The following is a 61,038-nucleotide window of genomic DNA, read 5'->3' as shown; positions in this document are numbered from 1 at the left end:
GAGTCCAGAGTATAAATATATATATATATATATATATATATATATATATACAGTACCAGTCAAATGTTTGGACACACCTACTCATTCCAGGGTTTTTCTTTATTTTTACTATTTTCTGCATTGTAGAATAATAGTGAAGACTTCAAAACTATGAAATAACACATATGGAATCATGTAGTAACCAAAAAAGTGATAAACAAATCAAAATATATTTTATAATTGAGATTCTTCAAATAGCCGCCCTTTGCTTTGATGACAGTTTTGCACAGTCTTGGCATTCTCTCAACCAGCTTCACCTGGAATGATTTTCCAACAGTCTTGAAGGAGTTCCCACATAAGCTGAGCACTGCTTTTATTTTACTCCGCGGTCCAACTCATCCCAAACCATCTCAATTTAGTTGTGGTCAGGTGATTGTGGAGGCCAGGTCATTCTGATTCAGCACTCCATCACTCTCCTTCTTGATCAAATAGCCCTTACACAGCCTGGAGGTGTGTTGGGTCATTGTTCTGTCGAAAAACAAATGATAGTCCCACTAAGCCCAACCCAGATGGGATGGAGTATCACTGCAGAATGCTGTGGTAGCCACGCTGGTTAAGTGTGCCTTGAATTCTAAATAAATCACAGACAGTATCACCAGCAAAGCACCACCACACCTCCTCCTCCATGCTTCACGGTGGGAACCACTAATGCGGTGATCATCCGTTCACATACTCTGCGTCTCACAAAGACACAGCGGTTGGAACCAAAAATGTAAAATTTGGACTCATCAGAACAAAGGACAGATTTCCACCGGTCTAATGTCCATTGGTCTAATATCCACTGGTCTAATGTCCATTGCTCGTGTTTCTTGGCCCAAGCAAGTCTTTTTTTCTTACTGGTGTCCTCTAGTAATGGTTTCTTTGCAGCAATTCGACCATGAAGGCCTGATACCCACAGTCTCCTCTGAACAGTTGATGTTGAGATGTGTCTGTTACTTTGTAAAACATTTATTTGGGATGCAATTTCTGAGGCTGGTAACTCTAATGAACTTGTCCTCTGGGTCTTCCTTTCCTGTGTTGGTCCTCATGAGAGCCAGTTTCATCATAGTGATTTATGGTTTTTGCGACTGCACTTAAAGAAACTTTCAAAGTTCTTGAAATAATCCTAATTGACTGACCTTCATGTCTTAAAGTAATGATGGACTGTCGTTTCTCTTTGCTTATTTGAGGGTTCTTGCCATAATATGGGCACAGCTGTTAATTGAAATGCATTCCAGGTGACTACCTCATGAAGCTGGTTGAGAGAATGCCAAGAATGTGCAAAGCTGTCATCAAGGCAAAGGGTGGCCACTTCACCTCATTTGCTCACATTGTATATAGACTTACTTTTCTACTGTATTATTGACTGTATGTTTGTTTTACTCCATGTGTAACTCTGTGTCGTTGTATGTGTCGAACTGCTTTGCTTTATCTTGGCCAGGTCGCAATTGTAAATGAGAACTTGTTCTCAACTTGCCTACCTGGTTAAATAAAGGTGTTCTCAACTAGCCTACCTGGTTAAATAAAGGTGTTCTCAACTAGCCTACCTGGTTAAATAAAGGTGAAATAAAATAAATTTAAAAAACTGAAGAATCTAAAATATTGTTTAACAATTTTTTATGGTTACTACATGATTCCATATGTGTTATTTCATAGTTTTGATGTCTTCACTATTATTCTATAATGTATAAATTAGTAAAAATAAAGAAGAACCCTTCTTGTATAGACATTAATGACAGTATGTGGATATAATATGTAGTATATCTGAAGAATCAATGAATATAGATCCATAGTGTTAGTGGTGTGAACTCTGCAGATGTATCTAGTTAAATCTCACTGTACACAGTAGCCATCTGCTGAGGCTTCAGAATGAACAGGATCCTGAATCTGAGGCGACTTATGGGGTTGCGACCCTATTCCCTTTATGGGGTACTTTTGACCAGGGCCCAAATGGCAAAAGAAATGCGTCTATTCCCGTTTATAGTGCCCTGGCCAACTAAAGCTATCGGCTCTCAGTACAATGACATTGTCTTCACAGTGAGCATAGTCTAGTACAAGCTGTTTGGTGTTCATCGTAGGACAAGACACTGAAGTCAAGCCAGCCCAGGTTCAACCGAGTGTGCCCCAAAATGCCACCCTATTCCCAAAATGGGCTCTGATTAAAAGTAGTGCACTACTTTTAGGGAATAGGGTGATATTTGGGAGGCACACTCATAGACATAGACAGTAGTAAATGTCTAGAAGGCACTTCCATCCTCCTCATAGAGCCACCGTTGGGAGGATATTTTCACAGAGTAAGCAGATAGAATCTTTTATAGCCAATTGGTAATGACACTGTCCTGTAAATCAACATCCAGAGATGAATTAGACTTTCTAACATACGGAGTGGAAGAGGTTGGGAGTATTAGTGACCCATGACAATCAGTACATACAAGCGTTAGATCCAAGCACTACTCCTTTTGTTGATACTTTAACAAATCAATATTTTAACACATAAAATATTATTAACCGCTGTTACTAATATCATCAATAATGTTTACAGTTTTAGAATTAGACACCAGTGCTTCTTCGACTTGCATAGATGAAAATACTTGGATAACAGAGCAGAGCTCCCTGGCCATGACAATAAGCTGAACAAGTAGAACAACGCCCTTGACAGTGCTCATACACTGGCAACACCCACCTGTCCCAATGGTGGATCATGTCACCTCCAAATTGGCAGAATTGCATCATTATATGGATCATCTCTTGGAAAGGTCATTGGCCAGTAGGAATTGGAACGGTCATTGGCCAGTAGAAATTGGAAAGGTTATTGGCCAGTAGGGATTGGAAAGGTCATTGGCCAGTAGGAATTGGAAAGGTTATTGGCCAGTAGGGATTGGAAAGGTCATTGGCCAGTAGGAATTGGAAAGGTTATTGGCTACAGATCAAAGGCAAGCCACAGTACTAGAATAAGTAGAACAAGCTTGCTCATTTTGAGTGCACCCATGACTTTACCAGTCAAATCGCCATGGTCAGAGGTTCCAGACCGTTCTATTCGTTCTACTTCTATAAGGCAAGGCCCTGCAGGACAAAATAAATAGACCCTCCATCTGGTTCTCTTCTGTCAGCAGCTCTATGTGCACATCATGAGACCACATCAACTTAACAATCAGTCATTATCATGTGTGAGGGACTATTGAACTGTTCTGACAGTCAGTAACTGTTACAGTGATGTTACAGTTTCCCAAACTCCACGCTCGGGACTCCAAGGGGTGCACGTTTTGGTTTTTGCCCAAACACTACAAAGCTTGATGATTAGTTGATTCTTTGAATAAGCGGTGTAGTGCCTAGGAAAGAAAGGAAACCCCGGGGTCCTGGGGACTGAGTTTGGGGAAACCCTGAGTTACAGTGGTAACAAGTTAAAATGGGGAGTCCAGGTCCTTCAGTTCCAACAGGTACTTGCTAAGTGCCTTCTCAGAGGCCCAGCACCCTACAGCCATGGAGCCCTTCAGGAGCCACTTAAGCAGTCCCACAGTGGCCCCTGGAGAGACAAGGGGAGCCAGAGTCTTGACCCCCACCCTGGGGGCCACCATTTGGGGCAGGCTGAGGGCCACACTGCCCAGGGCCCCGACAGCGTTTCCTGCAAACAGACACACAGTGAGCGAGCAGGAGACGGCAGAGAGCGCCAGACAGCGTGACATCAGCATCAACTCGTCCGCTGACAGCCAATCGCAGAGCACCGGGAGGAGAGCTGAGCCAATAAGGAGGATGTTGGCTGTGGTGCGGTCTTCGCTGAGCCACAGGAAGCCGAAGGAGACTAGCGGTGGAGCCAGGACCTCGCCGGCCCACTCCAGGTCCCCCTGTACAGAGGTCAGGTATGGGCTGAAGGAGAGAGGCAGGGTGCAGAGGCCTGAGGAGAGACCGAGCAGAAAGAAACCCACCGCTGGAGCTCTGTGGTCCTACGAGAGAAAGAGGGAGATGAGGGAACAGTCAGGGTGAGGAGAAAGAACGAGTCATGACAATAATCAGTGGCAAAGGGGTTGAGAATGGTTTAATGGTACACAAGAGTTACACTCAAGTGAACACCAATATATCCCCAAATTACCTTGAAGAGCTGATATGCTGTGTACAGGGCAGAGACGGACAGTGTGACATTGGAACATGCTGTGATCAACTCTGTCAGACAGCCTGCCATTGGTCTTGACTCAAATCCAAAGCTACAGTTGGAGGATCACTCTGTTCATTTGATATGAAGAGACTGAGTGGGATTTGTGAAAGAGAAGAAGTTTTCAGATATCTGCAAGTAAACTGTTGAATACCATACCAAAGTTGAGAAAACACTGTTGAAAGTAAGCTAGTAGTCTTGTCTTGCACCATAGCTATGTGTACAGTGTTAACATTCTAAACAGCTATGTTTCAGGTAAGTAGCCACGTTTAGAATGACCAAAGTCAAGACTGAAACTAATATGTGAGCTGAAAAATATCTGTTAACATTCAACCTTACCTGTCTCTGTTCCGCTTGTTTGAACACGTGAGACAAGCAGTACCAGGATGTAGGCGTTCCCAGACCGTAAACAACTGCGCATGCTCGGCTCGGCTTCCACCAAATTGGAAAAATATGGCGGCGCTGTTGACAACAGTAACAGAGCAGTGGATACGAGAGAAGCTACATCTAAATCACCATTGCCTTGGTAATATATTTGACACTTAAATTATAGCTTGTAAGTTGGTAGCCTAGATGTATGATTAGTTTGATTTAAAACCAGTTTTAAACTTCCATTACTAGCTAATTAACGCACAGAGACTTTGCTTAGTGCTAACGTTAGCTCGCCTGCTAGGCTAGCTGACAAAACAGTGCTTTGAATTTGTCTGGCCACAGGTAGCTATCTAGTGAAAGATGGACAACGTTACCATGGGTCTACAACTACCCAACTACTCTACTCTGATTGCTGGCTACTAACATTCATGACCACTTTACAGCAGATGTGAGATCACTGAGCATCCCAGGATCATACAAGGAGAAAATCAGACATCTGGGAATCTCACTAAAGAACTTTGTCCGTTTGAAAACCCTCAACCTCTCCTGTAATGCACTAATCTCTGTCGAGGTGAGATGTCTATCAACAGACAAATGTATATACAGTACATGGTGAAATGGTGACTGAAGTCTGAATGTGTAGATCTGAGTGCGTCCACAATGGTACGCTATTACATATTATTCCCTATATAGTGCACTACTTCTAACCAGGGTTCTGGGCAAAAGTAGTTCACTATGTAGGGAATAGGGCACAATTTGGGACATACACTGAATGTGTAAGTCACATATGTTTGAGTGGGTATAATTTGTGGAACGTTCCAACAGGAATCTGGTTTCCAACAAACAACGCATAGTAATACCAAGTAACATGATCAAGTCACCTAGCTAACTAGCTGCCGAATAGGCATCAACTCACCACGTAGCTTATTCTTAATGTTTGTCCATAGGCTACCAGAGTGAGGACAGACATTTTTCAGAATAAACGTGGTGAGTGAAAAACTTAATGAAATAGCCCATCCCTACCCGGTATCTTATTCTGCCTCTATACAACTTTGTATGTGTTGTTTGTTGGCAAACTTGTTATTTACTAAGTTCTTGGAACAGATTCATGTTGGAATGTTCCACAAATTATACCCCCCTTATTTGTTTCTTTCTATGTTTGTTCATCTATAGGGGGTCCAACACTTGAAGAGGCTGGAGAGGCTGAACTTGTACTACAACAGCATTCCCTCCCTTCAGGAGGTCAAAGTGCTCTGGCAGCTGACTGCTCTGAGAGAGCTGGACCTGAGGCTCAACCCTCTGGCTAAAACAGATCCACACTACCGCCTGTACTTTGTGCACGCACTGTCCAACCTTCGCAGACTTGGTACCTATAGCTACCATATTTTCATTGTGGGTCCGATTGACTGTCCAATGACTTTGCTGTTAGATAGTTCTTCTTACCAATCTGACATTTGATGTTTGTTTTATATTGTTTTTTTTCCTGTAGATGACTGTCCAGTCAGGGACAGTGAGAGAAGAGCTTCAATCATGCATTTCTCCTCAGACTATGTGCTCAGACCCCAACAGACGAGCTCCTCGGAGACAGACATCACTGACCAGAGGTACTGTACTCTACAGTATTAGACAGACATCACTGACCAGAGGTACTGTACTCTACAGTATTAGACATCACTGACCAGAGGTACTGTACTCTACAGTATTAGACATCACTGACCAGAGGTACTGTACTCTACAGTGTTAGACAGACATCACTGACCAGAGGTACTGTACTCTACAGTGTTAGACAGACATCACTGACCAGAGGTACTGTACTCTACAGTGTTAATACACCAGATTGCTAATGTCAGGAGGTCTTGTTTGCACACCCAGGTCTCTTGTCTGCATTAGATATTGATTTGTATTATTAGAAAACACCCGGAAAGACAAACTTCAGATTTCATTTTATTTAACTAGTAAGCTGTTCTTTATGTGGCATTGTTTCCAATAGTGTGTACAGTGACGTTACAGTGTTATAGATTGTATTATACAATATTCTTCTAGTAGTGCTATGTTATGACGTAATGCGTGTTTGATTGGTGTGTTCCAGGAGCAGTAAGCTGAGGATGGCCTCAGTAAATCGCCTGGCCAAGAAGCTCTCTGTCCTGGATGACAACGCTGACATAGTGTTGAACCTTGTCGCTAAGAGCAACTGGGACCAAAGTGAACCTCTGTTCCTGACTGGCTCTTCCCACAAGGAGCCAGAGTCCCAGCTCTATCATCAGATCAGAGAGGAGTGTGAGTTTATGTTGTTTATTCACAGAATAGTACATCATTTGTTTTACATTGACAAATGACAGTATGAAGTGGTGAGCGTGATGTACACCATGACTGTTAATGTGGGGACAGTCCACCAGGGGGAGACAAATGTTCTTATTTTTTCCCTAGGAACATGGGCGATTTTGCTCATTTATGGCAAGATTTCAGAGATTTACCCTTAATTGATTTCATTCAGTACTTGATGAACTGTATGTTTAACTAGTTACATTTACGGTCTACCTTTTTTCAAGTGAGCAAACAAGCCTTCAGTATAAAATGTGCATGTTTTGTTTTCATTATGATCAGCTTGTCATTCCCAGTCCAATGGTCAACGTTTAAGAGAAGGATCTCGAAGGAAAGGTTCTTCCTCCTCGTTGAAAACGTCAGAGGGGCCGAGGGTAACCTTTAACCCCCGCGTAGAGAAACACAGCGGGACTAGCTCTGGACGGGAGGAGCGAGAGAAACTCCCCAAACACCTGCGAGTCACAGCCAAGGGCCACTTCACCCCTCACCCTGGTGAGGTGACAATGAATATCCTCTCTGTCACCGCTGTCACACAAATCAGGTGGCATGAATGGCCTAATACAACATTCTGAGTGTTTTGCACTGGCTTCCTCTTCCTTTAGATAAAGTTGACCAGCAGAAGTCTTCCTTAGTGAAGATCCGCCCCCCCAGTCCAGGAAGTCCCTGTCCCAGTAGGTCTGATGCCACCAACCCCATCCTGCACCCTCCCAGACTGTCCTACCATAACACCCAGCAGACAGCAGGGGGCTCCACCTCACCACAGAAACATGCCAAGCAACAGAAGGTGAGACGTTTCAGAGAGAGAACCCACTTATCCCTACCGTACCATTCATCTACACTAGAGAAAACCCACCTATCCCTACCGTACCATTCATTAATCATAGAGAAAACCCACCTATCCCTACAGTACCATTCATTAATCATAGAGAAAACCCACCTATCCCTACCGTACCATTCATCTACACTAGAGAAAACCCACCTATCCCTACCGTACCATTCATCTACACTAGAGAAAACCCACCTATCCCTACAGTACCATTCATTAATCATAGAGAAAACCCACCTATCCCTACCGTACCATTCATTAATCGTAGAGAAAACTCACCTATCCCTACCGTACCATTCATCTACACTAGAGAAAACCCACCTATCCCTACCGTACCATTCATTAATCATAGAGAAAACCCACCTATCCCTACCGTACCATTCATCTACACTAGAGAAAACCCACCTATCCCTACCGTACCATTCATTAATCATAGAGAAAACCCACCTATCCCTACCGTACCATTCATTAATCATAGAGAAAACCCACCTATCCCTACCGTACCATTCATTAATCATAGAGAAAACTCACCTATCCCTACCATACCATTCATTAATCATAGAGAAAACCCACCTATCCCTACCGTACCATTCATCTACACTAGAGAAAACCCACCTATCCCTACCGTACCATTCATTAATCATAGAGAAAACCCACCTATCCCTACCGTACCATTCATTAATCGTAGAGAAAACTCACCTATCCCTACCATACCATTCATTAATCATAGAGAAAACCCACCTATCCCTACCGTACCATTCATCTACACTAGAGAAAACCCACCTATCCCTACCGTACCATTCATTAATCGTAGAGAAAACCCACCTATCCCTACAGTACCATTCATCTACACTAGAGAAAACCCACCTATCCCTACCGTACCATTCATTAATCATAGAGAAAACCCACCTATCCCTACAGTACCATTCATCAAACAAGCTAAGCGCCAGTACAGAGACAAAGTAGAATCTCAATTCAACGGCTCAGACACAAGAGGCATGTGGCAGGGTCTACAGTCAATCACGGACTACAGGAAGAAACCCAGCCCAGTCACGGACCAGGATGTCTTGCTCCCAGGCAGACTAAATAACTTTTTTGCCCGCTTTGAGGACAATACAGTGCCACTGACACGGCCTGCATCTACACTAGAAAACATGCCCTCTCTCCTTCACTGCAGCCGACCTAGTGAGTAAGACATTTAAACGAGAAAACCCTATCGCAAGGCTGCAGGCCCAGACGGCATCCCCAGCCGCGCCATTCATCTAGCATGCGAGAAAACCAGCTGGCCCTGTGTTTCATCGGACATATTCAATCAATCCCTATACCAGTCTGCTGTTCCCACATGCTTCAAGAGGGCCACCATTGTTCCTGTTCCCAAGAAAGCTAAGGTAACTGAGCTAAACGACTACCGCCCTACCGTAGCACTCACATCCGTCATCATGAAGTGCTTTGAGAGACTAGTCAAGGACCATATCACCTCCACCCTACCTGACACCCTTGACCCACTCCAATTTGCTTACCGCCCAAATAGGTCCACCACGATGCAATCTCAACCACACTGCACACTGCCCTAACCCATCTGGACAAGAGGAAACCCACCTATCCCTGAGAATGCTGTTCATCGACTACAGCTCGGCATTCAACACCATAGTACCCTCCAAGCTCGTCATCAAGCTCGAGACCCTGGGTCTCGACCCCGCCCACCTGTGCAACTGGGTACTGGACTTCCTGACGGGCCGCCCCCAGGTGGTGAGGGTAGGCAACAACATCTCCTCCCCGCTGATCCTCAACACTGGGGCCCCACAAGGGTGCGAGGTCAGTACAGGTGCATCAAAGCTGGGACCGAGAGACTGAAAAACAGCTTCTATCTCAAGGCCATCAGACTGTTAAACAGCCACCACTAACATTGAGTGGCTACTGCCAACACACTGTCAATGACACTGACTCTACTCCAGCCACTTTAATCATGGGAATTGATGGGAAATGATGTAAATATATCACTAGCCACTTTAAACAATGCTACCTTATATAATGTTACTTACCCTACATTATTCATCTCATATGCATACGTAGATACTGTACCCTATATCATCGACTGCATCCTTATGTAATACATGTATCACTAGCCACTTTAACTATGCCACTTGGTTTACATACTCATCTCATATGTATATACTGTATCCCTCGATATCATCTACTGTATCTTGCCTATGCTGCTCTGTACCATCACTCATTCATATATCCTTATGTACATATTCTTTATCCCCTTACACTGTGTATAAGACAGTAGTTTTTTGGGGGGAATTGTTAGTTAGATTACTTGTTCGTTATTACTGCATTGTCGGAACTAGAAGCACAAGCATTTCGCTACACTCGCATTAACATCTGCTAACCATGTGTATGTGACAAATAAAATTTGATTTGATTTGATCATAGAGAAAACCCACCTATCCCTACCGTACCATTCATCATAGAGAAAACCCACCTATCCCTACCGTACCATTCATTAATCGTAGAGAAAACCCACCTATCCCTACCGTACCATTCATTAATCGTAGAGAAAACCCACCTATCCCTACCGTACCATTCATTAATCGTAGAGAAAACCCACCTATCCCTACCGTACCATTCATCTACACTAGAGAAAACCCACCTATCCCTACCGTACCATTCATCATAGAGAAAACCCACCTGTCCCTACCGTACCATTCATCTACACTAGAGAAAACCCACCTATCCCTACCGTACCATTCATCATAGAGAAAACCCACCTATCCCTACCGTACCATTCATTAATCGTAGAGAAAACCCACCTATCCCTACCGTACCATTCATCTACACTCAGAGAAAACCCACCTATCCCTACAGTACCATTCATCATAGAGAAAACCCACCTATCCCTACCGTACCATTCATCTACACTAGAGAAAACCCACCTATCCCTACAGTACCATTCATCTACACTAGAGAAAACCCACCTATCCCTACCGTACCATTCATTAATCATAGAGAAAACCCACCTATCCCTACCGTACCATTCATCTACACTAGAGAAAACCCACCTATCCCTACCATACCATTCATTAATCATAGAGAAAACCCACCTATCCCTACAGTACCATTCATCTACACTAGAGAAAACCCACCTATCCCTACCGTACCATTCATCTACACTAGAGAAAACCCACCTATCCCTACCGTACCATTCATCATAGAGAAAACCCACCTATCCCTACCGTACCATTCATTAATCGTAGAGAAAACCCACCTATCCCTACCGTACCATTCATCTACACTAGAGAAAACCCACCTATCCCTACCGTACCATTCATCTACACTAGAGAAAACCCACCTATCCCTACCCTACAGTACCATTCATCATAGAGAAAACCCACCTATCCCTACCGTACCATTCATCTACACTAGAGAAAACCCACCTATCCCTACAGTACCATTCATCTACACTAGAGAAAACCCACCTATCCCTACCGTACCATTCATTAATCGTAGAGAAAACCCACCTATCCCTACCGTACCATTCATTAATCGTAGAGAAAACCCACCTATCCCTACCGTACCATTCATCTACACTAGAGAAAACCCACCTATCCCTACCATACCATTCATTAATCATAGAGAAAACCCACCTATCCCTACCGTACCATTCATCTACACTAGAGAAAACCCACCTATCCCTACCGTACCATTCATTCATCATAGATCTTACTGTTCATTATAACCAGTCTTTTTTTTAATTGTATCAAATCTGTCTCCTAGGGAAGCTATAGGAAACCAATGGAGATGCTGCTGAGCCTAGTGGACAAGCACTGGACAGGGGAGAGGCCTCTGCACCATGACAACAACTTCCTCTGTGAGTATGAAACCCCCATGTACTGTGCAGCTTACCTGCTTAATGGAGAATCTGTCCCTAATAGTATGTATCTGACCTGCCTCCAGCTCAGGCAGTCCAGATCCTGTCCATGATGGAACGAGACGTCTCCGGTGGAGAAGCCGAGGTCAGGACGTTGAGAGGGAACGTTGAAGAGCTGAAGGAGCAGGCAGAGATACGAGACCAAGACCACAGGACAGAGATACATAGACTAACTACACAGCTGGAGGAAGCACACATGTCTGTTGTAAGATTCAGACTGTTCAAAGCAGCATCTTCCATGATATTACCTCATGTTTGAAAAGGCATGAGACCCTGACTCCACAAAGAGTTCAGAATAAATGGATGGATGGAATTATCTTCGATGTCTGATTGATTGCAGGACAGTTTGAATGAGCAGCTGAGGATACTATTGGAGGATAACGTCTCTCTACAGAAGCAGATGATCAGATTAGAAAAACAATATCTCAACTCTATGATGAAAAGTTCACCCAACATTGAGATATGTGGTGAGTGAAAAAGCAGCAGCTTTTTGATATTCCTGGTCAGTGGTCACTATACTGGGCAGAATCTGACCGTGACGCAGAGCACGTGTAACCGTGACGCAGAGCACGTGTAACCGTGACGCAGAGCACGTGTAACCGTGACGCAGAGCACGTGTAACCGTGACGCAGAGCACGTGTAACCGTGACGCAGAGCACGTGTAACCGTGACGTAGAGCACGTGTTAGAGTAATGCAAGATGTTCCATAAATCTCTTAAGATTCGTACAAGTTAAACATGCATATCTCAAGGCGGTGTTCACCACGTGACGGATTGGATTTCAGTCTGTTGTTATATCCGTTGATGTTGCAAGTCAATGTGTATTTGTATTGCTGAAGCGTTAGCATCATGTGCTAACTGTGGTCCATGTGGATCTGTATTGCTGCTAGCATCATGTGCTAACTAACTGTGGTCCATGTGAATCTGTATTGCTGCTAGCATCATGTGCTAACTAACTGTGGTCCATGTGGATCTGTATTGCTGCTAGCATCATGTGCTAACTAACTGTGGTCCATGTGAATCTGTATTGCTGCTAGCATCATGTGCTAACTAACTGTGGTCCATGTGGATCTGTATTTCTGCTCGCATCATGTGCTAACTAACTGTGGTCCATGTGGATCTGTATTTCTGTTAGCTTCATGTGCTAACCGTGGCCCATGTGGATCTGTATTTCTGTTAGCTTCATGTGCTAACCGTGGCCCATGTGGATCTGTATTTCTGTTAGCTTCATGTGCTAACCGTGGCCCATGTGGATCTGTATTTCTGTTAGCTTCATGTGCTAACCGTGGCCCATGTGGATCTGTATTTCTGTTAGCTTCATGTGCTAACCGTGGCCCATGTGGATCTGTATTGCTGCTAGCTTCATGTGCTAACTAACTGTGGTCCATGTGTTCTTCTCTCCAGAGAAACAGGCAGAGGTGGATGAGCTGAGGAAGAAGGTATCAGAGCTGAGGGAGCAGGTTGAGGAGGGGGAGAGAGTCAAGGAGCTGGCAGGTATGCTGCAGGAGAACCATAGGTAAGCACACACTATACTACACTATGTCCAGTACCACCTGGTGCTAAGATACTACACTATGTCCAGTACCACCTGGTGCTAAGATAATACACTACACTATGTCCAGTACCACCTGGTGCTAAGATAATACACTACACTATGTCCAGTACCACCTGGTGCTAAGATAATACACTACACTATGTCCAGTACCACCTGGTGCTAAGATAATACACTACACTATGTCCAGTACCACCTGGTGCTAAGATAATACACTATGTCCAGTACCACCTGGTGCTAAGATAATACACTATGTCCAGTACCACCTGGTGCTAAGATACTACACTACACTATGTCCAGTACCACCTGGTGCTAAGATACTGCACTATGTCCAGCACCACCTGGTGCTAAGATACTACACCATGTCCAGCACCACCTAGTGCTAAGAATAACATTCAACCACTCTAGGGACAATAAAAGTCCTTGACTCTTGGGATAATACAAATCTTAACACGGTCTGACTAAAAGCAACCTAATGAGATATTCATTACAGGAGATGCCAGATTATTTGTTCTAATATAAAGATAAAAGACCAGACCCCAATGGGTGAAGAAAGTGCTTTTTAGTGTTTGTGACTAAATGGTGTTGTGTTTGTGCTTCAGGTCACTGGTTGCAACTAATGAGCATTTGCTGAGTGAATTGGAGGGGACTGGGAGACGGCTCTGAGTAGGAGAGGGAGGGGCAGCTACACGTCACAACTACAACAACTAGAGAGAACTGGAGGAGACTAGGAGACAGCTCTGAGGAGCTACACGTCACAACTACAACAACTAGAGAGAACTGGAGGAGACTAGGAGACGGCTCTGAGGAGCTACACGTCACAACTACAACAACTAGAGAGAACTGGAGGAGACTAGGAGACAGCTCTGAGGAGCTACACGTCAAAACTACAACAACTAGAGAGAACTGGAGGAGACTAGGAGACAGCTCTGAGGAGCTACACGTCAAAACTACAACAACTAGAGAGAACTGGAGGAGACTAGGAGACAGCTCTGAGGAGCTACACGTCACAACTACAACAACTAGAGAGAACTGGAGGAGACTAGGAGACAGCTCTGAGGAGCTACACGTCACAACTACAACAACTAGCAGGCCCACAACTACAACACCAGGGACACACTCCGTAGGTAAACGTTATGGAACATTGCAGATAGAAATGTCATGAATAGAGCCAATTCCTTACTCTACATGATGTCAGAGAGGAATGTTTGTTCTACATTTCTATCTGAACGTTCCAGAACGTTGTCCTGCTGAACGAGCACCAGCACCTTCTCTTATTTTAGCTCTATATACACTGCTGCCAACATTTACACTGTTCTTCTGATGCTCCGGGATTAATGTTGAGCATGTAAACTTGTCTCTAACTCTGATCTCATTTTTTACTTCTGTGTATCGTCATGGTTTTACTGTGTCCACTATCCACACCTTTACACTGTTCCTTACTGACTGTATCCACACCTTTACAATGTTCCTTACTGACTGTATCCACACCTTTACACTGTTCCTTACTGACTGTATCCACACCTTTACACTGTTCCTTACTGACTGTATCCACACCTTTGCGCTGTTCCTTACTGACTGTATCCACACCTTTGCGCTGTTCCTTACTGACTGTATCCACACCTTTACGCTGTTCCTTACTGACTGTATCCACACCTTTACACTGTTCCTTACTGACTGTATCCACACCTTTGCGCTGTTCCTTACTGACTGTATCCACACCTTTGCGCTGTTCCTTACTGACTGTATCCACACCTTTACGCTGTTCCTTACTGACTGTATCCACACCTTTACGCTGTTCCTTACTGACTGTATCCACACCTTTACACTGCACATTGAATCTTAATATTTATGACTCTAGACATATAAAGTATTTATTGTGTTCACGCTGTTTCTGCCTCTGTGTTTATGGAAACTGAAGTGGGGAAATGGCTTCTTCACTAAACACAATGCTGCTTGAGGTCAGTTCTAGCAAGTAAAGCCGGTCTTGGTAGAACATATTGTGGGGATAATATATTATTTTAACATATTAATGAGGAGAGAACAGGCATGGTGTTCATCACAAATGGCACCCTATTCCCTATAAAATTGTATGGAAGGATTCCGTCCAGACGGGATGTTATAACATACAAAAAGTATCTCAAAAAGTAATCAGATCAGTAGAGGAGACAACTGATCCTCTCAAAAAGTAATCAGATCAGTAGAGACAACTGATCCTCTCAATAAGAAATCAGGTCAGTAGAGGAGACAACTGATCCTCTCAATAAGTAATCAGATCAGATTACTGATCCTCTCAAAAAGTAATCAGATGAGTAGAGGAGACAACTGATCCTCTCAATAAGTAATCAGATCAGTAGAGGAGACAACTGATCCTCTCAGTAAGTAATCAGATCAGTAGAGAAGACAACTGACCCTCTCAATAAGTAATCAGATCAGTAGATGAGACAACTGATCCTCTCAATAAGTCATCAGATCAGTAGAGGAGACAACTGATCCTCTCTATAAATCATCAAATCAGTAGAGGAGACAACTGATCCTCTCAATAAGTCATCAGATCAGTAGAGGAGACAACTGATCCTCTCAATAAGTCATCAGATCAGTAGAGGAGACAACTGATCCTCTCAATAAGTAATCAGATCAGTAGAGGAGACAACTGATCCTCTCAATAAGTAATCAGATCAGTAGAGGAAACAACTGATCCTCTCAATAAATAATCAGATCAGTAGAGGAGACAACTGATCCTCTCAATAAGTAATCAGATCAGTAGATGAGACAACTGATCCTTTCAATAAGTCATCAGATAAGTAGAGGAGACAACTGATCCTCTCAATAAGTAATCAGATCAGTAGAGGAGACAACTGATCCTCTCAATAAGTAATCAGATCAGTAGAGGAAACAACTGATCCTCTCAATAAGTAATCAGATCAGTAGAGGAGACAACTGATCCTCTCAATAAGTAATCAGATTAGTAGGAGACAACTGATCCTTTCAATAAGTCATCAGATCAGTAGAGGAGACAACTGATCCTCTCAATAAGTAATCAGATCAGTAGAGGAGACAACTGATCCTCTCAATAAGTAATCAGATTAGTAGGAGACAACTGATCCTTTCAATAAGTCATCAGATCAGTAGAGGAGACAACTGATCCTCTCAATAAGTAATCAGATCAGTAGAGGAGACAACTGATCCTCTCATTAAGTAATCAGATTAGTAGGAGACAACTGAGCCTCTCAATAAGTAATCAGATCAGTAGAGGAGACAACTGATCCTCTCAATAAGTAATCAGATCAGTAGAGGAGACAACTGATCCTCTCAATAAGTAATCAGATTAGTAGGAGACAACTGATCCTCTCAATAAGTAATCAGATCAGTAGAGGAGACAACTGATCCTCTCAATAAGTAATCAGATCAGTAGAGGAGACAACTGATCCTCTCAATAAGTAATCAGATTAGTAGGAGACAACTGATCCTTTCAATAAGTCATCAGATCAGTAGAGGAGACAACTGATCCTCTCAATAAGTAATCAGATCAGTAGAGGAGACAACTGATCCTCTCAATAAGTAATCAGATCAGTAGAGGAGACAGCTGATCCTCTCAATAAGTAATCAGATTAGTAGGAGACAACTGATCCTCTCAATAAGTAATCAGATCAGTAGAGGAGACAACTGATCCTCTCAATAAGTAATCAGATCAGTAGAGGAGACAACTGATCCTCTCAATAAGTAATCAGATTAGTAGGAGACAACTGATCCTCTCAATAAGTAATCAGATCAGTAGAGGAGACAACTGATCCTCTCAATAAGTAATCAGATCAGTAGAGGAGACAACTGATCCTCTCAATAAGTCATCAGATCAGTAGAGGAGATTAGACACACACCATTGATTCTTCAGGATGGGGAGTTTTTATTTTCAACAATGCTACAAATCATGAACACACAGGTCTCGAGAACAAGAACCAAAACACAAAGCATGCACCAGGTCACAATAATTGTACATTAACAAGTTATTTTTTGAAAAAATAAGAAGGATTTGCTTCTCCACACGAAAAGGTGCACAGTATTTGGCATTAAGCACACAAGACAAATCGTACTAAAGTGATTACGATTCAACTAGTTAACAGGTGTTGATCTCAATCAACGCATGAGTCTTATTGGTCAGCAGAGGCTAAGGTAGGGTGGCCAGTATGAAAGCAACAGTATGTCATTATGCTGGAAAAATATATGTCCTACAAAAGTCTACTTCTTTGTTCATCCCCTTCACCTCATACAGTATGTCCATCAAATTTCACAGTACTATATTACCCTGCCTTTTGTATTCTGTTGAATGTGTGCCGTAGAAAGTGTCAGGATAACAGTGTTTACACTAAAAAGGTTTCTCTAAAACTTCTTCAAAGACAAGAGTTCAAGGGTCACAAACAATACGGATGAAGTCACTAGTCATTTGTACCTACCTGTAGTATCTATGGCATAGGAGTCTTTTTCATTTAGAATGTAAAACCTTCTAGTTTGATATGCATCCATTTCATACAATTCAAATGGCTGACATGTGATTTTGTAGCCTGGTGGAACCAGCCTGATTGCTGGTTCATCATTTCTCTTTCATGGTTCTATTTCATAGTGAACGCAGCGATCAGGCTGGTTCATCATTCTCTTTCATGGTTCTATTTCATAGTGAACGCAGCGATCAGGCTGGTTCATCATTTTCTTTCATGGTTCTATTTCATAGTGAACGCAATGATCAGGCTGGTTCATCATTCTATTTCATAGTGAACGCAGCGATCAGGCTGGTTCATCATTCTCTTTCATAGTGAACGCAGCGATCAGGCTGGTTCATCATTCTCTTTCATAGTGAACACAACGATCAGGCTGGTTCATCATTCTCTTTCATAGTGAACGCAGCGATCAGGCTGGTTCATCATTCTCTTTCATAGTGAACGTAACGATTAGGCTGGTTCATCATTCTCTTTCATAGTGAACGCAGCGATCAGGCTGGTTCATCATTCTCTTTCATAGTGAACGCAGCGATCAGGCTGGTTCCACCAAGCTATAGATTTTTTTCTGCATGTACGGTCAATGATATCACCTGATAATGTCACCCAACTCCTTGGCCACAAATGTCCCCTTTGATATTCTTAGTCTATATATAGTCATTTATAGGATCTCTATGGTCTCTGTACACTCACAATGTAACCACAACTTGGTCCTCCTGTCAAAGTGAAGATGTTTTAGTTTGAATTCCATTGGTCTGACTACTCTGCCAGAACGTAGGAGCAGAGCAAGTCACTATAACGAGTCACTAACACAGCAGTTGAAATGAGACCTCTGAAATATGTTGTCTGTTTCATATTGTTAATGGTAAAGTAGTAGCATTCCATTACTTCATGCATAAGATACAGCAAGACAAGAAAAACAAACGCAGGTCAGTGTCTTAAATGAAGCCATGCGGCCGCATGTTTAGAAATATACACACTCTTACCACCAATATATTACAACTATACAAATCTGACGGCAATATCATATCAGTTAAATATTGAAAAATACAAACCTGAACAACCCAGCTCACCTCTTAGTTTCAGAGGTCCAGATAAATACAACCGGACATAGTGTGGAACAAACTGTGGAGCCTTATCAAATTGGTGTGTGTCATTTAGATGAATGATTAGAGATAATCATTTCAGGGTCATTTACCTATTATCTTGTTTAATATGTTGGGTGTAAATAATTGATGAGGGTTTCAGAATGAACCAGACAAGACGTGGCCTTAGGATATGAAATAATTCTAGCAGTATTCTTCTCCTTGTGTTGTAAATACATAAGGTACAGTATCGATATAACTTCACAGAACGTTTATAAAAGCAAAAGATTCACAAGAAAGGGAAGTTACGACTCATAGATAACAAACTTGATATCTGACAGTAGAATGAACAAAAATAAAATGTTATCATTCATATGATATACGTAGCTAAAGACAGGAAGACACAGAACTTCTACATATCCTGTTTAAAAGGTTTAGTTGTTTTAAGAACAATTGAAGGCAAACGATGTTGTCGTCAATATGTGTAAACTATGATGAAGTATAAAGGAGATCAGACAGCCAGTAGATGAAGACTCATACAGCAGACTTCATCGACCAGAGGAAAGGCAGAAAGTTGATATTGAAGATGGTTTGATCAATATAACAACCTACCAGTATATCTACTTCACCAGTTTATGCCAATAGACATTCAACTAACTAAAAAGTATGAAATTAAGGATGTATTTCTTCAACTAAAAATGGGAAAAGAAGCTATGGCCCATCTAAAGCAAAGTGCAATCTTGTTCAATCATTTGTCGAACCCTTTTTTCCCCTCTTATTTGTTTTCTTGGTATGGTGGTATTCATAGTGCTTATAATACATATGTGAAGACGCCTATCATCATAAAGAGGTTTCAAAAAATGCAGAGTAAAACAGTTGTTTCCCTTGTTGGTTGGTGGCTTCATTTGAACATTTGGCAGTAACTTGCGATCTGTCAGGAATGTACCAGCTGTAAAAATGGATGTAAACAGTTTTCCAGTTCTCACACACAACAAACAAGAGAGGAACTCAAATCATCCCACTCGCGAAAAGAAAACAAGATGGGTGAGAAAATATGAAATCCTATCTTTTTGTTTTCATGGAGTTCTTTCTTTAGAAAAGTATTATCCTAGTAGTTGGTCTTATGTTTCTGTTTGTTTCTTTCTTTTCTACTTTCTTCACACTGGTTTGGCTCCAGGGGGCCCGGCTCTAGGGGGCCCGGCTCCAGGGGGCCCTCCTCCAGAGTGCCCGGCTCCAGGGGGCCCAGCTCCAGGGGGCCCGGTGGGCTTGGTGACTTTCTTCTCATATGACCCGAGGTGTTTGTATCCTGCGACGTACCCGGATGTGTCCACCATGTCCACACGACCTGCCTTCCCCTTCCCACGGCCACTCTCGTCAAATCGCTCCTTGTGTGACCCAGTGAACTTGGTCGTGTCCGTCAGACGAGACACGGTCGGAGAAGCCACCGCTCTCTGTGGACAGAAAGAAAGTTACATTAAAAAAGGACATGCATGATGACGATTTGAGTTTGTTCTGAGAATCCATCCCAAATAGCACCCTAAGGGCCCTGGTCAAAAGTAGTGCACTATAAAGGGATTAGGGTGCCATTTGGGATGCAAACCTGAGTCATACCCAGCAGTTGTTTCTATATACACATCATAGTGGTCACTAGCATCCTGTCCAAGGGGTGTACTGGTACATCAAGATGCCTCACGCTACAGGATCCCTATGGGCTGTTCTGGCTTGGACAAGGTTTACTTACATTGGTCTGTAGCATACAGTGCATTCGGAAAGTATTCAGACCCCATGACTTTTTCCACATTTTGTTACGTTACAGCCTTATTACAAAATGGATTAAATTGTTTCCCCCCCTCATCAACCTACACACAATACCCCATAATGACAAAGCAAAAACAGATTTTGGAAATATCACATTTACATAAGTGTTGAGACCCTTTACTCAGTACTTTGTTGAAGCACCTTTGGAAGCGATTACAGCTTCGAGTCTTCTTGGGTATGACGTTACAAGCTTGGCACACCTGTATTTGGGGAGTTTCTCTCATTGTTCTCTGCAGATCTTCTCAAGCTCTGTCAGGTTGGATAGGGAGCGTCGCTGCACAGCTATTTTCAGGTCTTTCCAGAAATGTTTGATCGGGTTCAAGTCCGGGCTCTGGCTGGGCCACTCAAGGCCATTCAGAGACCTGTCCTGAAGCCACTCCTGTGTTGTCTTGGCTGTGTGCTTAGGGTCGTTGTCCTGTTGGAAGATGAACATTTGCCCCAGTCTGAGGTCCTGAGCGCTCTGGAGCAGGTTTTCATCAAGGACTATTCTCCTGCTGAACAACATCCCCACAGCATGATGCTGCCACCACCATGCTTCACCGTAGAGATGGTGGCAGGTTTCCTCCTGATGCGACGCTTGGCATTCAGGCCAAAGAGTTCAATGTTGGTTTCATCAGACCAGAGAATCTTGTTTCTCATGGCCAGAGTCCTTTAGGTGCCTTTTGGCAAACTCCAAGCAGGATGTTGTGCCTTTTACTGAGGAGTGGCTTCTGTCTGGCCATTCTACCATAAAAGCCTGATTGGTAGAGTGCTGCAGAGATGGTTGTCCTTCTGGAAGGTTCTCCCATTCCCACAAAGGAACTCTGGAACTCTGTCAGAGTGACCATCTGGTTCTTGGTCACCTCCCTGACCAAGGCCCTTCTTCCCAGATGGCTCAGTTTGGCTGGGCGACCAGCTCTAGGAAGAGTCTCGATGGTTCTAAACTTCTTCCATTTCAGAATGATGGAGGTCACTGTGTTCTTGGGGACATTCAATGCTGCAGAATTTGTTTGGTACCCTTCTCCAGATCTATACACAATCCTGTCTCGGAGCTCTATTGACAATACCTTCGACCTCATGGCTTGAATTTTGCTCTGACATGTACTGTCAACTGTGGGACCTTATATAGACAGGTGTGTGCCTTTTCCAAATCATGTCCAAACAATTGAATTTACCACAGATGGACTCCAATCAAGTTGTAGAAACATCTCAAGGATCATCAATGGAAACAGGAAGCACTGGAGCTCAATTTTAAGTCTCATAGTAAATATATACACACACATTTGCAAACATTTCTAAAAACCTGTTTTTTGCTTTGTCATTATGGGGTATTGTGTGTAGATTGAGGATTTTATATTATTTTAATCCATGTTAGAATAAGTGTAAGGTAACGAAATGTGGAAAAAGTCCCGGGGTCTGAATACTTTCCGAATGCACTGTGTCTGTATACGTGTATTCATATCTGTTGTAGGTCAGTACTATTGGATGTCATTTCCTGCTGCTTTGGGACCTTACCGTGACTCCTTTAATGACCGGTTTCTTCCCCTCAATCATCCTGAAGACCTCCCCCTCCGCCTCCTCTCCCGTTTTCTCCTTGAATCTCTTGCTGGCCAGCTCTCCCACCGCTGCCTTGAACTCGTCAAACGTGATGGTGCGACAGGATTTCTTCCTGAAATGTAGAAACAACCAACCAGCCACTTAGAAATGTCAAAACTACCGATGTCAGAGAGTGAAGAGTCTGTGGAACTCAGTGAGAGAATTCTACTGCTGTTGACGTTGACCTCTGTCTCCATGTTACATCATAAACATGGGGATGCGTGTCCCAAATCACACCCTTTTTCCTATTGAGTACCCTGGTCAAAGGTAGTGCACTATAAAAAGGAATAGGGTGCCATTTGAGACATGATTTGGCTTGTCATTTTAATGCCCCTCATCACAGTTTGAGAGCATCAACATGTCAGCTATCTGATGGCCTGCTGTGTGATAACATCAACATGGAGAATCAACATGATCAGCATCTGTATACATCAACATGTCAGCTATCTGATGAGATAACATCAACATGTCAGCTATCTGATGGCCTGCTGTGTGATAGCATCAACATGATGCTGCTGTGTGATAACATCAACATGTCAGCTATCTGATGGCCTGCTGTGTGATAGCATCAACATGTCTGATGGCCTGCTGTGTGATAGCATCAACATGAGCTATCTGATGGCCTGCTGTGTGATAACATCAACATGTCAGCTATCTGATGGCCTGCTGTGTGATAACATCAACATGTCAGATATAACATCAACATGTCAGCTATCTGATGGCCTGCTGTGTGATAGCATCAACATGTCAGCTATCTGATGGCCTGCTGTGTGATAACATCAACATGTCAGCTATCTGATGGCCTGCTGTGTGATAACATCAACATAATCTGATGGCATCAACATGTCAGCTATCTGATGGCCTGCTGTGTGATAACATCAACATGCAGCTATCTGATGGCCTGCTGTGTGATAACATCAACATGTCAGCTATCTGATGGCCTGCTGTGTGATAACATCAACATGTCAGCTATCTGATGGCCTGCTGTGTGATAGCATCAACATGTCAGCTATCTGATGGCCTGCTGTGTGATAGCATCAACATGTCAGCTATCTGATGGCCTGCTGTGTGATAACATCAACATGTCAGCTATCTGATGGCCTGCTGTGTGATAACATCAACATGTCAGCTATCTGATGGCCCTGCTGTGTGATAGCATCAACATGTCAGCTATCTGATGGCCTGCTGTGTGATAGCATCAACATATCTGATGGCCCTATCTGATGGCCTGCTGTGTGATAGCATCAACATGTCAGCTATCTGATGGCCCTGCTGTGTGATAGCATCAACATGTCAGCTATCTGATGGCCTGCTGTGTGATAGCATCAACATGTCAGCTATCTGATGGCCCTGCTGTGTGATAGCATCAACATATCAGCTATCTGATGGCCCTGCTGTGTGATAGCATCAACATATCAGCTATCTGATGGCCCTGCTGCGTGCACAGCTGTGTGATGGTGTGCTCTACAGACAGACACAGGGAGAAGCATCTTAGGCACTGCCTGGACAGAGACAGACACAGGGAGAAGCATCTTAGGCACTGCCTGGACAGAGACAGACACAGGGAGAAGCATCTTAGGCACTGCCTGGACAGAGACAGACACAGGGAGAAGCATCTTAGGCACTGCCTGGACAGAGACAGACACAGGGAGAAGCATCTTAGGCACTGCCTGGACAGAGACAGACACAGGGAGAAGCATCTTAGGCACTGCCTGGACAGAGACAGACACAGGGAGAAGCATCTTAGGCACTGCCTGGACAGAGACAGACACAGGGAGAAGCATCTTAGGCACTGCCTGGACAGAGACAGACGATGTGTTTATGTGTGAAAGTGAACTTCTCGGCTACAGAGTTTTTAGATTTTCTGGTGTTCCGTGTTCTGCTTTCTACTAGGGCTGTGTCCCAAATGGCACCCTCAAATAGCGCCCTATTCCCTAAATGATGCATTACTTTCAACCAGGGTCCATTTGGTACGCAGCATAGTAGTCATCAACATGATGTCAGGTGTTATTATAGCTCAACCAATCACATCCACCCCTCCAAGGGGCCATGCGTACGGCTGTTTAAACTGACTATACACCATTCTGCTTCTCCGTTCAGACGTCGTCGTGCATGGTAACACAAATACAAACAACCATTGCTGTGGTGATAAATCCGCTAAACAAAAGGCTGTAAAGCCAAACAGTCTCCCCGGGTAACCTGTTGTCATAGCAGCAAGCTACAGTAAACAGGCTTGTTTGGGGTTTATTATTAAATTGACTCCTTCAGTGACTGATTTTGTTTGGGCGATCCGTCAGTGTTGAACAGTTGAGAGCTCCATTCCTCCGTGCCTGTTCCATGCTGTCTAATGTCAGATGGGACATAGGACTTCCAGCTGGCACGTTGTGTCTGAGGAGAGGAGGAGGAGGGCTCTGTGTCTTCTGGAAACCAATTCAAATGACCCTGTCAGGAGCTTGCTAAGGAATCAGACATATCAAACAGCATCTACAAAGCGTAGGAGTGCTGATTTAGGATCAGTTTAGCCTTTTAGATAACTTCCTTTTTGATTTATTTCACCTTTATTTAACCAGGTAGGTAGTTGAGAACAAGTTCCCATTTACAACTGCAAACTGGCCAAGATAAAGCAAAGCAGTACGACACAAACAACACAGAGTTACACATGGAATAAATAAACATACAGTCAATAACACAATAGAACACGTCTATATGCAGTGTGTGCAAATGAGGTAAGATAAGGGAGGTAAGGTAATAAATAGCCGAAGGTAGCAAAGTAATTACAATATAGCATTTAAATACTGGAGTGAAAGATGTGCAGAAGGTGAATGTGCAAGTAGAGATACTGGGGTGCAAAGGAGCACAAGAAATAAATCAATAAATAACAGTATGGGGATGAGGTAGTTGGATGGGCTATATACAAATGGGCTATGTACAGGAGCAGTGATCTGTGAGCTGCTCTGACAAATAAGGACAGGGGGGACCTGATCCTAGATCAGCACTCCTACACTGTGAAGCTTGACACACAGCTCTGGATCTGTGGTGGTGGCTGGTTGGGACAAATCATTCAATTGAGTGGCTAGCCGTTTGGTAAGCCTTTCGGTTCTAGACTGTGCGGATATAGTTTTTATACCGTGTTAAAGATGGGATGGGACTTAACTTTTTTACTTTCTTATGTTTTTACTGGAGAAAAAAACATCTATCCAGCTGCCTGGCTCACCACAGTAGGGTTGGGGTTGGGGTAGGCAGTAGACACCATAGTACTGAACTACAGCAGGTCCAGCCTGGTCTCATAGACTAGACGTAACATAGTAAAGGTAAATCAGTGACACTCAAATTAGTATGATATGTTGTTTGGTATGGTTACATAAGACAGATGATTACTTAAGGCCAAAATGAAAGTAGGGTGGTTTGGTCGGGATAGATGGGTGGGTGTATAACGCAAACATCTAGTAACCCAAAGGATGCGAGTTCGAATCTCATCACGAATAACTTTGGCATTTTAGCAACTTTTCAACTACTTACTACTTTTTTTGCCACTTTGCAACTACTTAGCATGTTAGCTAACCCTTCCCCTAACCTTAACCCTTTAACCTAACTTTAACCCTAATCCCTAGCCGAGCTAATGTTAGCCAGCTAGCTAAAGTTAGCCACCTATCTAGAATTCGTAGCACATCCTACATTTTGCAAATTCGATAACATATTGTACACTTTGCACGTTCGTAACATATAATACGAATTGTAATTCGTAACATACACTACATGGCCAAAGGTATGTGGACACCCCTTCAAATGAGTGGATTCGGATATTTCAGCCACACCCGTTGCAGACAAGTGTATAAAATCAAGCACACAGCCATGCAATCTCCATATACAAACATTGGCTGTAGAATAGCCCATACTGAAGAGCTCAGTGACATTCAACATGGCGCCGTCATAGGATGCCACCTTTCCAACAAATCAGTTCGTCAAATTTCTGCACTGCTAGAGCTTCAACGGTCAACTGTAAGTGCTGTTATTGTGAAGTGGAAACGTCTAGGAGCAGCAACGGCTCAGCTGCGAAGTGGTAGGCCACACAAGCTCGAAGAACGGGACCGCTGAAGTGCGTAGAGCGTAAAAATCATCGGTTAAGTAGAGTTGCAAAGAGTCAGAAACTTTTCGGAAATTTATCATGGGAAGTCAAGCCCAGGAATTTTGTTTAAATTCATCAAAAAAGTTAGCTTATAACAGTGAACCTTTTTTTGTGGGATACACATAAGGCAATTCTAGGTCTTGTGGCATATTTTGGTTCAACTATCCCCAATTCAATGGAATTGCAACCCTCTGCATGCACAGCGCATTCTGTACAGCTGATTCTCAAGATCTTGCACACTAATGAGATGCTAATGAGCTCACACTACTACACTGTCTAAGCCAAGGACTACATGCTTCCTGGTAAGTTTTGATTACAATACTGGGTGGGGTGAATATATTTTATATGACATACATGTTTTTTTTGTTAACTAATAAATAGTAACCTACAGCAAAGTGTGTTTAAATCATTTCTAACTTGTTAACAATTTCTGCTAGTTAGTTTTTGCTACCATGTGGGTTTTAGCTTGTTTGAGCCTGCTAACCGAGGAGTGTTAATTCACCTGTTTCCATAAACATTTATCTTACAAAGGAGTTGTTTAATATAACTGCTTAACTATTTATCTGTACATGGAATTGTATTTTTGTTTTCTTTTACAGGGAAATACCACATCTGATGTGTGGAGACATTTCACTGCAGCTAATGTAGAAGGAAAAGCTGTGTACATTTGCAAATGCTGTGCCAAATCATATGTAAAGAATGCAACAAAGATGCAGAATCATCTGACCAAGTGCATAAAGTTCCCTCAGCGCTCACAACAAGCAACATCTGACAAAAGTCCCTCTACTTCTTGAGCAGAAAATGATGAATCAGACACCTTATCGATAGCAACAGCTCATAGTCCTCCTGGAATTAGAAGTTTTGTTGAGTCAATGGAGGAATGTACTCAGAGAAATGCTGATGAATGTCTTGTTCGAGCTGTATGCAACTGGTTCACCTCTGATGCTCACAGGCAATGTGTATTGGAAGAGATTTCTGAATGTTCTTCGCCCAGCATACACCCCTCCAACCAGACATGCTTTATCTACTCATTTGCTGGATGCAGAGTTCAACAGAGTTCAATTGATGGTCATGCAAATCATAGAGAAAGCAGACTATTGCAATCATCTCTGATGGGTGGTTGAATGTTCATGGGCAAGGAATAATTAACTACATCATATCCACCCCTCAACCAGTATTCTACAAGAGCACAGACACAAGGGACGATAGACATACTGGTCTCTACATTTCAGATGTCATCAATGACCTTGGACCACAGAAGGTATCTGCACTGGTGACAGACAATACTGCGAAATATGAAGGCTGCTTGGTCTAAAGGGGAGGAGTCCTACCCTCCCATCACACCCATTGGCTGTGCTGCTCATGCATTGAATCTGCTCCTCAAGGACATCATGGCACTGAAAACAATGGATACACTCTACAAGAGAGCCAAGGAAATGGTTAGGTATGTGAAGGGTCATCAAGTTATAGCAGCAATCTACTTCACCAAGCAAAGTGAGAAGAATAAGAGCACCACATTGAAGCTGCCCAGCAACACCCGTTGGGGTGGTGTTGTCATCATGTTTGACAGTCAACCGGAGGGGAAGGAGTCTCTCCAAGAAATGGCCATATCACAGTCTGCCGCTAAGGACAGAACTCAAGAGGATCCTCCTGGATGGTGTATTTTAGGAGAGAGTGGTAAGCAGCCTGAAACTCCTGAAACCTGTAGCAGTAGCCATTGCACTGATTGAGGGAGACAATGCCATCCTGTCTGATGATTAGACTCTGCTTGTAGATGTAAGAGAAGAAATCCATACTGCCCTGCCCACTTCACTGTTGCTCCAAGCAGAGGAAACTGCAGTTCTGAAATACATCAAAAAGTGTGAAGACTTCTGCCTGAAGCCCATACACGCTGCAGTATTCATGTTGGACCCCAAGTCTGCTGGCAAGAGCATCCTGTCTGGTGCAGAGATCAACCAGGCCTATGGTGTCATCACTACCGTGTCTCACCACCTTGGCCTGGATGAGGGCAAGGTTCTTGGTAGTCTGGCGAAGTACACTTCCAAGCAAGGGCTTAGGGATGGAGATGCAATATGACAGTCGTGACAACATATCTCATCAGCCACCTGGTGGAAGGGACTTTGTGGATCTGAGGCTCTTCCCCCTGTTGCCTCCATCATCCTCCAAATCCCACCAACATCAGCCGCCTCAGAGCGCAATTTGTCCTTGTTTGGGAACATACACACCAAAGCACGCAACAGGCTGACCAATACAAGGGTTGAAAAATTGGTGGCCATCCGGGCAAATGTGAGGCTTTTTGAGCCTGACAACTAGCCATCCTCAACAAGGTTGGAAAGTGACAGTGGAGATGAGGCTGATGTTCAAGAGGTGCTTCCAACTTAGTGGCAACAGTTTGGGGAAGGGCCTTTCCTGTTTCAGCATGTTAATGCCACCTAGCACAAAGTGGTTTGTTGAGATGGTGTGAAAGAACTTGATTGGCCTACACAGAGCCCTGACCTCAACTCCATCCAACACCTTTGGGATGAATTGGAACGCTGACTACAGGCCAGGCCTAATCGCCCAACATCCGTGCCCGACCTCACTAATGCTTTTGTGGCTGAATGGATGCAAGTCCCTGCGGCAATATTCCAACATCTAGTGGAAAGCCTTCCCAGAAGAGTGGAGGCTGTTATTGCAGCAAAGGGGGAACCAACTCCATATTAATGCCCATGACTTTGGAATGAGATAATTTGACAAGCAGGTGTCAACATTATTTTGGTCATGTACTGTAGTGTATCATATGAAATGGGTGATGGACATCCACAAATAATAAATACCATACGAAATGAAACATCATATTAAATGGAGTGTCTCAGCTTTACGTACAGAATAATACAAAATGCTCTGAGTCCAGGTTGTCTAGTCAGTGAGAGGGAAGGATCATCACTGGCATGAAATGGCACGACAACAGAGACTCATTACATAGGCTATAGTATGGCAGAGAAACCCAGTGGTACAGTAGACAACTTCCCCCCTGAATAAATGTGGATTTAAAGAAGCCATATAGTCATCAGACAGTTTTTTTTTTTTTTCAGTTTTAAAGCTAATTTCCTGCAAATGTACACATTATGCCATGCAGCTGAGAGAAAATGTTGCCGTTTTAAAGTACATTCCAGCCATGGAGCTAGTTTCCTGCATTTTTATACATTTTGCAAATGGCTGCTAAATACTAAATTCATTGTTTTGTGAATTTTCAGTTGTCAGTGTGGTCGTGAATGAACTGCTCTCTCCCCTCGCTCCAGCTACAGTACTGGTCTGTTCTGACGCTGTCTAGCAGAATCATCTCTACTCTCAGGGCTCAGTCAGGATGAAACAAATCACTTCATTAAAGCTTCATACTTGAGCAAACAGCGCCCCCCCCGAAACAAATATGACTACATGTAAAACAGACTGCCCTGTCCTGTCATTTAGCTTCATGATTTGTAGATACACCTTCCTCACCTGCGTTTAGAGCACAATGATCATGATCAACATTACCGAGGGCAACAGCCCCCCACAACAACATGACTGTACCCGAGGGCAACAACCCCCCACAACATGACTGTTACCGAGGGCAACAACCCCCCACAACATGACTGTTACCAAGGGCAACAACATGACTGTTACCGAGGGCAACAACCCCCCCACAACATGACTGTTACTGAGGGCAACAACCCCACACAACATGACTGTTACTGAGGGCAACAACACCACACAACATGACTGTTACTGAGGGCTACAACCCCACACAACATGACTGTTACTGAGGGCAACAACCCCCACAACATGACTGTTACTGAGGGCAACAACCCCACACAACATGACTGTTACTGAGGGCAACAACACCACACAACATGACTGTTACTGAGGGCTACAACCCCACACAACATGACTGTTACTGAGGGCAACAACCCCCACAACATGACTGTTACTGAGGGCAACAACCCCCACAACATGACTGTTACTGAGGGCAACAACCCCACACAACATGACTGTTACTGAGGGCTACAACCCCACACAACATGACTGTTACTGAGGGCAACAACACCACACAACATGACTGTTACTGAGGGCTACAACCCCACACAACATGACTGTTACTGAGGGCTACAACCCCACACAACATGACTGTTACTGAGGGCAACAACCCCACACAACATGACTGTTACTGAGGGCTACAACCCCACACAACATGACTGTTACCGAGGGCAACAACCCCCACAACATGACTGTTACTGAGGGCTACAACCCCACACAACATGACTGTTACTGAGGGCTACAACCCCACACAACATGACTGTTACTGAGGGCAACAACACCACACAACATGACTGTTACTGAGGGCAACAACCCCCACAACATGACTGTTACTGAGGGCAACAACCCCACACAACATGACTGTTACTGAGGGCTACAAACCCACACAACATGACTGTTACTGAGGGCAACAACCCCACACAACATGACTGTTACTGAGGGCTACAACCCCACACAACATGACTGTTACTGAGGGCAACAACACCACACAACATGACTGTTACTGAGGGGTTTTCCTATTCAACTGTTGGGAGTCTATATCGAGTGAGACTCTCTTTCCTTTTATACAGTATATTCTTAGAAAACAGTATTTTATATAGTATTCCATGTCCCATGAATATAATATAGAAAGGTAACATAGAACCTACCTGTGAATGTCATATCTATATCTATTTCTGTCCCAATGCAGATAGTTTTATATCAATAGACATTGACATGCCATATTGTCAGGAAGCAGTAGTTAGTATGTGTAATTCAAATTCCAAGTCCATCGATCAGCAAATTGAGCTTGATCTAGATACTGGCACCCTTGTTCCCAGTCCCAGGTCAAACCATCCATCCTACTATCTCTCTGTATCTGTCTGCTTTACATAACTATTATATAACAGGAGGATCCTACTAATGGATCTCTACCAGTCATCCCTTTATACTGAGACAACAGTTGATTCAATGAAATGCATTTCACCATTACAATGAGGATGAAAGAAACAGAAAGGAAGATAACAACTCCTCCTCTCCTCTCCTCTCCTCTCCTCTCCTCTCCTCTCCCTCTCCTCTCCTCTCCTCTCCTCTCCTCTCCTCTCCTCTCCTCTCCTCTCCTCTCCCCTCTTCTCCCTCTTCTCATCTCCCCTCTTCTCATCTCCCCTCTCCCCATCTCCCCATCTCCCCTCTCCTCCCTACACTCTCCTCCCTACACTCTCCTCTCCTCTAATCCCTTCCCGTCAAAAGTAGTGCACTATTTAGGGAATGGGGTGCCATTTGCGCTGCAAGATTTCTACTACGCCATTTGGGACACAGCTTACTAGAAAAGATTTCCTTACTTGACTTTAGTGAAGACGATATCCACGTCCGTGAGGGTGACAGTTTTTCCGTCGATGACGCCGCAGTCCTTGCACAGCTTGGACCAGTTCTTGCCATGCATGTCCTTTCCTGTGGCACGTGTGTCGCCGTGGATGGCGAAGCGCCGAAACGACTCCTCCAGTGCGGTTATCTCCACGGGCGTCCGCGACCCTGCCCCACCCTCGCTGGTCCCGTTGGACTCGGAGGAAAGCCTTTTGGAGGCCCGGTCCTTGGACTGCTGTTCGCTGGGCGGCCGCAGGGGAGTGAAGGAGATTGGAGAGTTGGAGTGCTTGGCCGTCTGAACTGTAAAATCTGCCATGCTGTCTCTGAGGAAGAGGAAAGAGACCGACACTATTAGCTGAAGAGCCAGGATGTGTGGTTTTCCTGTTTATGTGAAACAGATTTACATACTGTACCTGAGTTAAGTATGTGGGACATAATACCAGCTCTGTGTCTCCTGTGTTAAACCACTGTGTTAGTACACTGTGTTAGTACAGGTGGACTGGGACATAATAAAAGCTATGTGTCTCCTGTGTTAAACCACTATGTTAGTACACTGTGTTAGTACACTGTGTTAGTACAGGTGGACTGGGACATAATACCAGCTCTGTCTCCTGTGTTAAACCACTGTGTTAGTATAGGTGTACTGGGACATAATACCAGCTCTGTCTCCTGTGTTAAACCACTGTGTTAGTACAGGTGGACTGGGACATAATACCAGCTCTGTCTCCTGTGTTAAACCACTGTGTTAGTACAGGTGGACTGGGACATAATACCAGCTCTGTCTCCTGTGTTAAACCACTGTGTTAGTACAGGTGGACTGGGACATAATACCAGCTCTGTCTCCTGTGTTAAACCACTGTGTTAGTACAGGTGGACTGGGACATAATACCAGCTCTGTCTCCTGTGTTAAACCACTGTGTTAGTACAGGTGGACTGGGACATAATACCAGCTCGGTGTCTCCTGTGTTAAACCACTGTGTTAGTACAGGTGGAATGGGACATAACAGGTCTGGAGCAGAAAAGGGGAATTCTCATCTCTACTGCATCATGCTGTGATCCTGACTGTAGGTCAAGGAGATGACTGTAGGTCAAGCAGATGACTGTAGGTCAAGGAGATGACTGTAGGCGAAGGAGATGACTGTAGGCGAAGGAGATGACTGTAGGCGAAGGAGATGACTGTAGGCGAAGGAGATGACTGTAGGTCAAGGAGATGACTGTAGGTCAAGGAGATGACTGTAGGCGAAGCAGATGACTGTAGGCGAAGCAGATGACTGTAGGCGAAGGAGATGACTGTAGGCGAAGGAGATGACTGTAGGCGAAGGAGATGACTGTAGGCGAAGGAGTTGACTGTAGGTCAAGGAGATGACTGTAGGTCAAGGAGATGACTGTAGGCGAAGGAGATGACTGTAGGCGAAGCAGATGACTGTAGGCGAAGCAGATGACTGTAGGCGAAGGAGATGACTGTAGGCGAAGGAGATGACTGTAGGTCAAGGAGATGACTGTAGGTGAAGGAGAAGACTGTAGGTGAAGGAGATGACTGTAGGTGAAGGAGATGACTGTAGGTGAAGGAGATGACTGTAGGTGAAGGAGATGACTGTAGGTGAAGGAGATGACTGTAGGTCAAGGGGACGACTGTAGGTCAAGGAGATGACTGTGGGTCAAGGAGATGACTGTGGGTCAAGGAGATGACAGTTGGTCAAGGAGATGACAATGGGAGAAGGAGATGACTGTAGGGTCAGATCTAATCTTGTTCATCAGACCCTACGGGTCATGAACTATGTAGAAAATAGGGTCCCATTTTGGACAAGGGCTTAGCCTGGGGACAATGTTAGGACAGCTGTACAGACAGTCGTAGGGGTTTGACTTGAGTCCTCTTGTTCCCCTGTGAAAACACACTGTCTCTAACACAAGGCTTGTTTCATTGGCTCTGGTTCTCTCTCACTCACTGCTAACTCAGTGTGCTAGCTGGAGGCTAGAGGCAGAGCTTTAGCTCAGCTAGTTGTCAGTGGTGTGAGCCCAGGCTGACTGTGAATGGGCAGATGTCGTAAGTGTTCTGGCATTGAGGTGATGATTATTAATAGATCTCTGGTATTCAAGAGCAGAGCCATGGTTGTGCCAGGAGAGCAGACGGACAGTCAGGCCGGCACGCACGCACGCACGCACGCACACACACACACACACAGCCAGTATTTCTACTGTTTCAAACCGCTGTGTTCCACTGTGATCGTGAGGTCATAGAACAGTTTAGAGAGAGGCAGAATGATTGAAGAAATGTTGGGCATTGATGTTGATACAACAGCATATTCAGAGACATTCGTTACTACTTACCTTAGTTCAGCCAGCTTTGGGTCAGCCAGCTTTATTGGGTCAGCCATGGCGCTGCAGTAGTTGGTTTCCCCCTCTACACTGCTTGGAGTAGGTGACTCTCTTAGTTTCTTTGTACTGTGAAAAAGATTCAATGAACATTGTAAGTGAGTGATGTTCACAGTCTTTCTCTCTCTGTGTGTGTGTGTGTGTGTGTGTGTGTGTGTGTGTGTGTGTGTGTGAACAAGAACGAAAGTGGACAAAGTGATAGCCCATTGTTCATCAAAGTCGGAAAACAAAGTGCAAAGTACGGGACTGTGAGTGCTCCTACTTTCACATTGTGAGGCCTTCAGACTCATTAATCACCCTTCTTCTACTGTCCACATATTTATGACCCATCCAGTGATAACAACCACGTCTCAAACAGCACCCTATTCCCTGTATAGGGTACTACTTACCCATAAGGCTCTGGTCAAAAGTAGTGCACTATTTAGGGAATAGGGTGCCATTTGGGATGAAGACATATTTCATTATGTACTTGGCACCAAATCCAAAGCACTAAACTAGTAATAGCATGTCAATACGAATAACACCTTATAGTATAACCTAAATACTTATAGTTTAGATTAAAAACAAATACATACCGTATTGTTCAGTATTATAGTTAAAACCCTAACAGACAACAAAGTCATGTCCTGCCACAGCTGTCTTACCTCCTGTTTCTCATTTCTTCAACCCAACTGATAAAACCTGACTGCCTTCCCTTTTAAAGGCTGGCTATAGCCGAGCCCCTCTCCTGTTAAGGGCCTGTTTTACAACAGTCTTTCTCTGGCTACGTCCCAAAAGTAATGCACTATATAGAACAGGGGCCCGTTTGGGACACAGCCTCCCTCTTCCAGATGCTTTCAGTCAGTCTGAGGAGCAGGAGCCCTCTTCAAACACATCATAGTCATCACCATTTGTGTCTACACACAGCAAGACAAGCAGCATTCAGATAAACAAGGCATAAAACAGTCCTGGATCACATCTACATTAATAAAGACACACACAGGTATTTTATGCCATGTTTACAAGTCTCATTTAAATACCTCGTGTAGATTTTAAAAGAGTAACCAATGACAGGTATCAGATGTGTTTTAGGAAGATACTGATGACTTACTGATAATGTTGTTCTACTGAAGTAAATAAGGACTGTGCTCACCAAGTCGTTCCCATGGTGAACTACAGTAACCACTCAGCAGCCTCGCAGAACCCGTGTTGCCATGGCAAAGTACACCACAGCAAAGAGCCCCCCCTCCCCTCCGACACACGCAGCTTGTCAGTTCTGACTGCTCCCAGAGAGCAGTTCTGTTATCTATCTAGAAGTCCGGAATACGGACAGACATCTTTTATATTCCAGAAGATTTCAAATCTTAAACTTCTTCTCCAACTGATTTCAACTGTCACTCTAATTTTCAAAAATATAGAGTGAAGACTGGATAGTTGCTGTCATTCAATGCACCCCCAGCCCCCTTCAGCACTACATGGGTGGTACGGCCCCGTGGGTGGCAGAACAGGGGTTTTGTTGACAAGACACAGCTACAAATCAACCACACAAATGAACTCTAAGTACAGAAAAGCCCAGATGGACCCTGAGTAAAGGCATTATGTTTCACAGGTCCATTCTTACAGGGAAAACAAGCCCTTATTAATGTCTATCAATCATGTCATTGAGAAGGAGGGACACTGGGGAGCCATTGTGACAGCACTGTGACAGCTCTGTCTGGTTCTGAGTCCCATGGCCATCTCTTCACACACACACACATGGTGGGTGACGTCGCTGGGTGCTACCGTTGGTGTTAGGGGGGTTGAGGTGGTGGCATGGGTCATCCAGGACTCTGGCCAATACAGTATCCCAAATTCCACCTTATTCCCTATATAGTGCATGACTTAGTGTTGACTAGGGCCAATACAGCTCTGGTCTAAAGTAGTGCACTATATAGGGCCCTGGTGAAAAGTAGTACACTATATATGGAATAGGGTGACTTTTGGGACTTGTTAAGTTAACTGTTATAGCTCTAACTTGGTAAGTATTTAAACAGTTGCCCTTGAAACCTAAACAGATCTAGTGACCGACCATTCAACTACTGAACTCCCAACTTCAGGAATAAACAAACAACTGTATGATAGAGAACACATAAAGAGTTCAACAGCTTCTCTCTTCCGCAAATGAATAAAAACAGTGATATGACCAAGCATTTTGCTACACCCGCAATAACATCTGCTAAATATGTGTATATGATCAATCAAATCTGATGTGATATCACAACATTCCAGCTACCAGTGGTACAGGACCTTGGATGATCTATGTGAAACTTTCACACAATCTTGTTTCAGCTTGCATCCTGCCAAACAAGACTTTCCCAGCAAATTCACTCCAATTTCTCTGGAACCATCTACATGTACTGACAGACTTGGCTTCCCTCTGAGCACATACTGGTGTTTGGGGAAGCCTTTAGGCTGTTTATTTACCGTGACACCCTCATCCCTACGATAGAGTGCTCTTAGACACCCTCATCCCTACGATAGAGTGCTCTGTGGCACCCTCATCCCTACGATAGAGTGCTCTGTAACACCCTCATCCCTACGATAGAGTGCTCTGTAACACCCTCATCCCTACGATAGAGTGCTCTGTAACACCCTCATCCCTACGATAGAGTGCTCTGTGACACCCTCATCCCTACGATAGAGTGTTCTGTGACACCCTCATCCCTATGATAGAGTGCTCTGTGACACCCTCATCCCTACGATAGAGTGCCCTGTGACACCATCATCTCTATGATAGAGCGCTCTGTGACACCCTCATCCCTATGATAGAGCGCTCTGTGACACCCTCATCCCTACGATAGAGTGCCCTGTGACACCCTCATCTCTATGATAGAGCGCTCTGTGACACCCTCATCCCTACGATAGAGCGCTCTGTGACACCCTCATCCCTACGATAGAGTGCTCTGTGACACCCTCATCCCTACGATAGAGTGCTCTGTAACACCCTCATCCCTACGATAGAGTGCTCTGTGACACCCTCATCCCTACGATAGAGTGCTCTGTGGCACCCTCATCCCTACGATAGAGTGCCCTGTAACACCCTCATCTCTATGATAGAGCGCTCTGTGACACCCTCATCCCTACGATAGAGCGCTCTGTGACACCCTCATCCCTACGATAGAGTGCTCTGTGACACCCTCATCCCTACGAGAGTGCTCTGTGACACCCTCATCCCTACGATAGAGCGCTCTGTGACACCCTCATCCCTACGATAGAGTGCTCTGTGACACCCTCATCCCTACGATAGAGTGCTCTGTGACACCCTCGTCCCTATGATAGAGCGCTCTGTGACACCCTCATCCCTACGATAGAGCGCTCTGTGACACCCTCGTCCCTATGATAGAGTGCTCTGTGACACCCTCATCCCTACGATAGAGTGCTCTGTGACACCCTCGTCCCTATGATAGAGTGCTCTGTGACACCCTCATCCCTACGATAGAGCGCTCTGTGACACCCTCATCCCTACGAGAGTGCTCTGTGACACCCTCATCCCTACGATAGAGCGCTCTGTGACACCCTCATCCCTACGATAGAGTGCTCTGTGACACCCTCATCCCTACGAGAGTGCTCTGTGACACCCTCATCCCTACGATAGAGCGCTCTGTGACACCCTCATCCCTACGATAGAGCGCTCTGTGACACCCTCATCCCTACGATAGAGTGCTCTGTGACACCCTCATCCCTACGAGAGTGCTCTGTGACACCCTCATCCCTACGATAGAGCGCTCTGTGACACCCTCATCCCTACGATAGAGTGCTCTGTGACACCCTCATCCCTACGATAGAGTGCTCTGTGACACCCTCGTCCCTATGATAGAGTGCTCTGTGACACCCTCATCCCTACGATAGTGTTCTGTGACACCCTCATCCCTACGATAGAGTGCTCTGTGACACCCTCATCCCTACGATAGAGTGCTCTGTGACACCCTCGTCCCTATGATAGAGTGTCTGTGACACCCTCATCCCTACGATAGAGTGCTCTGTGACACCCTCGTCCCTATGATAGAGCGCTCTGTGACACCCTCATCCCTATGATAGAGTGCTCTGTGACACCCTCATCCCTACGATAGAGTGCTCTGTGACACCCTCATCCCTACGATAGAGTGCTCTGTGACACCCTCGTCCCTATGATAGAGTGCTCTGTGACACCCTCATCCCTATGATAGAGTGCTCTGTGACACCCTCGTCCCTATGATAGAGTGCTCTGTGACACCCTCGTCCCTACGATAGAGTGCTCTGTGACACCCTCGTCCCTATGATAGAGTGCTCTGTGACACCCTCGTCCCTATGATAGAGTGCTCTGTGACACCCTCGTCCCTATGATAGAGTGCTCTGTGACACCCTCGTCCCTACGATAGAGTGCTCTGTGACACCCTCGTCCCTACGATAGAGTGCTCTGTGACACCCTCGTCCCTATGATAGAGTGCTCTGTGACACCCTCGTCCCTATGATAGAGTGCTCTGTGACACCCTCGTCCCTATGATAGAGTGCTCTGTGACACCCTCGTCCCTACGATAGAGTGCTCTGTGACACCCTCGTCCCTATGATAGAGTGCTCTGTGACACCCTCGTCCCTATGATAGAGTGCTCTGTGACACCCTCGTCCCTATGATAGAGTGCTCTGTGACACCCTCGTCCCTATGATAGAGTGCTCTGTGACACCCTCGTCCCTATGATAGAGTGCTCTGTGACACCCTCGTCCCTATGATAGAGTGCTCTGTGACACCCTCGTCCCTATGATAGAGTGCTCTGTGACACCCTCGTCCCTATGATAGAGTGCTCTGTGACACCCTCGTCCCTATGATAGAGTGCTCTGTGACACCCTCGTCCCTATGATAGAGTGCTCTGTGACACCCTCGTCCCTATGATAGAGTGCTCTGTGACACCCTCGTCCCTATGATAGAGTGCTCTGTGACACCCTCGTCCCTATGATAGAGTGCTCTGTGACACCCCGTGTGCCCTGATGACTACAGCAGAATCCATCTGGAACAAAGGAGTCTTTCACCCTCTAGTCTTATAGTCAGTGAAGTCTCAAGTGTTCAACTGCCAGTCTTCTATACAGCCAGACTCCTCAAAAACCCATCACGTTCAAGACTAAGGATAATAGAGAGGCTAGCGAGAGAGGATGCATCCCAACTGACGCCCTATATAGTGCACTACTTATTGGGTTCTGGTCTAAAGTAGTGCACTATGTAGGGAATAGTGTGCCACTAGGGAAACACCCCAAGAGTTCATTCAGTCTACAAAACCCTCATGTTAACAATTAAGCCTGGATGGTGTGGAAAATATAAGCAGAGAAAGTATTTTAGTACTTTTACATGGGTAGTTTTTCCAAGCATTGTGTCTATTGAAGGTGCAATATGCAGAAACCACTCTGCCATTTCCTGGTTGCTAAAATTCTAATAGCTCACCTAATTTCAGTTTAAGTGGCAAAACAAGCATGTGTAGAGAATCATTGTAACATCTAAACTGCTGTGAAATGTATTTTCAATAACCGAAAATATTGTATTTTCAGCTGTTTGAAACTAGTGTACAAAACCTAAAGTAAAAGACGCAAAAACTAGAAGTTAAGAAGGTGAAGCTCACATAGAACAAATCTACCGCGTATTAGACTTGCTGCTTACATATACTCTCCTTCTGGCCATGCATTGCTGCTTACATATACTCTCCTTCTGGCCATGCATTGCTGCTCACATATACTCTCCTTCTGGCCATGCATTGCTGATTACATATGCTCTCCTTCTGGCCATGCATTGCTGCTTACATATGCTCTCCTTCTGGCCATGCATTGCTGCTTACATATGCTCTCCTTCTGGCCATACATTGCTGCTTACATATACTCTCCTTCTGGCCATGCATTGCTGCTTACATATACTCTCCTTCTGGCCATGCATTGCTGCTTACATATACTCTCCTTCTGGCCATGCATTGCTGTTACATATACTCTCCTTCTGGCCATGCATTGCTATTTTACTACTCCTTCTGGCCATGCATTGCTGCTTACTTACCATGCATTGCTGCAGAAACCACTTCTGGCCATGCATTTGCTGCTTACATATACTCTCCTTCTGGCCATGCATTGCTGCTTACATCTACTTCTGGCTGCTTACTCTCCTTCTGGCCATGCATTGCTGTTTCTGGCCATGCATTGCTATTACATACTCTCCTTCTGGCCATGCATTGCTGCTTACATATACTCTCCTTCTGGCCATGTATTGCTGCTTACATATACTCTCCTTCTGGCCATGCATTGCTGCTTACATATACTCTCCTTCTGGCCATGCATTGCTGCTTACATATACTCTCCTTCTGGCCATGCATTGCTGCTTACATATACTCTCCTTCTGGCCATGCATTGCTGCTTACATATACTCTCCTTCTGGCCATGCATTGCTGCTTACATATACTCTCCTTCTGGCCATGCATTGCTGCTTACATATGCTCTCCTTCTGGCCATGCATTGCTGCTTACATATGCTCTCCTTCTGGCCATGCATTGCTGCTTACATATACTCTCCTTCTGGCCATGCATTGCTGCTTACATATACTCTCCTTCTGGCCATGCATTGCTGCTCACATATACTCTCCTTCTGGCCATGCATTGCTGCTTACAGATGACTGCTTTACTATAGAACTTGTCCCATTTTGAACTCTGGTATTTATAGCAACACAACACACCATGGTAAGAACATTCTATCTGTTCTTAAGAGAGGGGGAATAGTCAGCACAAGACAATAAGCAGACAGCCAACTGTAAAAATGATGAGAATACCACACACTTAACAACTTGAGGTGTGTGTGTGTGTGTGTGTGTGTGTGTGTGTGTGTGTGTGTGTGTGTGTGTGTGTGTGTGTGTGTGTGTGTGTGTGTCTGTGTGTCACACTGGGCATGCCGTGGTGAACCCATCTGCTCTCCATCTAGATCAGTCCCAGCCAGCCAACTGCTCTTCAATGTGGCCTTGTCAGCCAATCAGAACAGAATGTGTGGTACAATGCCACCATGACCCCTAGTCTACCCAGTCCTATACCACCATGACCCCTAGTCTACCCAGTTCTATACCACCATGACCCCTAGTCTACCCAGTCCTATACCACCATGACCCCTAAGTCTACCCAGTTCTATACCACCATGACCCCTAAGTCTACCCAGTTCTATACCACCATGACCCCTAGTCTACCCAGTTCTATACCACCATGACCCCTAGTCTACCCAGTTCTAGACCACCATGACCCCTAGTCTACCCAGTTCTATACCACCATGACCCCTAGTCTACCCAGTTCTAGACCACCATGACCCCTAGTCTACCCAGTTCTATACCACCATGAACCCTAGTCTACCCAGTTCTATACCACCATGACCCCTAGTCTACCCAGTTCTATACCACCATGACCCCTAGTCTACCCAGTTCTATACCACCATGACCCCTAGTCTACCCAGTTCTATACCACCATGACCCCTAGTCTACCCTGTTCTATATCACCATGACCCCTAGTCTACCCTGTTCTATACCACCATGACCCCTAGTCTACTCAGTTCTATACCACTATGACCCCTAGTCTACCCAGTTCTATACCACTATGACCCCTAGTCTACCCAGTTCTAAACCACCATGACCCCTAGTCTACCCTGTTCTATACCATCATGACCCCTAGTCTACCCAGTTCTAAACCACCATGACCCCTAGTCTACCCAGTTCTATACCACCATGACCCCTAGTCTACCCAGTTCTATACCACCATGACCCCTAGTCTACCCTGTTCTATATGGTTCCAGATCATTAGGTGGTATTCTGGTTCCGGATCATTATGTGCTAGCCTGGTCCCAGATCATTATGTGGCAGCCTGGTCCCAGATCATTATGTGCTAGCCTGGTCGCAGATCATTAGGTGGCAGCCTGGTCCCAGATCATTAGGTGGCAGCCTGGTCCCAGATCATTAGGTGGGAGCCTGGTCCCAGATCATTAGGTGGCAGCCTGGTCCCAGATCATTAGGTGGCAGCCTGGTCCCAGATCATTATGTGGTAACCTGGTCCCAGATCATTATGTGGTAGCCTGGTCCCAGATCATTAGGTGGCAGCCTGGTCCCAGATCATTATGTGGTAACCTGGTCCCAGATAATTATGTGGTAGCCTGGTCCCAGATCATTAGGTGGCAGCCTGGTCCCAGATCATTATGTGGTAGCCTGGTTCCAGATCATTATTGGTAGCCTGGTCCCAGATCATGATGTGGTAGCCTGGTCCCAGATCATTATGTGGTAGCCTGGTCCCAGATCATTATGTGGTAGCCTGGTCCCAGATCATTAGGTGGTAGCCTGGTCCCAGATCATTAGGTGGCAGCCTGGTCCCAGATCATTAGGTGGCAGCCTGGTCCCAGATCATTAGGTGGTAGCCTGGTCCCAGATCATTAGGTGGCAGCCTGGTCCCAGATCATTAGGTGGCAGCCTGGTCCCAGATCATTATGTGGTAACCTGGTCCCAGATCATTATGTGGTAACCTGGTCCCAGATCATTAGGTGGCAGCCTGGTCCCACATCATTATGTGGTAGCCTGGTTCCAGATCATTATGTGGTAGCCTGGTTCCAGATCATTATTGGTAGCCTGGTCCCAGATCATGATGTGGTAGCCTGGTCCCAGATCATTATGTGGTAGCCTGGTCCCAGATCATTATGTGGTAGCCTGGTCCCAGATCATTATGTGGTAGCCTGGTCCCAGATCATTATGTGGTAGCCTGGTCCCAGATCATTAGGTGGTAGCCTGGTCCCAGATCATTAGGTGGCAGCCTGGTCTCAGATCATTATGTGGTAGCCTGGTTCCAGATCATTATGTGGTAGCCTGGTTCCAGATCATTATTGGTAGCCTGGTCCCAGATCATTATGGGGTAGCCTGGTCCCAGATCATTATGGGGTAGCCTGGTCCCAGCTCATTATGGGGTAGCCTGGTCCCAGCTCTAACTAGCACTGCCAATCCCATACATAAAGCAATATAGATCTGGGCCCAGGCTACATTGACCGAAGGCTAAAAACACACTATCCTGAGTCGGTCAGTCTTCACTAGAGCACCAGCACTCAGAGTCCCAGGCCACCATTGTACCACTAACCACTAACCACTATAACTATCGATTTCTTCCCCCATCACTAGAGTTTGTGTGTCTCTGTAATGGATGTGTAACGGCTAGCTTAGTTAGCGGTGATGCGCGCTAAATAGCCTTTCAATCGGTGACGTCACTTGCTCTGAGACCTTGAAGTAGTAGTTCCCCCTTGCTCTGCAAGGGCCGCGGCTTTTGTGGAGCGCTGGGTAATGCTTCGTGGGTGACTGTTGTTGATGTGTGCAGAGGGTCCCTGGTTCGTGCCCGGGTATGGGTGAGGGGACGGTGTAAAGGTATACTGTTACATCTCCATCCCTCCCTCCGTCCCCCCTCTGGTGTCAGACACAATGTATTGTGCTTCAGAAACAATATGTTACACTATATGTCTGCTCAGTTCTTATTGTGGTCATAACAATCAGCCATATTAAGATACAAGGCAGAGTAATTAATGAAAGAGAGGATCCTTATTCAACCCCATTGGCTGAATGATCCCAATGAGAGCAGCAGTGGTCCTGTCTGTCACAGAGAGAGGCCTGGGCTGTGGCTCAAATGCTACCTTATTCCCTATGCAGTACACGACATGGGCTCTGGTCAAGAGTAGTGCACTATATAGGGAATAGGGTGCCATTTGGGATGTGCAGCCCTGTTCATCCGACAGCACTCAGTGGAAGGTGTTGAACTTCAACAGGAATGCAGAACAAAGTGGGTTCCCTTTGACATACTACTGTACACACCAGTCAATTGTGGAAACTGGAACCACATGTTTTCATTGATATCACTCAGCTGGGAGAGGAAAAGTTTAACATTCAAAAAATTAAAACATTTCAAAAGGTAGCGGGCTGATTAGAAACAGACAGCGCCCTCTAATTACTAATCATCAGTGACACCAACAATTACCTGAATGATTTAAGAGGACTACAAGAGCTGAATTTATCTGGCTTTTTAAAAACATTTTGTGGGGAAAAAGAGAGGGGAGTTTTTTTCACGTTGGATAGTGGTGAAAGGTAGGAGAGAACCGGCTTAAAGAGCAGTCGTCCGGATTCAAACCCATGTTGACAGTGGTACATCGTACATGTGCTCCTGAGGAGGCGGCTTAAAGCTCTGACTACTAGTCCACCTCTTTGGCTTTTTTCACTGACCATGCAGACAACACACTTTCATAAGGTGGCTTTTTACCAAAAACATAACACCACACTGTCCTGAATATGAACGAATGGAACAACAAAACAGACTCATTTACATCGTGAGGGTAATCGTTTATGACTGGACCCAGAGGCTCTCGGGACCAGAGTGCACTGCAACCTAGAGCCAAGAGAGAAATCTGGGGCATAGTCAGTGGATGACTGCATTCTCTCCTCGTGCGTACCTAATACAACATATGGCGATAAACAAGGCTAACGCACATGTAAATCAGAAGTCCTATGAACAAAATACTGGGCCATTTATTTGTAGAATCTGACCTACGTTTGCAATTAGGTCAACGTTTTAATTACAGTAGTGCTTTACTTATATAATGCTTGAGTCCGAAAAAAGCAAAGACTGATTGGCAAACGCTCTCATTTAACTCTCTTGACTGTGAAACACTAGATACTGTATGTAAGCCCAACGCGTGTAGTGCTGCCTGCCAAGCATCTGTCATTTCCATTAACATACATGACCATCAGCCACACTACCATTACCATCAGCCACACTACCATATCATCATCATGTTACAAGATATAGGTAGAATCTTTGACGCAATAAAATCGACGTACGCCTAAAGAGTACAGAAACAGAATTAGGAAGAGAACTGGGTAAATGGGCGTCATGCATCCTTACGGTAGTTTGTATGTATGAGAATATTATCATTCCAAAAAGGCTTCCATCAGCTATTACCCTTCTAGGCTGTCCAGGCGACATGATGTAATAATCATGCATTAGAAGGCAGCGCAGGGTACGATACAAACGATCTGTCCTACAGTTTCAAGAGGATCTCCTATGCCATCACGGACCTTGACCTCTTGATAGAGGACGTAGTAGGGAGAAGGTAACAACAACACATGTACAACGTCGGAAGAACAAACGACATAGACTATACTATGGTTTTGTTTAAGTTGACAGTACGGAAGTTGTGTAATGCAGTATGAGCGTGTTTCATGCGCGAGACTGGTTACATAAACTTGCAAATGTGCAGAGATTCACGCTCCAGTAGTGGTCTCTGGAATAGTCCACAGTGGCACGTGACCATTGTTATTGTGACCATGCACAGGCTGCAGTCGCCGCTCTTCTATTGCCACTTGCCAGTGCATAACGCAATACCTGGCAATACATTGAATATGCGTATACACCATTGACAGCGTCTACAATTCAGTAAACAATACACCATTGACAGCGTCTACAATTCAGTAAACAATACACCATTGACAGCGTCTACAATTCAGTAAACGATACACCATTATGCAAGGCATAATTCCAGAACCAAACGGCATAAAAGACCAGTGCTTTCAAATGAGGGAAAAACGAAAGCATATTTGACATTCAAGCGACTTCCTGCATATAATGCACAACATAATTTAGTGCAATGAAATATTGAAATACATTTACATTTGTAGCTATCAAGTTGCATATTTATAAAAAGGCATTGAACCCGACTGCGTCAGTGTCAAAATAAACGAACACCAAAACAAATAAACTGTCAACATCAATAGCTGTTCTTTTGCCAAAAATATTTGACCACATCTGTAAAATAACACATTTACCTGATATCTCAATCCTTCTCCAATCCACTGTTCTTTGTTGTCAATTCCACAAAATCATAACTGCATGTCGAGGAATGTCGGAGGTTGAAAGAGCGTTGCCAACACTATATTCTCCCGCTATATAGAATCTCAAATGCCTGTCTGCTGTTCGCCTCAGAAAGAAATGCGGGGAGAAATCCAGGCCACTGATTGGCTGCAGCACTCCTACCACTCGTGTAAACATCAATCTATTCTCATGAAGGTGATGCAGGACGTTGTTTTGTTTTATCCATAATAGGATAAGTGAATTCCTTCCGTTCTGTGGGAATCTCTGTTCTGTCGTGCTCTTTTGCAGTATGGCGTCTTCGGGGGGCTTCTAAACCATCTATCAAATGTTAGATCAGCCAGTGAAGTGATTGTACTTTCCCCTGTATTAGCTGCTGCTATTCAATCAATTGTTCTCCCATCCAATAATGTAATACTTCAGAATATACATTCTGAGTGAAATGTATTCCACCATAAAGAGACAGTACAGGCAGAGTGAGAAAGCAGTAGCACATCACTAAGGTCCAAGGTCAAAGGTCATGACATGTATATAAAAAGATGAGAAAATAAAAACAGATTTTCTCCAGGAAATACACCCTGGCTCTAGTCCGGGTACAGGATGTCTTGTGTGGGCTGGTCAACACATGGCCTGTGGGATTCTCTCTCTAGGGAAAGAAGATTTTCCTCAAAGATACAGTAGAGACAATTTGCATCCCAAATGGCACCCTATTCCTTTAGTGCACTTCTGTTAACCAGGGCTTATAGGGTGTCATTTGGGACGCATCCTCTCTCTAGGGAAATAAGATATTCCATAAAAGATAGCGATTAGGACAGAACCCTCAACTTCCTTCAACGTCAACAGTTCTAACCTCTGTGGGTCATTTGATTTCTAGGCATGGTTAATTCTCTGATCTTGTCCACTCACGGCACAGACCTCTTTAAAGGGTTATACAACTAGTGGTAATGATTTAACATGTAGAACTGGAGATGATATAACGCAGTGTCCACTGGGGCCAGGCAGGCTGGTGGTGAAACAGCACCAGAGGAGGCTGGTGAGAGGAGGACGCCTCATAATAAATGTCTGGAATGGAGTGAACGGAATGGTATCAAACAAAATACATTCATTCCGTTTCAGCCATTACTATGATCCGTGTCCTCCCCATTTAAAGTGCTACCAGCCACCACTGTACAGCACTCATGGATTATCCAAGACACTAATTTACAGCTCCAGGAAATGTTTCGTAGGAATGACAAATGCTCTGTCACTTCCTTGCCTGGATATACATAGGGTATAAATTAATGAGATTTATTGTAGTTCAAGGAGTCTCAGTAGCGCCACTGTGTGGTTAACTTGGGAATGGAACATTTCATTCAAGAGTTTGTACAGTATGTTTACACATTTTATTTTTAAATTCAGGCAAGAACATTATGATCTGATATGGCTAAATTAACAAATAAAACATAGGTAAAACAATTCTTTAAATCCCTAGATAAAATACATAAAATTGCTGCAAAATAAATGTCCTTCCTATCACTCAGTGTAAATATCCAGGGTAAATTATAAATGTCCATTTCCAGTTTCAAGTGGTGATCGTCATAGGCAACAGCAGCAGGTCCGTTGGACGCGTCACGGTGGCTTCAATCCAGCATGAACATTCTATTTGTTCCCCAGTGCTGTGCTGGGTCAATACTGCTGCCGGAGGACGATTCCATGGCTTCTGACCAGACAACATCAACAGTCATTTTTTGTTCATTTCCCAAAGATTTGACATGTTGTATCGACCACAGTTAGTCAACATCCAGTAGGTGATCTACTGTACTGCACACGGCCGACGTTCACTATGGCGTGTCAATGCCTTTAGTTCCTCAGGTACTGTGTGTGGCCACCTGTAGAGCATCAGAGACCAGCTACTGATGAGCTCTGTCAGTGCAGGGGACCCCCCTCACACTGGCCTGCTCTGGGGCCCTCTCCACCTCCACCCAACCTCCAGCCCAAGGGGTCATCCATCACCTCTTCACCTTCCAGACAGAACATTTAAAACATGTCAGTGAGGAAAACCAGCAGATTAGTTACACTGATAATCACCTAGGGCTGTGTCCCAAATTGCACCATATTCCCTATGCAATGCACTACCTTTGACCAGGACCCATATTCACTGGAGGCTGGTCAAAGGTAGTGAACTAAATAGGGAACAGAGTGTCATTTGGGACACAGCTCTTGCTAAATAGGAAAGACCCGGAGACCTAAATTCAGCGTAGGCGTTTAAAAAAGTTCATGCTGAATTGAAAATGTCGCCTGGTATAATCTGGGTGGGTTTACTCACCTGGTATAATCTGGGTGGGTTCACTCACCTGGTATAATCTGGGTGGGTTCACTCACCTGGTATAATCTGTGGGGTTCACTCACCTGGTATAATCTGTGTGGGTTCACTCACCTGGTATAATCTGGGTGGGTTCACTCACCTGGTATAATCTGGGTGGGTTCACTCACCTGGTATAATCTGGGTGGGTTTACTCACCTGGTATAATCTGTGTGGGTTTACTCACCTGGTATAATCTGTGTGGGTTCACTCACCTGGTATAATCTGGGTGGGTTTACTCACCTGGTATAATCTGGGTGGGTTTACTCACCTGGTATAATCTGGGTGGGTTCACTCACCTGGTATAATCTGGGTGGGTTTACTCACCTGGTATAATCTGGGTGGGTTTACTCACCTGGTATAATCTGGGTGGGTAAACTCACCTGGTATAATCTGGGTGGGTAAACTCACCTGGTATAATCTGGGTGGGTAAACTCACCTGGTATAATCTGGGTGGGTAAACTCACCTGGTATAATCTGGGTGGGTAAACTCACCTGGTATAATCTGGGTGGGTAAACTCACCTGGTATAATCTGGGTGGGTTCACTCACCTGGTATAATCTGGGTGGGTTTACTCACCTGGTATAATCTGGGTGGGTACACTCCCCGGGTATAATCTGGGTGGGTAAACTCACCTGGTATAATCTGGGTGGGTTTACTCACCTGGTATAATCTGGGTGGGTAAACTCCCCTGGTATAATCTGGTTGGGTTTACTCACCTGGTATAATCTGGGTGGGTAAACTCCCCTGGTATAATCTGGGTGGGTTTACTCACCTGGTATAATCTGGGTGGGTTTACTCACCTGGTATAATCTGGGTGAGTTTACTCACCTGGTATAATCTGTGTGGGTACACTCCCCGGGTATAATCTGGGTGGGTAAACTCACCTGGTATAATCTGGGTGGGTACACTCCCCTGGTATAATCTGGGTGGGTTTACTCACCTGGTATAATCTGTGTGGGTACACTCCCCTGGTATAATCTGGGTGGGTAAACTCACCTGGTATAATCTGGGTGGGTTTACTCACCTGGTATAATCTGGGTGGGTAAACTCACCTGGTATAATCTGGGTGGGTAAACTCACCTGGTATAATCTGGGTGGGTTTACTCACCTGGTATAATCTGGGTGGGTAAACTTGACTCTGGTATAATATTTTGGGTAAACTCTGGTATAATCTGTGGGTAAAAAACTCACCTGGTATAATCTGGGTGGGTAAACTCACCTGGTATAATCTGGGTGGGTAAACTCACCTGGTATAATCTGGGTGGGTAAACTCACCTGGTATAATCTGGGTGGGTAAACTCACCTGGTATAATCTGGGTAAACTCACCTGGTATAATCTGTGGGTAAACTCACCTGGTATAATCTGGGTGGGTAAACTCACCTGGTATAATCTGGGTGGGTTTACTCACCTGGTATAATCTGGGTGGGTAAACTCACCTGGTATAATCTGGGTGGGTAAACTCACCTGGTATAATCTGGGTGGGTAAACTCACCTGGTATAATCTGGGTGGGTAAACTCACCTGGTATAATCTGGGTGGGTAAACTCACCTGGTATAATCTGGGTGGGTTTACTCACCTGGTATAATCTGGGTGGGTAAACTCACCTGGTATAATCTGGGTGGGTAGCTCTGTGCCATAGTAAAAGCCATTTTCCTTTTCTGATGATTTAGTAAAGTTGTCCAACTAGAACAAGAACATATTGACTTATTTTATTATAATATTTTCTTGCAAAGGGTCCTAACTGATAGTTCAGAAACAAAAGACCTTCATACAGACAATACCCCAAATATTACTTTAGAATACGATGACAAAAGTAGTTTAATTTGGTTAGGGTAACTGACCTCAGTACAGAAAGATCCAGAAGGTTGACTTGAAATAGTTCCTGTTTCCTGATTCTTGCAGCTACCACAGGAAAAAACAAGGAGGTACCATGATACCATAATGTGTTATTCTACAGGTCTATCTTTGAGATAACTACAATAATGTGTTATTCTACAGGTCTATCTTTGAGATAACTACAATAATGTGTGATTCTACAGGTCTATCTTTGAGATAACTACAATAATGTGTGATTCTACAGGTCTATCTTTGAGATAACTACAATAATGTGTGATTCTACAACTCTATCTTTGAGATAACTACAATAATGTGTTATTCTACAGGTCTATCTTTGAGATAACTACAATAATGTGTTATTCTACAGGTCTATCTTTGAGATAACTACAATAATGTGTGATTCTACAGGTCTATCTTTGAGATAACTACAATAATGTGTGATTCTACAGGTCTATCTTTGAGATAACTACAATAATGTGTGATTCTACAGGTCTATCTTTGAGATAACTACAATAATGTGTGATTCTACAACTCTATCTTTGAGATAACTACAATAATGTGTGATTCTACAGGTCTATCTTTGAGATAACTACAATAATGTGTTATTCTACAGGTCTATCTTTGAGATAACTACAATAATGTGTGATTCTACAGGTCTATCTTTGAGATAACTACAATAATGTGTGATTCTACAGGTCTATCTTTGAGATAACTTTTATACTTTGGAAGATTACAATTCCACAGCTGCATAGCAGAACTTCCAGCACCTGTGTCTTGCAACACTGTACATGATAACCAAACGCATCGGTGTCATGATTTCCTAGTGGGATTACCTACCTGACACTGTCTGACAACAACGCATCACAATCCATGGAGGGCTCCATTTGCGGATGATTCTAAAAAAAAAAAAATCAAATCAACATATCGATCCTGAGAATACATGATTGTGTAGTCTCACTTGTACCAAACTCATGGCTGTGGGATTGAAAAAAACAGTTTGCATGCAACTATTGGAATTAGAGTTGCAAAATTCCAGTAACTTTCCCAAAATGCCAAGTTTTTCCAGAAATCCTGGTTGGTTAATCACCACGGCCAGATAGGAGTAGTGAAACAAAGGATCTGACCTGTCCTGCGTTGCTGTCAGATGACTGGGGAAAGCCCATCTCTACGTCCTGCTGGCTGGCCTGTTTACGACGTCTTGTTATAATGTAGTCATACGTGCTCATTTTGTTTAACACTGCAGAGACCAGAGGAAGAGAAGACAGTAATGAAGGAAGGAAGACATGCAGTATGTAGCGTCTGGTTGTGATGACCTTGTGTATTGTTAGAACACTGCTAGAGAAACATCCTCAGAGAGAAACATTTAGTGTTGTCATGCCAACTCACATACAGATACACTATTCCATCGGTTCCATTGTACTAAATCAAGATAACATCTAGTATATGGAAGGTATTCAAAAGTATTTTCACATATGTACAATATTCTAACCAGGTCTGGGCCCGTATTCACAAAGTCTCAGAACAGAACTGCTGATCAAGGATCAGTTTTGCCTTTCAGATCATAATGAAAACGCTTATATGGACAGGGGGGAACCTGATCCTAGATCAGCACCTTTACTCTGAGACACTTGATACATACAGCCCTTGGACCAGTTTGTAACTCACAGAGATAGATGTGGAAGCCCAGTAGGTGAACCAGCAGCAGTAGAGAGCCAGTAGCCAACATGACCGTGAGGAAGGCGACAACCAGGAGACTCCCTGACCCTGTCTCCATGGGTGCCAGGGGCAGGAAGACCAGCCACGTCCTGTTACTCATCACACCTACAGACAGGAAGACCAGCAACGTCCCGTTACTCATCACACCTACAGACAGGAAGACCAGCCCTGTCTTGTTACTCAACACACCTACAGACAGGAAGACCGGCCACGTCCCGTTACTCATCACACCTACAGACAGGAAGACCGGCAACGTCCCGTTACTCATCACACCTACAGACAGGAAGACCGGCCACGTTCTGTTACTCATCACACCTACAGACCAGCCACGTCCCGTTACTCAACACACCTACAGACAGGAAGACCGGCAACGTCCCGTTACTCATCACACCTACAGACCAGCCACGTCCCGTTACTCAACACACCTACAGACAGGAAGAGCGGCCACGTCCCGTTACTCATCACACCTACAGACAGGAAGACCGGCAACGTCCCGTTACTCATCACACCTACAGACAGGAAGACCGGCCACGTTCTGTTACTCATCACACCTACAGACAGGAAGACCAGCCACGTTCTGTTACTCATCACACCTACAGACCAGCCACGTCCCGTTACTCATCACACCTACAGACAGGAAGACCGGCAACGTCCCGTTACTCATCACACCTACAGACCAGCCACGTCCCGTTACTCAACACACCTACAGACAGGAAGACCGGCCACGTCCCGTTACTCATCACACCTACAGACAGGAAGACCGGCCACGTTCTGTTACTCATCACACCTACAGACAGGAAGACCAGCCACGTTCTGTTACTCATCACACCTACAGACCAGCCACGTCCCGTTACTCATCACACCTACAGACAGGAAGACCGGCAACTTCCCGTTACTCATCACACCTACAGACAGGAAGACCGGCAACGTCCCGTTACTCATCACACCTACAGACAGGAAGACCGGCCACGTTCTGTTACTCATCACACCTACAGACCAGCCACGTCCCGTTACTCAACACACCTACAGACAGGAAGACCAGCCACGTCCCGTTACTCATCACACCTACAGACAGGAAGACCGGCAACGTCCCGTTACTCATCACACCTACAGACAGGAAAACCTGCCACATCCCGTTACTCATCACACCTACAGACAGGAAGACCAGCCACGTTCTGTTACTCATCACACCTACAGACCAGCCACGTCCCGTTACTCATCACACCTACAGACAGGAAGACCGGCAACTTCCCGTTACTCATCACACCTACAGACAGGAAGACCAGCCACGTCCCGTTACTCATCACACCTACAGACAGGAAGACCGGCAACGTCCCGTTACTCATCACACCTACAGACAGGAAAACCTGCCACATCCCGTTACTCATCACACCTACAGACAGGAAGACCAGCCACGTCCCGTTACTCATCACACAACTGTGGTGTGGAGATGAACTCCCTGGTAAACTGTGGTGTGGAGATGAACTCCCTGGTAAACTGTGGTGTGGAGATGAACTCCCTGGTAAACTGCGGTGTGGAGATGAACTCCCTGGTAAACTGCGGTGTGGAGATGAACTCCCTGGTAAACTGCGGTGTGGAGATGAACTCCCTGGTAAACTGTGGTGTGGAGATGAACTCCCTGGTAAACTGTGGTGTGGAGATGAACTCCCTGGTAAACTGTGGTGTGGAGATTAACTCCCTGGTAAACTGTGGTGTGGAGATGAACTCACTGGTAAACTATGGTGAGATGCGGAGATAAACTCACTGGTAAACTGTTGTGCATTGAGGTGTTGAATTCACTGATAAACTGCAGAGTTGTGTGGAGAAGAAAACTCACTGGTAAACTGTGGTGTGATGCAGAGATAAACTCACTGGTAAACTGTTGTGCGATGCGGAGATAAACTCACTGGTAAACTGTGGTGCGATGCGGAGATAAACTCACTGGTAAACTGTTGTGCGGTGCGGAGATAAACTCACTGGTAAACTGTGGTGCGGTGCGGAGATAAACTCACTGGTAAACTGTGGTGCGGTGCGGAGATAAACTCACTGGTAAACTGTGGTGCGGAGATAAACTCACTGGTAAACTGTTGTGCTGTGTGGAGATAAACTCACTGGTAAACTGTGGTGCGGTGCGGAGACTGGCAGGGTCCATATAATGCTGGATGAAGATGAACAGGACGACCATGAGAAGCACAAGGACGCCCAGTGTAGCAGACAACACCGTCACAAAGAAGTACCTGAGGAGGAGAAACATAGAGAAATGTGGCTTTGATCTCAATCAAATGTATTGGATTTAACCTTGTCCTTTTTGTATGAGCCACAAAGTGCTTTCCAGTTACCCGGCCCAGAACCCAAAGAGCAAGCAAAGCAGAAGCTAAAGCAAAGTGGCTGAAATAAACTACATTTAAAAAGAACAATACTCAAAACAATATTTCCTCAAACTCTTAGTAGTCAACGTTGACTGAAATGGGCCATCCTCCCATGCTTCCTCTTACCAGTAGTTCTGCCCCCCCACACAGTTGTTCAGCCATTTACAGTGGTGGTCAAAGTCTTCAATACACTTGTTGCACACACCACAGTGTTTCACTTTTGGGTCCCTGGGGAAAGACACAGAAACCACATCAATCTTGTTGATTTCTTCAATGAGAAAAAAAAACACAATTGTATCTCAATTTTATAGTATAATGCAACAGGCCATAAATATATATTTTTAAAGGGGTAATCCTGAATTCAAACCAGAACAAAATGTCCGGCCGACACTTTTAAAAGTGAATGAAAACATTTGACCAATTCCAGATTGCCCTTTTTAACGAGACTTGTGTGAGATACATACACATTGATTTTACACAGGTAGCAGTGTAGGTTGTGGATAACATGTGGTTGTTTCTTCTTGTCGAAGACAGGTAGTGGGTTGGAGTAGCTCTTCTTGGCACGGACGCCTGCCTCTGCTGGGTCTATAGACACGGCAGCTAGATGGCTGACCAGGTGCACAATGAAGGCTATGCCAGTCAGCTGCATAGTGGAAAGGTCAAGGGACTAACAAGGGAAATATTGATACAATTGATCAAATAGCCACAGCATGAACCATAGTAGAATCCAAACCAGCTTGAATATCTGATTCAGTATCGACGTATGACATAGTGTCCACTCTCAGTCCAGATGTCATTTTCACAGCCCTTACAGTGACTTCAAGTGACTATACAGTATACTAGTGAATAATATAACATTCAACTCATTCATGATCTTCTCACAGAAGATTCCATTGTGTGTGGAAGAGCCACACATAAGAAACAGGGCCTTTAGGAGAGCCATCGAGGTACACAAAAGCTTCTCTATGTGAGGAGGAGTAGTAGTGCCAAGTCTGAATAAATCTACTCTTTCTGCCATCAACCTGCTAGTCTTTAAACAAGAGGTGCAGCTGACATCATACTGCAGTCAAATCAAGACAAAAGAGCTGTGATGACAGTGGTTTACATCCCAAATGGCACCCTATTCCCTACATAGTGCACTACTTTAGGTCAAAAGTTGTGTACTATGTAGGGAATAGGGTGCCATTTTGGGACGCAAGGCAACACCAAAGCCTTCTGTGCACTTTATAGGTCTTGCTCTTCACTTAAAGCAGAAATATTTCAGGAACTGAAACCAAGCAAGACATCTCGCAGAAAACATCTGACCTGAACCCCTCGGTCAAATATTTACACTTATTTGAGTCGAGAATGACTTTTGGTACTATTCTATTGGTTCTACTTGTACCTGGAAAACTAAATCAAATGGTTCTACTTGTACCTGGAAAACTAAATCAAATGGTTCTACTTGTACCTGGAAAACTAAATCAAATGGTTCTACTTGTACCTGGAAAACTAAATCAAATGGTTCTACTTGTACCTGGAAAACTAAATCAAATGGTTCTACTTGTACCAGGCAAAGTAAATCGAGTGCAGCTCAAGTATTTTAAAGTATTTGACCCCAGGCCCCCTTGAAACCTCTTCAACCTCTGCTTTCGAGCCAGAGTCCTTGACTCCTTGAGTAAAGGTTACAGAGTAGGCCATGTGGCTCCAGGGTGAAGGTAGTAGTGGGATATAGATCCCAAAGCCAACTACAGCCATGTAGCTGTATATTGTCCATCCCACCAGCTGGAAGGAGTGAGGGGGACAGGCCCAGCCGTTAACCCTGGAGAGAGATGCCGTGGAGGGGGTCACCAGCTCATTCCTGCTGCTGCCGCGTGCAGGGGCCGTCCGCCTCAGCCCCCGCCCAAAACAGCTCATCTGGAACACAGAAGACAGCGACACATAGGATCAAGGTCCCAAATGGCACCATATTCAGTGCACTACTTTAAACCAGGACCCATAGTGCTCTGTCTGTAGTGCACTATATAGAGACTAGTGTGCCATTTGGGACGCAACCCCAGGCATTTCTCCTGAACACAATACCTGACCAGGAAAACCTCTCTGGTTATAGACTATGCTGACTAGGACCCTGGTTATAGACTATGATGACTAGGACCCTGGTTATAGACTACAACCCTGGTTATAGACTATGATGACTAGGACCCTGGTTATAGACTATGATGACTAGGACCCTGGTTATAGACTATGATGACTAGGACCCTAGTTATAGACTATGATGACTAGGACCCTAGTTATAGACTATGATGACTAGGACCCTAGTTATAGACTATGATGACTAGGACCCTAGTTATAGACTATGATGACTAGGACCCTGGTTATAGACTATGATGACTAGGACCCTGGATATAGGCTACAACCCTGGTTATAGACTATGATGACTAGGACCCTGGTTATAGACTATGATGACTAGGACCCTGGTTATAGACTATGATGACTAGGACCCTGGTTATAGACTATGATGACTAGGACCCTGGTTATTGTCTATGATGACTAGGACCCTGGTTATAGACTATGATGACTACAACCCTGGTTATAGACTATGATGACTAGGACCCTGGTTATAGTCTATGATGACTAGGACCCTGGTTATAGACTATGATGACTAGGACTAGGACCTATGATGACTAGGACCCTGGTTATAGACTATGATGACTAGGACCCTGGTTATAGACTATGATGACTAGGACCCTGGTTATAGACTATGATGACTAGGACCCTGGTTATAGACTATGATGACTAGGACCCTGGTTATTGTCTATGATGACTAGGACCCTGGTTATAGACTATGATGACTAGGACCCTGGTTATTGTCTATGATGACTAGGACCCTGGTTATAGACTATGATGACTAGGACCCTGGTTATTGTCTATGATGACTAGGACCCTGGTTATTGACTATGATGACTAGGACCCTGGTTATAGACTACAACCCTGGTTATAGACTATGATGACTAGGACCCTGGTTATAGACTACAACCCTGGTTATAGACTATGATGACTAGGACCCTGGTTATAGACTATGATGACTACAACCCTGGTTATTGACTATGATGACTAGGACCCTGGTTATAGACTACAATGACTAGGACCCTGGTTATAGACTATGATGACTAGGACCCTGGTTATAGACTATGATGACTAGGACCCTGGTTATAGACTATGATGACTAGGACCCTGGTTATAGACTATGATGACTAGGACCCTGGTTATAGACTATGATGACTAGGACCCTGGTTATAGACTATGATGACTAGGACCCTGGTTATAGACTATGATGACTAGGACCCTGGTTATAGACTATGATGACTAGGACCCTGGTTATAGACTATGATGACTAGGACCCTGGTTATTGTCTATGATGACTAGGACCCTGGTTATTGTCTATGATGACTAGGACCCTGGTTATAGACTATGATGACTAGGACCCTGGTTATTGTCTATGATGACTAGGACCCTGGTTATTGTCTATGATGACTAGGACCCTGGTTATTGTCTATGATGACTAGGACCCTGGTTATAGACTATGATGACTAGGACCCTGGTTATAGACTATGATGACTAGGACCCTGGTTATAGTCTATGATGACTAGGACCCTGGTTATTGTCTATGATGACTAGGATCCAAAGTTCTTCATTTTTTGTGTCAAATGGCCAAGGACAACTTGCCCCCCTTTCATCATCACACCAAAAGTGAAAGGGATGTTTTGTGTCTCTTTTAGAATGCACGATGCCACACTTGGTAGGCTGCGGTTACATTTGCCAGGGAAATGAGTTGAGTTGGAGCATGACGGCATCGTTACCATCCCCCACAACCATCCTGTATCAACAGCTTATCTCAGTGTCCATAGCGGGTCAGCATAATATCTAAACACTCTGGGCTGACGTCCCAAATGGCACCCGATTCCCTATATATTACACTACTTCTGACCAGGACCCATAGCGCTCTATTCGGATGTAGAGCCCTATATAAAGAACAGGGTGCCGTTTGGGACGGACACAACTGTGGTCATAATATCCAACCCTTCTGGACAGGTTTGGTAAAGATGAAAACAAATCTACTTCCTTTTCTTTGGACTATCGGGTTTTTAAAAACAGAAGTTCGTTTCACAAGGAGGATATTGCTTTGAGTAGTCAGGCAGGCACACATTTTAACCTTTCCCAATCAAAGCTGAACTTTTTCTATGACATTTACGCGGACAAACTCCTCCTATGCCAGTATGTTTCTTTCGTTATATCTGATTAAAATGGTCCCTTCCTCGTCTTACCTTCTCCACTAAGCTGTCAAAATCATAATGACCATTCTCTTTATTCTCAAAATTCAATTGTCAGAATGTTAGTGCATGAAAAATGATGATGCTATAGAGCTAATCGTTTTGTCATCATCTTAAATTTGGCACACCTGGGCATTGAGCCAGCGCTTTGACATGGGCGTATGATCCTGTCTGCCTCCTGAGTTCATTGACAGGGGTTGAAATTCGGTTGCCTAGCAAATTCAGTAATAAATCCCTTTGGCGTATTCATTAAGCGCCATACGGAAGAAAATGTATTGAAACTGGGAAGGACTAGTCTGGACTAAACCCTCGTTTTCGTTTGCAGTTGCAAAACGTTTTGCTCCGGTGTGGACTAATGAATAGGACCCAAGCTTCTTATTTGCGCTCCTGCCAATCGGATGGTTTCTCCGACTACACTGTTTTGCTAGGCAAATAATGTAGCCCTAGTTCCCACAATAGTTGAAACATAAATCGAGACAGGAAAATGTATAGTGAGTCAAATGGCTTTAATATATAGAAGCCATAACAAAATGCACCAACCGGGCGTTTAACTGCGAATGTTCCATGATGCGTTTTGTGTTCATCTGTCAGTCACACACTCAACAACGCGAGCAAACACCACAATCAGAACTAACCATTTTCCAAAACACCAACGTGTACAGCTGCAAACATAAAATACATCCACTGATTATACACATATCAAAACACATCAAATAAGCTATTGAAGTTTACCTTTTTACATCTGTAAAGTGTATTCAAAATTATTAGAAAATTACTTACTTTTGTCGGATGGCGTTCAAAAACGAAAAGCACACTGTGATGACAAAAATAAATATTTGCTCAAATTAAGAAGCAGAATTCACCGTCTTGATTGCCCATAATTGTTTGTTTTACCCAATCAGTCGGACTTTTGTCTCAGCTACAGTCTCTTGCCAAAACGCAAAAGCGCACTAAATCAATTGGGCAGGCAACAATTAGGAAGGCTACTAGGCTATATAAAATGTAACGTACGTAAGTCCATAGTAAGATCCATGTCAAAGGAGCCCGCACGGTGGGTGTCAGTCAATCATCATAAGTTGGAGAACTTATCTCGCGGTGCGACCACTGCTATGGAAACTGGCCTTGGAGAAACGCGCATGCCCCGTACACGGTCATAATAGAACACACTCTAAAAGGATGCCTTTTTACCAGGCTGACTGCACAACCAAGTTTGAGTGTTTTGCATACCTAAAACATAATTTTTTTTAAATAAAAATGAAATATGTGTGTAACATATGCAGCCTAGAACTCTAGCCCTATGACCTCGGCATTGCATCCCAACTTCATGTAGCCGTAATTAGGGAGATTCCTTTCCATGACTTGTTTCTTTTGGAGTAATTGACTTTACAGTTATTATGCTACACCATTTATAGCCTCCACAGAATAACGGGAACTGAAACCAGGTAGGATATACTGTGTCAGTGAAACTTCTGCTTTCTTAACAGACTCCTACACATACTTTAAAGCCTGCATCCTAAATAGAACCCTGTTCCCTTTATAGTGCACTTTTTGCCAGGGCCCATTTGGGATGCTGCCTTTAAAGTATGTGTAGGAGTCTGTTCCAGTTCATCCCAAAGGTGTTCGATGGGGTTGAGATTTCCCTTCACTGGATCTAAGGAGCCTTGCCAGAACCATGAAAAACAGCCCCAGGCCATTATTCCTCCTCCACCAAACTTTACAGTTGGCACTATGCATTGGGGCAGGTAGGGTTCTCCTTGGCATCCGCCAACCCAGATTCGTCTGTCGGACTGCCAGATGGTGAAGCGTGATTCATCACGCCAGAGAACACGTTTCCACTGCTCCAGAGTCCAATGGCGGCGAGCTTTACACCACTCCAGCCGATGCTTGGCATTGCGCATGGTGATATCAGGCTGGTGTGCGGCTGCTCGGCCATGGAAAACCATTTCTTGAAGCTCCTGACAAACAGTTCTTGTGCTGATGTTGCTTCCAGGGGGAGTTTGAAACTCAGTAGTGAGTTTTACAACCGAGGACAGATGATTTTTTATGCCCTACACGCTTCAGCACTCGGTTGTCCCGTTCTGTGAGCTTGTGTGGCCTACGACTTCGCGGCTGAGCCGTTGTTGCTACTAGATGTTTCCACTTCACAATAACAGCTCTTACAGTTGCCCGGGCCAGCTCTAGCAGGGCAGAAATTTGACAAACTAACTTGTTGGAAAGGTGGCATCCTATGACAGTGCCACCTTGAAAGTCACTGAGCTCTTCAGTAAGGCCATTCTACTGCCAATGTTTGTCTATGGAGATTGCATGGCTGTGAGCTCGATTTTATACACCTGTCAGCAATGGGTGTGGCTGAAATAGCTGAATCCACTAATTTGATGGGCTGTCCACATACTTTTGTATATATAGTGTATATTGTTCCTTTGTATCCTGTTTCTTACCTGTCCCTAATTGTCTGAATGAACCCTTTTCATAACTTGATGGGCATAAACCAGCACAGACCTACTAACAACATTGACATTCATTTCAGTGTGATGTTTTGAACTCAACATTACATA

General features: G+C 44.5%; 4 protein-coding genes across 18 annotated transcripts; 1 reads left to right on the top strand and 3 right to left on the bottom strand.

The window, feature by feature from the left end:
• Window positions 1-2,047: 2,047 nt before the first annotated feature.
• On the bottom strand, window positions 2,048-4,613 carry LOC112240779. Its single transcript, XM_024409021.2, has 3 exons — window positions 4,505-4,613; window positions 4,106-4,258; window positions 2,048-3,959 (listed from the first exon to the last, which is right to left on the bottom strand). The coding sequence occupies exons 2-3, from the start codon at window positions 4,193-4,195 to the stop codon at window positions 3,420-3,422; spliced, it is 630 nt and encodes a 209-aa protein (XP_024264789.1). The 5' UTR covers window positions 4,196-4,258; window positions 4,505-4,613; the 3' UTR covers window positions 2,048-3,419.
• cep72 (centrosomal protein 72) lies at window positions 4,558-15,053 on the top strand. Of its 3 annotated transcripts, XM_042316612.1 has the most exons (13): window positions 4,616-4,691; window positions 4,880-5,108; window positions 5,485-5,524; window positions 5,711-5,903; window positions 6,027-6,141; window positions 6,627-6,814; window positions 7,142-7,351; window positions 7,462-7,643; window positions 11,463-11,556; window positions 11,643-11,821; window positions 11,957-12,083; window positions 13,020-13,131; window positions 13,770-15,053. In XM_042316612.1, exons 5-13 carry the CDS (start codon window positions 6,068-6,070, stop codon window positions 13,831-13,833), a joined length of 1,230 nt encoding a protein of 409 aa, XP_042172546.1. In that variant the 5' UTR covers window positions 4,616-4,691; window positions 4,880-5,108; window positions 5,485-5,524; window positions 5,711-5,903; window positions 6,027-6,067; the 3' UTR covers window positions 13,834-15,053. The 3 variants fall into 3 exon arrangements, with proteins under 3 accessions (XP_042172544.1, XP_042172545.1, XP_042172546.1); XM_042316610.1 differs by lacking the exon at window positions 5,485-5,524 and having other exon boundaries at window positions 4,558-4,691; window positions 4,981-5,108; XM_042316611.1 differs by lacking the exon at window positions 5,485-5,524 and having other exon boundaries at window positions 4,560-4,691; window positions 4,984-5,108.
• Window positions 15,054-17,047: 1,994 nt separating this feature from the next.
• On the bottom strand, window positions 17,048-46,137 carry LOC112240780 (tubulin polymerization-promoting protein). 4 transcript variants are annotated; one of them, XM_042316616.1, is made up of 5 exons: window positions 45,865-46,137; window positions 33,987-34,100; window positions 31,637-31,981; window positions 22,055-22,208; window positions 17,048-20,193 (listed from the first exon to the last, which is right to left on the bottom strand). In XM_042316616.1, the coding sequence occupies exons 2-5, from the start codon at window positions 34,031-34,033 to the stop codon at window positions 19,900-19,902; spliced, it is 840 nt and encodes a 279-aa protein (XP_042172550.1). In that variant the 5' UTR covers window positions 34,034-34,100; window positions 45,865-46,137; the 3' UTR covers window positions 17,048-19,899. The 4 variants fall into 4 exon arrangements, with proteins under 4 accessions (XP_042172550.1, XP_042172547.1, XP_042172548.1 ...); XM_042316613.1 differs by lacking the exon at window positions 45,865-46,137 and adding an exon at window positions 45,002-45,097; XM_042316614.1 differs by lacking the exon at window positions 45,865-46,137 and adding an exon at window positions 35,164-35,249.
• Window positions 46,138-47,275: 1,138 nt separating this feature from the next.
• Window positions 47,276-59,851, bottom strand: zdhhc11 (zinc finger DHHC-type containing 11). Of its 10 annotated transcripts, none has more exons than XM_024407196.2 (12): window positions 59,495-59,850; window positions 59,264-59,297; window positions 55,842-56,069; window positions 54,638-54,816; window positions 54,300-54,401; window positions 53,917-54,041; window positions 51,754-51,909; window positions 51,213-51,325; window positions 50,926-50,984; window positions 50,094-50,154; window positions 49,857-49,935; window positions 47,276-47,907 (listed from the first exon to the last, which is right to left on the bottom strand). In XM_024407196.2, exons 3-12 carry the CDS (start codon window positions 56,067-56,069, stop codon window positions 47,813-47,815), a joined length of 1,197 nt encoding a protein of 398 aa, XP_024262964.2. In that variant the 5' UTR covers window positions 59,264-59,297; window positions 59,495-59,850; the 3' UTR covers window positions 47,276-47,812. The 10 variants fall into 10 exon arrangements, 3 of the variants coding, with proteins under 3 accessions (XP_024262964.2, XP_042172556.1, XP_042172555.1); XR_006082528.1 differs by lacking the exons at window positions 47,276-47,907; window positions 59,264-59,297; window positions 59,495-59,850 and adding exons at window positions 48,407-49,359; window positions 49,443-49,554; window positions 59,119-59,196 and having other exon boundaries at window positions 49,633-49,935; XR_006082529.1 differs by lacking the exons at window positions 47,276-47,907; window positions 59,264-59,297; window positions 59,495-59,850 and adding exons at window positions 48,407-49,331; window positions 49,443-49,554; window positions 59,119-59,196 and having other exon boundaries at window positions 49,633-49,935.
• Between the last annotated feature and the right edge of the window lie 1,187 nt (window positions 59,852-61,038).

This window comes from Oncorhynchus tshawytscha, unplaced genomic scaffold (assembly GCF_018296145.1).
Source record: "Oncorhynchus tshawytscha isolate Ot180627B unplaced genomic scaffold, Otsh_v2.0 Un_scaffold_88_pilon_pilon, whole genome shotgun sequence".
NCBI lineage: Eukaryota > Metazoa > Chordata > Actinopteri > Salmoniformes > Salmonidae > Oncorhynchus > Oncorhynchus tshawytscha.
This window is presented reverse-complemented; position numbering and strand designations above follow the sequence as displayed.

Bases quoted from the DNA above. Each gene is read 5' to 3' on its own strand.
- cep72 (XM_042316610.1), top strand. From the start codon at position 4,619: ATGGCGGCGCTGTTGACAACAGTAACAGAGCAGTGGATACGAGAGAAG. The intron at 6,815-7,141 runs GTGAGTTTATGT...CATTATGATCAG, and splicing joins TCATCAGATCAGAGAGGAGT to CTTGTCATTCCCAGTCCAAT. The intron at 13,132-13,769 runs GTAAGCACACAC...TTTGTGCTTCAG, and splicing joins ATGCTGCAGGAGAACCATAG to GTCACTGGTTGCAACTAATG.
- zdhhc11 (XM_042316621.1), bottom strand. From the start codon at position 59,193: ATGTGTTTTGATATGTGTATAATCAGTGGATGTATTTTATGTTTGCAG. The intron at 54,042-54,299 runs GTAAGAGGAAGC...TCTCCTCCTCAG, and splicing joins GTGGGGGGGCAGAACTACTG to GTACTTCTTTGTGACGGTGT. The intron at 50,155-50,925 runs GTAGGTAATCCC...TTCCTGTGGTAG, and splicing joins TTGTTGTCAGACAGTGTCAG to CTGCAAGAATCAGGAAACAG.
- LOC112240779 (XM_024409021.2), bottom strand. From the start codon at position 4,195: ATGGCAGGCTGTCTGACAGAGTTGATCACAGCATGTTCCAATGTCACA. The intron at 3,960-4,105 runs GTAATTTGGGGA...TTTCTCTCGTAG, and splicing joins CAGCATATCAGCTCTTCAAG to GACCACAGAGCTCCAGCGGT.
- LOC112240780 (XM_042316613.1), bottom strand. From the start codon at position 45,039: ATGATTATTACATCATGTCGCCTGGACAGCCTAGAAGG. The intron at 31,982-33,986 runs GTAAGTAGTAAC...CCTCTTCCTCAG, and splicing joins CCAAAGCTGGCTGAACTAAG to AGACAGCATGGCAGATTTTA. The intron at 20,194-22,054 runs GTAAGGTCCCAA...TTCTGTCCACAG, and splicing joins CGGTCATTAAAGGAGTCACG to AGAGCGGTGGCTTCTCCGAC.